The sequence below is a fragment of the Amborella trichopoda genome, chromosome 5 (assembly GCF_054954075.1).
Source record: "Amborella trichopoda isolate Santa Cruz 75 chromosome 5, AtrichopodaSantaCruz75HAP2 v2.0, whole genome shotgun sequence".
NCBI classification, from domain to species: Eukaryota; Viridiplantae; Streptophyta; class Magnoliopsida; order Amborellales; family Amborellaceae; genus Amborella; species Amborella trichopoda.
In genome coordinates, this window is record NC_142340.1 from 10,234,225 (window position 1) to 10,306,313 (window position 72,089).

The following is a 72,089-nucleotide window of genomic DNA, read 5'->3' on the forward strand; positions in this document are numbered from 1 at the left end:
TAGGCCCCCTTAGAAGATTATTTCATAAGAATGTAGAGATTGATTAATTAATGAAGAATATACAAGACTCCGTATAAATATATGACCAATAACAATTAAAGATAAATACCAATGGTTATAGATAGACACCACCTAATCTTATCAAGAAATATGTATCCATACAGATACATATCCATACTAATATGTATCAGTACGATACATATTCTAATATTATCAAGAGATATACTGATATGTATCCGTAACGATGTATATCCATATCCCAACACTCCCACTCAAACTCAAGATGCTCACACAAAGCAGCTGGAGTTTGAACAATATTAAGTTGCCAAAAACGAGTAGTAATATTCGGATTGCTCAGATTACTTGACAAACAGTACATAAAAATGGTAGACCTCAGAAACAGACGGCTCCAAGAACATCCGAGAGCGAGTAACTAAGCGCGTTAGAGAGAGAGAGGCAGGAGCACAAAGAAATGAGTGGCCATTAAACTTTTCTAGAGAGAGAAAGTGAGATTAACAGTTTTCTCTGCCAAAACAAAGCCAAACGTCAATCCTCAAGATCCAAAATTTACTGCAAATCTCCCCCAAAAAGAACCCAGAGAATGCTGGAGAGAGACTAAAAATTTAAGAGACCCACACACCAAAAAACAGAAAACAAAAAACATGAGCGTAAACCAAAACCAGTAAATCAGAAACAGGAGCTGGAAACAAATCGTGACTTTGCTCTGATGCTCTGATACCATGTTAGAAACTGTATTTCTATATATTTGGGCCTTAGGCCTCCATGAAAGATTATTTCATAATACTGTAGAGATTGATTGATTAATCAAGAATATACAAGACTCCGTATAAATATATGACCAATAATAGTTAAAGATAAATACCAATGGTTATGGATAGATACCACCTAATCTTATCAAAAGATATGTTTCCATACAGATGCATATCCATACTGATATATATCAATATAATACATATCCTAATCATATCAAGAGATATACTGATATGTATTCGTAATGATGTACATCCATATCTTAACAATGAACACTTATTTTTAGGGCAAAATGGACAATCTAGATAATTTGTTACAATATACATTATTTTAGGACTTAAAATCGTTTTTTTGTCCCACAACCGTAATGGTCAAGGTCGAGATGTTCATTTTGAAGGTTTTCTAGTACCATATTGCAATTATCGGTGAGTTTTGAGGTGATGCTCTACCTATTTTGATAGGGCTTTTTTTTTTTTTGGGTAAGTCAGTGGGGTAGATGGCCCCCTACTCAGTTTTCATTAAATGATAATAGAAAAAGATTACAACTCATAAACTTACAACCATACAATTGGGCATTTGCTCAACATCATGAAGTAAGGAGAGGGAAATACAATCAGGCGGTTCTAGTGCACCAATTGGAAGCATCAGAAAAAACAGTGGCTTTTTTAGCGAGAGTGTCTGCCACCATATTGGCCTCACGGTAGATATGTGTGATGTGCCACACATGTCTAGTAAGTCTCTATTTGCAGTTGGCAGCAACAATGTGAAGTAGTCATGGGGCTGTGCATCTATCTCAAATGGAATTGATGTGTAGATTTTTTATAGGGTTTTCCCTTTATGTTGTGAACCCACCTACAAAATGTTTATCATCATGATCATCTTCCAAGCTTTATCTCAATTATTTAGGATTGACTATAGGAATCATGTTTCTCTATACTTCTCTACCCTCAATAAGACCATATAACACAAGTTTATGATCAATGATAAAAAATGTGACAAAGTTTTACGTTGTTTGCCTACTTATCCTTACCTAGGTTTAGGACGGGTTAAGAGAAGTTTAAGCTCCCCACCCTCATTAGACCAACTTATAGAATGTTTAGAAATTGAAATATCCATCACTATTTTTATGTGCTATAGGTCAAATATCATAGTTAAAAAACATGTGAAATAAAAATGAACATCGAAAATTATGAAATAAAATGTTTAAAGTTTTTAAAAGATCAAAAGGCTATCATGATGTACGATCTTGATCGGATGATTGAGAGCAGATCTAAGTACTTGCCTTTTATTTTCTCTATATGCATATATAAGCTGAAATTTGGGGTGTACATAGCTTCACACCTATAAAAATACAAAACAAATATTTTGAAAAAAAAAAAACTAAAATGCTCATAAATTTTGAGTTTATTTTGATCATTTATATATATATATATATATATATATATATATATATATATATATATATATATATATATATATATATATATATATATTTTGCAGATGTGACCAACACATCAAATTTTATCTGAACCTTTGTTATAAAAATCAAAATAAAAGTGAAGCTATCATTTCACAAATTGTTGCTTCAATGGATGGACAAAAGTGATTAGTTACCCATTTCTAGGATGTCAAGAATTTCTAGATCCCCATTCATGATTAAGTTGTGAAAGGATTAAGTCATGTTTTAAATCAGATTTTTTTATTTTCAACAGCAGTCAATCGCCATATTGACTTGACAAATCATGTAGGGTAATTTCAAATGCCATTTAGGTATTATCTATTATTTAATAAAAAAGTAAAAACACAAAATTAACATTGTCAATGGTCATCTATTCTTTTCTAATATGCAGCTTTATATTGTGCTTATGAGTAAGAGATGCCACATTACAATATCCTTCCTCCTCTCAGTCAACAAAATCATTTTCTTTATGATAATTTTTGTCTCTAATCTTGAGGGCCTTTTGGAGTTGATGAACGGGCATTTAGCCTGGTTTATTTCATTGATGGGCATTCCGGCAAGGTCCTCCGGTAATTATACCAAGTCTCTTCTCTTCCCCCAAAACAGGGCAAAGCCTTGTGTTTCAGGCCCAAAACAAAAGTGAAGTGAACTCACAAAAATATAACAATGAAATTTTCAAAAAACACCCCCTATTTACATAATGGTGTGGTTTGCATAAGGTTGTCACCTTAAACAATCAAATTAAGACACGCCTCTACATTTTGTCATAAATATAACTAAAAATTCTTACGATGGCTTGAGAATCAATTTTGATTTTGAATTATACAATTTAAACTCTAAAAATGGTTCAAATCAATAAACATATAAAAATATTGAAAATTGATGGTCCAAATAATGTGTTACAAGATACATTATTTTTGGGACTCGAAATATTTTTTTCCTTTCATATTCAAACATCTTGATGTTGAGATGATATGTTAGAGGGTTTTCCAATATCAAAATGGCCTTTTATTATTGTTTTTTGAAGTACACCTTAATTTTACATTTTAAAATTACAATGTTATATAAACTTTTTCTATACATAAAAGCATCCATAAAATATTTAAAATTCTAAAAAGTATAACTCATAATATTCATAATTTTATAAGATAAGCCTTTATATTAAAAAGTTTTACAATAGTAACAAGTTATACATCTTTTCTTTAGCTTCAGAGATATATACGAAACTTCCCCCTAAATCATCCAAAGAACTAAAGTTATTCCTTTTCTGTCCAAAATGAATAGCGGTATAAAGCAAATAGGACATGGCCATGGAAGTGCAAAGCATAATAAACAAATTCAAACTAACTCTTTGAGTTCCTGAAAACCATTCAATTTTTTATGGTTAGATCTAGAGAAAATTTCGTATAGAACCATAATTTTTCGTACTATTTTATGATAGATTCTCTTTCCTTTTTTCTTTCGCCCCTTGTCTACCATAAAATAATATGAGGAATTAGGATTCTATATGAAATTTTCCCTTAGATCTAAGTATGGGTGTGGTTTGTATATAGCCGATGCTCTAAACAAAGCACACTTTCAAATAGTACCAAAATACAATGTTTTAGTATAAAAATCTTTATGATAGTCTGAAAACTTATTTTTATCTCTGATTATAAAATTTAAAGATTAAAAAATAGTGTAAATCGAGCAGATCTATGAGCACTTGAAATATCGAAAACTAATAGTCTAGATAATACATCACATAATGCATTTTTTTCAAGACTTGAAATCTATTTTTATCTTTCAATACATCTGATGTCGAGATGATCGTATTAAAGGTTTTTCAATATAAAACAACCCATTTTATTGAATTTTTGAGGCACGCCTTAGTTTGATTGTTTAGAGCCTTGCCTTTATATAACCATTTTCCCTCTAATTATTTCAATTTTTTTTTTTAAATAATCCTATGGTGATTATTAAGTGGGTGATACATTTTAAATAAAAAAAAATCCTCCTAAATACCTCCTCACTCAAAACTGGGATGCCTGCGATTTAGCTTCAAGAAAATGTGCTAAAATCATATGTGAGAATTATTTCATTCAAACTTCAAAACAAGGGCTTTTATGGAATATTCATAATGATGCTATACATTGGATGCTAAAATTCCCATCATCTTCCTCAATTGTCTTATGGCGTGGATAACTTTTTTGTAATTATTTTTCAACATAGGTGAGGCACATTAAGGACATGCTTGATTTATGAAAAACGTGGTTTTTGGAAGAGTAATGATACTATGAGACCCTCCCGCACCCATGTGAGTAGGATCTCAAAGGATCACCATTAAATTTTTAACACTATGATTCAGAATCGATCCACAGACAACTGATGGTCTGATTCTAATTTCAAGACCCTACTCAGTGCCATGTCCAGCAAGCTAAGAGCATGAACCCTAAAATAGTAGGTTACCATGGTGTGTCTGTAACAAATTTTCAAGGTTCTAACCCTTGAAATGAATCCTCCTTCAAATGGGGTCCCTTACTCATGCGCCATGGCACCAGAGAGATCATGAGGGTACCCGCCTTTTGTTGCAACCTTTTCTATCCCACGTTGGAAAATGAAACACACTAAAAATGAGCATAAAACCATACCAATGTGCTGCTAAACTTTATTAAAACAACTCAGTATTAGACACATTGCGAGATAGACACACACACAGGGCATTCCTAAGGAGAACCTATACAACACTTGCCTTTGTGGGCCTTTTGTGTGAGGCCCAGGCCTTCTGAATCTTTCGTTGTATGGCATCAAACAAGTTAGACGAGGAATGGAGGCGTGATAGTCGAAATCCGATCGCGTCGAGATACCACCCGCTCCTACCCTTAAATCCAACAATGTGGCCCCCATCCATGGGAAATGAGAATGGAGTGCCCTCCTCCACTCCGTAGGGGCCGTAAGTCTTCCTGTTGGTGGCGAATTTCAGAGACCGGATCACTGGGGTGCCGCTGTGCACCATCGGACTATAGTGGCCACTGACTCCTGTGATGAACTCTTCTGGATACTGAAACTTTATCTGCAGTGTAGCAAGGAGTGTGGTTTGAGATGGAATTATTCTTGGTCGAAGCTACTTCTCTATCATTTGCATTACAAGAATGAAACAATGTGTATATAAGCAGGATTTGTATATGGAAAAAGATTTTGTTAGCTTGTGATAGAATAGCATCAGCCTAACGGTTTAGATTCAATCTTGATGAATACAATGATCAACGTGTGTCGACAATGTTTGATTTTTTTTCATAATATGTTTTAATCTGTAATTTTAGGGGCATGTGGGAATGACTTTCATGCACCAAAGAATTCAAAAAGAAAAAAAGACCAATATAACCCTACTTGTTGGTAGCAGGGTAGGAGTATTATGATTTTTTTGCATATTATAACTTAATTTTGCAGTGCACCTAGGTTGAGCAAATGTGCCTCAAAAGCTTAAGGTCCATTAGATTTATAAAAGGTAAAAATTAAATATTGTGCTAACATTATGGCCATCAAATCAAACTAGATGCATTTAATCTGAGCCTTTGAGCTCAAACCATCGAAACCATTCCATCGGTTCATGAGCTTATCGAAGTTACTCACTCCCATTATCTATCCATTATATTTCAATTGTGTGTGTGTACATGCACACAAACAGATACATGCACACAAACAGATAACAAATACATACCTACATTCATACATACATATAAGAGTAAGTTATTTATCAAAAAATACATTTGAGAGTATTCCTGCATGTTACCAACCTAGTAGAATAATGACATCTTTGATGGTCCTATTTTTATTTAGCAAATTTGATCTATCAAATCTGAAGGATCATTCAGATGGCCATAACTATGAGAATTTGCCCAAAAAGTAAGAACTATTCGAAAGCATGCCCTAAAATTTGAACCATGCGGTAATGCCACATCTTTTTTCCAATCCCAACGTACATTTATATTTCTCTTAATTGCCAAAAATGTAAAACGAAAATGGCATCTTGTCTATATGCATGAAAGCGTATAGAAATGGGAGATCAATGAATAGGCTTACATGAGCCGTACGATTGCCTCCATCACCGCCGTGTTTCTCTGCCATCACCAATTTCCCATTCTTATCATACTCCACACGTATTGAGTCTATACAACGATCATACACAAGCGTTATCTGTCTCACACCATTAAAGGAGCCATCATCCCAAGGTGAGCCCCCATGGCCACCCCATGGCCCAACTTTGATGGTCTTCCTAGACGTCCTTTCACGCTCCTCCTCACCCTACAATTCATACAATAAATCAATGTATGGATCAAGAGTTTTCAATTTTTCAAGAATCGACTCGGCCTAAGTACTCGATTGTTGGTCAAGTCGAGTAACTAGGCAGAGTCCTAATTGAGAGGGCTGAGAATCCCTCAATAAATTGGAAAAAAAAAAAAGTTCAAAAAATAAAAAAAAATGCATTAAAAGCAAAACAAATAAAATAAAATTGGGGTCAATAAAATCCAACAGATGTAAAATATAAAAATAGGGACTTATGTCAAAAAAAATACTAACCAATCTTTATCAAAAACATATAGAATATGCAAAAAAAATGATAGATAAGTCCCACATGTTTATATTTTTTTTAAATTTTTTGCTTTCCTTTTCTAATATCCCAGAATTCTACATACAACTGAGGGAAACTTGGCCTCGCCCATACGAGTCACTCGGCTGAATCAAAGAAATCCCTAAGGGAAACTTGGCCTCGCCCATACGAGTCACTCGGCTGAATCAAAGAAATCCCTAAGCTTAAAGTTGATGTAGGTGCAAAGAAACCACTTCTACTGTGTGAAATTCCCATTGAAGCATCCTCACCTTTCCATTCACATTGGAGTGGTTTTTAGTATTCTCATTCACTCAAAATTCTTAAGGAAATTATTCAGAAGTTGTGGGGTTCTCTCTCTCTCATGGACTCACCCAAGTTACTCGCCACACACAAAGCTTGAATCTCAAGCCCAATCCGACTAACTGAAGCTTGATTTATAGACTTGCACTCGCATTATTCGGCATTCAACAAGGAGTGATTTTTCTAGAGTAAGGAATGTTATTCATGAAACCCACTTGCAGGAAGGGTGGTGTGAGTTTGGATACATGTTTTTCTCCGATCCCAAACAAAATAGATTTGTATGAAGTGTCTAGATCACGCCTTCCAAACAAGCTCTTAGCTCATAACTTCCTTAATGCTACTTACGCTAGCCAAACCGCTCTTTTCATATGTTTTAATCATAGTTATCAAGATTGGCTTAGCTAGTATGACTAAGTGGATTATCGGCTGGTCCCTGGGCTGGTCTATTCCAAAGTAAAAACTCGATTTGATCTTTAATTAGTTGAATTATTCAGTATTGACATGATTAACTAGCTAAATAAGTTTTGCCAATTCTTTTAAAATATCTCATATTTTAAAACTATTTCATTTAGAAGAAAAAAGAAAAAGAGGGTTGAGAGTAAGTGTTATGGACAAGCTACCAAAGCGAGAAGGGGTTTAGTCAAAGTTGGTTTAATTGCTCATCAACTTTGTTGGATTGGATTTTAAAATATAAAAAATAAGAATAATAACTTAAATATATAAAATATTTTTAGCAAAAAGGCTATTTGACTTTATTTAACCCATATAACAGGTTAGAATTGGACGGTCCAATTAGTCAAAATTATAGAAATATCTGTTTGATCGTTTTTTTTACCAAATTTGATTTTTGTTTTGAACCAGATCAACCAAAGCACTAGCCAATGGTCCAACTAGTTGGCTCTACTGGTCGGCTCTAATCTTGATAACGGTAAGCTCTAGGAAATTACAAAAAACACGATAACGCATGAAAGTACATTAAATTTAAGAAGTTATGTACTCCACAATATAGATTTCTAGTGAAATGAAGAAATATAAGAAAAAAATCAACATAAAATTTACATGGGAAGTAGTGCACACACAAATTCTAAAATCTAAGGAGAGTTTTCTGCTATAATCCATCCAAAAGTTCTAGGAAAAAGATAATTTACTCACAAATTACAGCTGATGCTAGAGTTCTTGTGAGTGTCTTTCCCTAGTTTTCAAGTGCTTTACAATTCTAAATGCACAATGAATCACTACATATCCATTTCTGCTTCGAATTCATGAATTTGAAGCTCTAAGATCTCTGAGGAGTTGAAATCATATGTAAAAAAAGAGTACAAGACATACTATTTTTAAAGTTCAATTTTTTTTTTTTTCAAATTCATAATAATGGTAGTCGAGAGGAATAAATCTATAAATTTTACAGCCAAAATCCATCTCCAAGATTGAATTTTGGAAGAGCAAACTCACCGCCCTTGTCAGGATCTAAATAATTTTACAATTATGACCATAAGAAAGAGGAGACAAGAAAATCCAAACCATAGGAATCGGACTTGGGCTTGATTGGTTAGAAGCTGAAGTTTAACAACATTACATCTCAAGTTAATACCTAATACTGAACTACAAAAAAAAAAAAAAAAAAAAAAAAAGGAAAAAAAATTCTAGTCCATACCATGGGCTCAGAATGATTGAAGGGCAGAGATGAGGAGGAGAGTCAGAGAAGAGCCAAGACCCTGAAAGACGAGCTAATTGTAGATGTATAAGTTTTTATATGTATGAAGGGGCATCTGGTTCGGCTTTATCCTTACGCCATTGAATAATCGTTTATTTATTTACTTATCTCAAAATTGAACATATGCAAAGGGGAAAGAATCTCAAAGCTGGCAATGGAATACCATCTCCTTAACCATGGTTATGCTTAATGAACATGGACACTTACTTTATAAAGGACATGGTTTATATGAGTCGGCGGACTCACATATAGATGTGCGTCCTCTCCCAATGATCTATATTTTAGATGATTTTTTAATTTAATTTTTGAGAAATATATAATCTCTAATATCAGGATCGTTAATATGAACAGTAATATAATTTTAAAAATTAAGGAAATGGTTTTTGAAGATTAATTTTTTACTGTAATTATGTTCTTGTGGTGGGACCACCACTTTTTTGTGTCCACCTCTAAGGAGGACGCTTTGTGTGTCAAGAGATGCAAATGTAGAAATACGTCCCTTGACACACTATACAGTTTTCATATACTCAATGAACATGTGTGTATATATGTACACGGTATTCACATGTGCACATATACACGTGTTCACAACGTTAACTACTCAATTTTTTTTCTAGATGCATGTGTATGTATGCCGGCCCAAAACTGCCCAAGTTGGCTCGGGACCGTGGGTGGGAGCAGCCTAGCCCCCTCCCTTGCACTTGCCATATTTAATTTTTTTTATTTTTCAAAATACGATCAATAATTTTTAATCTTTCTACTTCATTTCTTGCACCACAAAATCATGAAATTAGTGTCAAAATATCCCGAGTCTCTAAAATTTGGAGTTTATTGAAACTAAAATAAATTTTTTTTGACTTCTCTCTTTGCTTACGAAATTCTATTAAAAATTTGGGAAATAATCTAATGCAACGGTTGTATCATAGTATAATGCAACCACACTTCTAGAAAACCATGTTTGTGGTATTTGTACAACCCAAAATTTTGTACACACGATGTTTTCATCTCAATAATCAATCTCAAAAAATTAAAGTTTCAATTTGAACCTTAGATATGGTGAAAATGAGTCCCCTCCAATAAAGAATCTAGACCATTCATTTGGTGAATTTCAGATCTTAACCTTTACAAACTCAAAATCATTTTTTCTGTTATTTAGCATTGTTCATCTAATGATAATAAAGTCATATAAAAGAATTGGAAAAAAAAAAATCATTCTAACGCCTAGATCTAAGCATCTTAGCAAAATGGACGGTCTATGTTAATTGGGTTAAAAAATGCATTCTACGTTGCGTTTTCAATTTGCTTTTTTGGTTTACAATTGTTCATTAGAATGGAAAGAGCGTATATTTTCAAATTTGGATCAATCAAATGGCCCTAATATGGTTTTTGAATATTGTTGCTTTATTTTACTATACAACCGTTGCATGAAATCATTTCCCATTAAATTTTAGCCCAAAATATTCATGCCATGTTGATCTATAAAAGCATTGACAAATTTGTTTGATGAGAAATGGATAATTTTTTTTTTTTTTTGGGAGCTCATTTTTGTATCTTTTTAGTGTTAATTCTCGTGTACTAGAGCAAATCTTCCACAATTGTTTTTTCATTTTCATCTTGATTTTTTTTTATGTTCAAATATTTTTTCTATGCTCGCATTTCTTTTTATTTAATTTGACCTTCATTTATTATTTTTTTAACTATGGATCATCGATCTGACTCGTTCGAACTCAGATTAGCAAAGAATAATTCGGCTCGCCAGTATGATGTCTTAAGCACTAAGTACATTAATTCTATAAAATCCCCACCGTCCATTTTTAGGAATTTGAATGGATGGTGGCTAGACCATCAGTGGTGGGAAGCATAGGATAATCGTTTTCATATTTAGCGGAGGCTTGTTGAGCAAAAATAAAAGGCGAGAGAAATGTATATAGGATGAAGTTTCTACAAGGCATACGCGTTATGAAAACAAAATAAAGCCTCATTTCAAATCCCAATCGAGAAAGCATTTTCGGCATTGGAAATTTTCATGATGGCTCTGAAATTAATTTTTAACGTCGATAATAACATTTGAAACTAAGAAAATAGTACAGATTTTGTGGTTATGTAAACACTTATTTCTAGGGCCAAATGGATGGTCTAGATATTTTTTTACAATATACATTATTTTTAGAGTTTGAAATTCAATTTTTTCCAGAACTATAATGCTCAAGCCGAAATGATCGATTGAAAGGTTTTTCAATACTTGAATTGCAATTTTCAATGAGCTATATGGCGAGCCTTTACTTATTTTGATAGGGCTGCAACCCTACCAAACTATTTTCTATATGGGAATGATTTCATGCAACGGTTTGTATATTAGTATGCAACCATCTTAAAAAACGATGTTAGAAACATTTGTTTGACACGAATTTTTAAATATGCACTCTTTTCATTCTGAAGAAAAATCACAAAAAAGAAAATTTTGAAAAAATGCTCTAGAAAGTTTTCATTCTAGCCCAATTAATATAAGCCGTCCATTTTATTGAGATGGTTATATATAGGTCTCAGAAGATTTTTTTTTATTCCCAAAGTTTTTATATAGCGTTATCATTATTAGATTAACAATGCTAAAAAAGAAAAAAAGTGATTTTGAATTCGTTAAGGCCTAGATCTTGAACTTCACCAAATGGATGGTTGAGATTCATTGTTGGATGGGTGCTAATTTTCACCATATCTAGGATGTAAATTGAAATTTTCTTTTTTCATAGGATTGATTATGAGGGTGAAGAAAATGTGTGTGCAAAATTTGGGGTCTTACATATTGTTTTCTAAATGTGTGGTTGCATTATATTACTATACAACCGTAGCATTGGATCTTTTTCCTTTTCTATATATTTATGAGGTGCAGATAAACTTGATATGAGAGTGATCTTTCCCATTAGAAATTTATTCATAGAACTTCTCATTTGAACTTTACACCTATATTTATTGAAACCTTTGTTTTACTCAATGGTTCTTGCTCACTTTGCAAGAACTTTTGTACAATATTGGCTCTATCGTTATGGATTTTGTAGTTGTTTATTGGACTATTGTTATAGTCACTTCTTTTTTTAGATACATATAATAAATTATGAAGGAAAAAATTAATATAAGTATGAGGCCCTAAATGATCCAATTAAGGTGCTACTAAAAAATTCACTAGAAGAGATTGTTTCAATGCCTAAAAGTCCTAAAATCGAACATCTCAACATCAAGATGTATGGATATGAGAAAAATTGGATTTCATGTTTTGGAAATAGTGCATCTTGTACTGCATTTTCTAGACCGTCAATTTTCAAGATTTTCAAGTGTTCATAAATTTGCTCGATCTACACTATTTTTGAAGTTTAAAATTTTATAATTGAGATGAAAATGATTTTCAGGCCATCACAGATATTTTTAGTATTGAAACAACATCATTTGATATATTTGAAGGTGCGCCATACTTTGATTGTTTAGAGCCTCAGCCTTATACAAACCACGCAATGTTCGAACATCATTTTTGCCAAATATGAAATCAAGAATTAATTCGGGGAATCGTATTATATATAGGTGAAGTGAATAACGTTTGAACAAAGTTGGATAGGAAATGAAATGGTTAGAGTGGGAGGCCTCCAACTTCATCTGTACAACTTAAAGATGAAGTTGGACATGAAATAAAACGTAATTATCTCTTAGGGAGAAGGGAATAACACATGATGTATGATTCATATCTCGTGCGTGTGTACTGTTGTGAGTCAATTTACGCCTGAAATAAAATAGAAACAAACCACGGACATGACAAAAATCGATAACTTTATTGCTATAAAAAGCAAACACAAAGGAGGACGTTCACTCTTGGATTCGGCAGAACCCGTACCCTCTTAGACCGTCGGTGCTTGGTATTAGGGAGACCTTCTTGTCGAAACTTAGTCGTGCTATCAGTCCAGAATGAGGTGGAAGCTCAAACGACTGAAGAGTAGGAACAATAGGCTCTAACAAGGCTAGTAGCATAGCTTCCGCTCGCCTCTGATCACCTTCAAGCAAAAATGGTAGAAAGGCACCCAGAGTCTTCTGTCTCCACCAATTCTTGTAAATCAACAAGCAACTGGGAGAGTCAGTCTTCGCCAACCTCTCCTTTCGAGATGAAGATTGAAATCGCCAACTAAGGCCAACAGGCTAAAGCATGATATACGAATGACCCCGCAAAGGGTAGAAAGCTTGACGATCAAAATTTCCCCAATCATTAAAAAATCCCCGAGTATAGCATAACTAGCACAGGCACTCAGACCCGCATGAACCATATTGGAATGCCCCTTAGAAGGGAGTCTAGACCTTTAGTTCACCAACGAAACTCCACGAGAATATCCAACACATTTTGATAATCGTCAACAGACAAGGGTATGGATTCATTATCTTTATAATCCAAACCCCTCTCCTTGACAACAGTAATCCGGGCGAAGCACTGCAATATGTTCATAATAGAGAATTGAATACAATACAAATGAATATAATATGAAGATAAAATAGTAAAAAGAGACTGCAAAAAATACCAGCCAACGAGGTAGGCACGATGGTCACCCCACGGCTGTCTCAAAAGGCAGCCACCAAAGGTAAAAGAGAAAGAAATGGTGCTACGGCCCGATGGGAATAAGACCAAGCAAATCATGCAAAAATAAAAAGTCCGAATCCTAAGCTCAGGAGAAGCCTTGGCTTGGGATCGAACCAATATTTCTAAATCAATCCATTTAACTTGAAGAGGGAATCTAATGTTCAGAAACCTATGCCCTGCGGGAGCATGGTTGTCGCTTACAATGGGAGGATGATAAATGTTCTCGGCCAACCGAAGGCCTAAAATGCAAACGAACTCCTCTAAAGTGAGTTTGGCCTCACTAGTAGGAAGGAAAAATGTATTAGCAAATGGATTAAACCCTCTACTAATGCTTCAAGAAGGTTAACGTTAACATGAGAAACAATCATTTTGAAACTCCCCATATGGACAACATTGAGATTAAAGGATAACCACGAACCCTTTGAGGCCGTTCGCCAACCACTACATCATGGGAAACTTGGTTGGGAACCCCCATAGGAAAAGAGCGGCAATCATTAAGAGAAGGAACATCCTCATCTCGAGGTAGAGCAACAATACGACAACGCCCGAACATCCTTAAAAACAAAAAACGGAGAATAAAAGGAATATGAAAACTAGTCGAAAAACAATAAAAGTCCGCTAGAAAATGAACCAGATATCTCAAATTATAAATTTAGGCATTAGAGCATGAAGGGGGTTGACAAGCTTTCCAACACTCGCGACACCTGCTATAAAAAGCTGATAATATAGAATACTGAGGAGTCGAAATCGGGACCTAGGATTGCAGGTTTCAAACTTGTGGCTACCTGGTAAGACGGGGTTGCTAAACTCTCACTGACTAAGATATCAAAATATCTCTTAGTTAGAAAGAGGGCACACCCACGTAACAGAGGAAACTACCTCGAGTCACTGAGACACCCAAAAAATGCCTACTCAGGGCCACATCACCCTCTAAGTGTCCATCATTGCATGCTGTTAAATTACATAGTCGGTTCCCTGATTACATGAGTAAATTGTGAGATCATGTTACTTTCAAAAATCATTTTATTGCCCCACAGTGGAAAAAATCTTCCCCTCTTCCAAAAACCCATATACAGGGGCAATCCAGCTTGGGCATTTCTAAAATTTTATTTGTGCCTGTAATTTCCAAACTTTTATATTCTTTGGTTTAAATCACAACCGGGTGTTAGTACTTATTTTTAAAAATTCTCCTTGAATTAAAAAATCCTCTTAAAAATATTTTCGAAAATAAAAGAGGCGGATTGGCCTTAATAACGGTGATCATGAGCACCTAAACGACATTCTAAGTCCTGAAAGAGAAATGCGAAACAAATAGAAAACCTTATTTTACCATAAAACCCATAAAATCTACGTCATACCTACTTAGAACACTCAGACCTAGGAGCCCCCCGGGGCCATGAGTTTCCCTCTGGCCAACCCAAATGGGATTTTTTCGTCTTCTCATCTAAACCACTTTCACCTCTGTTAAGAAAACTCGTCTTTTTTTGGAACATTGGCATCGCGACCTCATACGACAAAATGGAGGGATGTGGCGACACCCCGCACGATAGGTTAAGCTCACCTCTAGGTCCCGAAGACTGCAAGTTCTGTAGGCAGACTGATGCTAGACCTCTAAGGAATGATGCCAACCTGCGCTGCTTGTGTGCACCCTTTTGTTCATATCAGTTTATGTCACATGTGTCTACTTTCTTTGCCGCCCTATGTTCCAAAGCTCGTGTGTGACACAAGCATCAAAGAGGGGCAACTGTAAACACCCAAAATCCCAATTGATAAAAAAAAATGTGAATCTGTAAACCCCATAGCAAACATCCCATAAACCTACATCAAATATCCAATGAAAAATCACAGGTAGAGCACAAAGTTCAGTAAAGCAGCTGCAAGAAGCCTCTAAGGAAGAGAAAAAAGGGGTCCAAAATGGTAAATTTGTGCCCAATGCAAGTGATTAAAAGAAAGAAAAGCCAACACAATATCCAATTTCTCCCAATGGCGATTCCAACATCGCTAACACAAACGTTAATGTTGCCAAACCACATCAAAATTTGATGGTTAAGAAAGACGGTTTAACCGCCAGACATCGGAATGAGAAAAAAAGAAAATCATTACCTGAAACGTGAAAGAAATCAACTCTGACAAAGATGGCAATTTCGCTGCTTTCTGATTGGCTGAAGTAACCGCTTTTTGCCAGGCATCGGAATGCGAAAACTGACAACTAATGACTATTCATCACTAATATAAAAGACGCTGGCAAGTCTGTTCGATAATCTATCAACTTTCGATTGGTTGAAGCCACCGCCCAAGAACAAGTTCCGAGATAGCCAGTTGGCACCATCGTGACCTAACGAAGGTGAGATCTTCACCATAGGTACCGAAAGCCTCATTTGAAGACCATCAAGTAGATGGAAATGATGTTAACATTTATGTTGTGAATGCAACACTGCACCACCCAAAATCACGTGGGCCATAATGTTAGGATGTCAATGATATGACCCGTAATCATTGACAACTCGCATTAGTGTTAACGAATATGAAAGCTGCATTGGCCATATGAACGACCCAGATTCAAGCCAAAAACTTTGGATGATGATCAGACGTAACACTTGTCTATAAATAGGAACTCGAACCCATATCAAGAGGGCGGTTAATACGATAATTTAGTACCAAAATTCTACCTATCCACATTCTATATATATAACCAATCAGATCAGGACCTCTGGTCCTCTCCATATTCGTCAATACCTAGACCTGATAAACTCGTCATTTTCCGATTGGCAAATCTCTTACACCTCATAAGAAGTCACTCTCGAACTTATCCTGAATTGGTAATGTCACCGGGCGTCCTGTAGCTTGGCCTAAAGTTCTTCTATATTGTTTATTTCTATATTTTGTCCATTTTTATTTTTTTTTTGAAATCTTTTCAAGAAAGAAACCTCTTTTTCATCTTGATTTTCAAAAATCTTTGAACCAGTTTTAGGCTTGGCAATTCAAAGAGCTGACTCTGTCAGCCATCCGAGCGAAAGAGGGTCGTTTGACTTGACTTTTGCCCTAAGGGACCCATTCTCTATCGCTATTATTCTTGACAAGTTTTGGCCTGAAAACTAGGCAGAATTGTTACCTTTGCCAAAATTTTCGAGTATAAACAAATGGTCAAGGTCGAGATGACCAATTTGATGGTTTTCCAATACCACATTGCAATTATCGATGAGTTTTGAGGTGAGGCTCTATATATTTTGATTAGGCTTTTCCTTTATGTGATGAACTTATCTACAAAATGTTTATCATCATCATCATGCAAGCATTATCTCAATTATTTAGAGTCGACTCTATGAATCATGTTACTCTATTCTTCTCTCTCATGGGTCATACCCTTAGTAAAACCATAGAACATAAGTTCATGATTCATGATAAAGATGTGACAAAGTTTTACGTTGACTACCTATCTAACGCAAACCACCTCCTTTACCATGGTTTAGGATGGGTTAGGGGAAAGTTTAAGATCCTTACACTTATAAGACCAACTTATAGAGTGTTTACAACTTGAAATATCCATCACTATTTTTATGTGCTATAGGCCAAATATCATAGTTAATAAAACATGTAAACTAAACATGAACATAAAAAATTATGAAATAAAATATTAAAAGTCTTTAAATGATCATAAAGCTATTAATCATAATGTCCGGTCTTAATCGAACAATTAAGAGCTTATCTAAGTACTTCCCTTTTCTCAACTCTATATACATGTGAATGAGCTTTAATTTAGTGTACATACTTATAACCCTCACACCTATAAAAAATATAAAATATATATTTTGAAAAACCAAAATGACTAAAATTCCCATAAATTTTGAGTTTATTTCGATCATCTTTTATCGTATTGTTTTTTTATATATTTTGCAGATGTGACCAACCCACCAAAGTTTATCTCGACTTGTGTTGTAAAAATAAAAATAAAAGTGAAATTATCATTTCATAAGTTTTTGCTTCTATGGAGGGACAAAAGTGATTAGTTATACATTTCTAGGGTGTCAAGAATTTCTAGATCCCCACTCATGATTAAGGGTCAGTTTGATGGCACCCAAATATTCTAATATTTTAGGATAATATAGAATCTTATGTAATTCTAATCCTATGAGTTTACCTGCCTTGTTTGGTAGGGTCAAATCATAACTTCTAATATTCAAATAACTCCCAAATATCTAAATCTCCAAATATTCAGCTTGTAGCTAAATTTTACGGGATTTGATTTCTACTATTAAAATTATTGTGTCTCTCCCTCTTTCATCTGCTTTTTTTTTTTTTTTTGGGTAAGTCCCTCTTTTATCCGCTCATCTCCCCCTTTTGTCCCCTCCCCCTCTCCCTTTTGTCCTCTCCCCCTCCCCCTTTATCTCTCCTCTCAACAAAGACACCGCCCCTGCCCCCTCCCTTTCTCTTTCTCAATCTCAATTTCTCTCTTATGGTGGATCGCCCTCTCAATCTCAATCTTCTCTCTTATTGTGCATCATTAAAGAAAACATAGTGAATCGCTAGAGAAAGTAACCCAACGTCTTTCTTTATAAATATGAGGGTTTCACTCTTATGCTCATTGCTCTTCGTCTATCTTTGTTGATGCTTGAATTATGAGTTTTAATAGTAGATGGAAGATAAAGTGACCTAGAAGCCAAGCTTTTTCAAGACCAACATTATAGTATTTTATATGATTTCAAGCTTTAACATGACCCATTTTAAAATGAAGGTTGAGGTGAAAAACTCAGTCGGATTTTGGTTGAGGACTAAGATCAGATAACCTAGAGGCGAAAGGCCATTGTTTCTCTTTTAAATATATGCTGGTAGTCAAACATGCACCAAAAAAATAGAATATGGATAATAGATAATAATATTAACATACGGAAAACCTAGCAAAGCCTTTATTCAAATTTTAAAAAATCTGAATTTTAAAATTCACTTTTGTCAAACATATCCTAAGATATGAAAGGATTAACTCATGATTAAAATCAGATTTCTTTATTTTCAACAACGATTAATCACCATATTGACCTGATAAATCATGTAAGGTTAATTTCAAATGTCATTTAGGTATTATTGATTATTTGTACTACATTATTAAGCCAGGGTTAAGGGGTGGACATGTATCACGAAAATAAAAAGGGCCTTAGTTCTATAGAGGTTGTAGGAGAAATTCCAACATTTAAAGGAAGAGAGAGAGAAAGAAAGAGAGAGAGATTTGACTTTGGCAAGTATAAAGAGAAATATTAAAATCAATTCTAGCATAGAAAGAGATTTTCTCGATTGCATGTAGGGCATATAACTTCTAAATTAAAAAAGGCTGAGGTGCTTAATCTCTATCTTTAAAGGAGAGAAAGATGTGAGAGAGACAAAGAGATTGTGAGACAGAGAGTACGGAGAGAGAATTTGCAATATAGTAAAACGATTTGGAGAGATAGAGAGATGAGCATGTGGGGGAATGGGGAGAGAAAATATAGGTTTCCATATTTAAGGGAGAGAGATGGGTATGTGAGAGAATGAGAAAGACAAACTCAAGGAGAAAGATAATTGAATATTTATCTTACTTTAAAATGCAAGTTCTTTCTAATTTTAGATAAAGGTGACATCTTCTTTAATAGCAAAGGAATACCAAGTGTTGGTTGAAGACATGGAGCGTGGAAGAGAGAGAGAGGGGAAAGAAAATAGGATTTGAAAAATAGAAAGAGATAGAGATTAGAATGTACAATAATGAACAAAATCTTACAATAAAATCAAGAGAGAGATGGCTATCATAGCAACAAAATCAATCATTATCTAAACATAGAATATAGTTTTTTGTATGCTAATCAGTGATAGAGAGAGATAAAGAGAGTATATTGGATTGACTTTACATGCTTTCCATCGTAACTCAAAATGATTTATTTTTTAAATTGCTCACATGATGAATTAAAGTTGTCTTTTTAAATTTTGATATAAAATATGGTGATTGTGTATTAATATTATTTTCTATATTACAGGAGGAACTGGGAACATCGAGATGGTTTCTACAATTATTTTGCATCGAGGTTCCCCAACATGTTAATCGACATATATAAATTTTCCTGCGACCATTATCGTGATAAATCCAAATTTAAAAGTATTTTGGCCCAAATCCATTATACATTTGTATTTGAAGGGTCAAAGTAGTAGAAAAAGAAAATGAGAAATGTGTGAATGCTCTGTACATGTTTGCCATTTTTTTTTTTGTTGTTGACAATAACCAGTATATGTTTGCCAATATTACCATGCAAGATTTAAAATTTTCCAACTTTGATTTGAGAAAGCGAGGGCATTCTCACACACGACTTATAATAAGACTTTGTATGTGTGAGAGAGAGTTCAGAATATTAATGTTAAGAGAGAGAGAGACTGTTAATATTGAGTGCGAGAGAGAGAGAGAGTTTGAATCAAAATATTAATGTTAAATGAGAGTTTGAATCAAATAATTTCATCAGTTTTATGTACTTTGATGTTCTTGCAAATTCTTTGCAGAAACAAGTGATAAGCAACTGAAGAGTACTGAGGATTTTTTGTAGCCTATAGAGACTGCTTTTATCCGGAGGATCATAATCAATGTCGAATTCTTCTATATGAGGTCACATCTCTAAATTATTTGTATGTTCTCTAAGATGCTATTGAAATTCTCCAAATTTCTGTTTGTTATGATTTTCTTCCCTAAGATAAATCTATTTTTGTATCTTTTCTTTCCTATTTATAACATGCAGATGTATACTTTATATAGATACGATAGGTGATGATACACATTCCATGATTGTATTAAATGTGAAAAATACGTACATGTTAGTACAATGACTTATTACAAAAGTACTTTGAAGACTATGTATTGGTTTCTGTTCTTCTATTTTCGATATTTCATTGTATCAAGAGTCATATATATATAGAGAGAGATGATGGTAACAATCTGTTTTTTGATTTTTTTTTTTTGAACTTTAACTATGAAAGATGATGGTAACAGTCTTACCACTAATGTGTGAGGGAGAGTTGAGAGGGAGTGAGTAAAAGAGGGAGTGACATGGTCGTAATGGATCATGCTCGCATCTTTTTGTTAAATTGAATGTTCTACATACAACACACGTAATCCAACTAGTTTAATAAAAAGTAAAATCACAAAATTAACATTGTCAACGGCCAGCTATCCTCTTCTAACATGCAGCTTTATATTGTGCTTCTGGTAAGAGATACCATGTTACAATAACTTTTCTCCTCTCAGTCAACAAAATCATTTTGTTTATGATCATCTTGAGGGTCCTTTGGAGTCTTTGAGTTGATAAAAGGTATTGGCACGGTTTATTTCATTAATGGGAATCCACAACTGTCCTTCAACAGTCCAACAATTAGATATGGCAATGGGTCGGGTCGGGTTGGGATCGGGTTGGACCCATACTGGACCTGAAGTCACTTGACCTAGACCCAAAAATATAATGTGGGACTTGGATCCAGACCCAACCCAAAAATTAAAATATCTATGTATTTCAATTTATTTTCATAAATTGAGAAATGTGGGACCTGAACTCGGACCCGAATAGTATTTGGGTCCAATATTTGGACCTGGACTCAGACCCGAATAGAGCTGAAGTCGGGTCTAACGGTCCGGTCCGGGTCTATTGCTATCCCTACTAATAAGCTACCAATTCTCTTACCTTCCCCCAAAAAAATGCAAACTCTCATGTTTCAAGCCCAAAACAACACTGAAGTGAATTCACTAAAATGGATGTAACAATGACATTTTCAAAAAGCACCCCTATAAAAACAGCGATAAAATATATAAAATTTCAAAATATATAACTCATAATATTCATAATTTTATAAGATATGGTTTTATATTAAAAAGTTTTACATAAACAAGTTATAAATTTTTTCTTTAGCTTCAAAGATATATCTGAAACTTCCCCCAAATCATCCAAATAACAAAAGTTCTTCCTTTTTATCCAAAATGAAGAGCGGTCCAAAACTACCTGAATCCTGAGGACCATGATGCGCAACTCAGGTCCAGCAAATTTCAGTCATTCAATAAGTACATATACCATATCTCTGCCCTAAACTTTTGGTTTTCCACTGATTTAGACACAATTTCTATGAGTCGTACACTCATTTGTAGAAAAGGGCCCCCTCTCAAAAATTTATTTTTGAAAGGGATTTTGGACCTAAGTTTTTAAGGAATATATAATCTCTAACATAGAGATCATGAAAGTATCAACAATAAATAAAAAATAAAAATTGAAGATAATAATTTTATTAAAAAAATATTTAGACCATTGATTTTAACTTTTTTTTTAGACGGACCACCCATTTGCATCCAAAACTGGGATGCCGGCACTTTAGCTTCAAAGGAATGTGCAAAAACCATACGTGGGATTTATTTCATTCAAACACTGGTTTTTATGGAATGTTTGTAATGATCTTATACATTGGATGCCAAAGTTTCCCACCATCTTCCTCAATTGTCTTATGATTTAGAGAACTTCTTGGTGATTATTTTTCCTCACACGTGAGGTACATAAAGTGCGTGTTTGATTTCTGGAAGACGTGGTTTTGGAAGGTACTGTAGCACTTCTTTGTTTGATTACGGGAAGTGCGATACTAAAAATGGATACCTCGGTGTCCACTTTCATTCACTTTAACATTCACCAGTGGAACTTGTGGTATTCATTTCGCTAGATGACGTGGTTTCCAAGATCACGTCTTCAAGAAAACAAACATGGCGTAACACTAAATTCAAAAAAAAAAAATTTGCTAGTTCGAAGCAGAACCTTCTCCTTTTTTTGCAAGAATTAGTAGGTGGGCGATCCAATTATGAGAGATCCCAAAATCGCCGCATTCCCCATCTTTAGGAAGTTTTTTAATTTTATATTGTATCGGATTTAAAATGGGAATTACCCTGAATTAGTCGAGGTGATTCAGAATCGATCTCTTAACAATTAACCAAACAACCATACCAATATGCTGCTAAACTTTACTCAAACAACTTAGTATTAGATACATTGCAAGATAGAAACACACACTGAATATATCAATGAAAGTTCTGCATATTATCAAGTACACACATATACACACATGGAGCACTCCTAAGGAGAACCTATGCAACACTCGCCATTTTAGGCCTTTTGAGGCAGCCGCAGATCCTCTGTTTTATGGCATCAAGCAAGTTAGAAGAGGAATAGAGGCGTGAGAGTCGAAATTCGATCGAGTCGAGATACCACCCGTTCCTGCCCTTGAATCCAACAATAAGGCCCCCATCCATGGGACATGAGAATGGAGTGCCCTCCTCCACTCCGTAAGGCCCATAAGTCCTCATGTTGGTGGTGAATTTCAGAGACCGGATCACTGGGGTGCCGCCGTGCACCACCGGACAATAGTGGCCACTCACTTCTGTGATGAACTCTTCTGGATATTGAAACTTTATCTGCAGTGCCGTGAAGAGTTTGGTTTAAGATGGCATTCTTCTTGGTTGAAGCTGCTTCTCAGCATTTGCATTACAAGAATGAAACAATGTGTATGGAAGCAGAATTTGTATATGAAAAAAGATTTTCCTAGCTTGTACTGTATAGCTTTAGCCCAACGGTTCACATTCAATCTTGATGGATACAATGATTAGTGTGTATCGATAATGTTTTTTTTTTTTTTTCATAATTCTTTTTAACTTGAAATTTTAGAGACAAGTGGGAATGACGTAGATGCACCAAAGAATTCAAAAATAAAAAAAGACCAACATAACCCTACTTGTTGGTAGCGGTGTACAAGTGTTATGATTTTTTGAATATTATTACTTAATTTTTTCAGTGCACATAGGTTGAGCACATGTGCTCCAAAGCTTTAGGTCCATTAGATTTATAAAAGGTAAAAATTAAATAATGTGCCAACATTATGCCCATTAAAACGGTCTACATTCATTCAATCCGAGCCTTTGGGTTGAAACCATCAAAACCGGCCCATCGGTTCATGAGTTGATTAAAGTTACTCCTAATATGTAGATTAATATTTCAATAGTGTGTATACACACACATACCTACCTATGTTCGAACATATATATATATATATATAAAAGTATTTTATTTTAAAAAAAAGACAAATTAGAGAATGTTCATGCATGTTACCAACCTAGTACACTAATGACATCTTCAATTGTCTTATTCTTATTTAGCAAATTTGATCTATCAAATTTGAAGGATCACTCATATAGTCATAACTATGAGAATTTGCCCAAAAAAGGAAGAACTATTCGTAACATGTCCCAAAATTTGGACCATGCAGTAACACTACATCTTTTTCCTGAACCCAAAGTAAATTTATCGTCATCGTCATTTTAGTTTTTTTTCAATTAATTGGGGCTGGTTACATGAATCCTGGTTCTCTATTATGTTCTATTAAAGGCCATAACCTCAGTGAGGCTATAAGTCTCTCCATTTTCTCAGATTATCGACCCAAGATATTGAAAGTGAGATCTTTTTTGTACTTTCTAGTCGTCAATCGTAACTACTTCATCGTTTCTACTCCTATTATTACTAAACTTGCACTCCATATACTATGTCTTGTTCAGTTTTACTCTATGCATGAAAACTTAGAGGAATGGTGGAGGAATCAGTGAATATGCTTACATGGGTCGTACGATTGCCTCCATCACCACCATGCTTCCCTGCCATCACCAATTTCCCATTCTTATCATACTCCACACGTATTGAGTCTATGCAACGGTCATACACAAGCGTTATCTTACACACACCATCAAAGGAGCCATCATCCCAAGGTGAGCCCCCTTGGCCACCCCATGGCCCAACTTTGATGATCTTCCTATGAACCTTTCCATGCTCCTCCACAACCTTTCCATGCTCCTCCACACCCTGCATTTCACATAATGAATCAATGTAAATAAATACATGTATTTATCAATAACTCTATCCTTGGAGCCAAAGAAATGTATAGAAAATTGACTCGGCTTAATGTACTCGATTGTTGGTCCAGCCAGGTAACTTGACTGAGTCCTCATGGAGACAGCTGAAAATCCTTCAATAAATTGGAAATATTCAAGACCTTAAGGAGCCTAAATAAGCTTACAAAATTATTAGAAAATGGATTAAAAAAACAGATTTATAATTGGGGACAATTTAAAAAATCCAACAAATGTAGGGTATAAAAATAAGGATTTATGGCAAAAAAAACACTCACCAATCTTTGTTAGAAATATACAAATTATACACACAAAAAAAAATCAGTTCCACATATTTATAGTTATTTTATTTTTTATTTTTAATATCCCCGAGTTGTATATACAACTAAGAGAAACTCGGCCTAACCCATACGAGTCAATTGGCTGAGTAAAGAAAACCCAAAGCTCAAAGTTGATGCAGGTACAAAGAAACTGAAATTCCCATTGAAGCATCGACATCTTTGCTTTCACATTGAAGTGGTTTTTAGTATGGGTGCAGTTGGCATACGGATGCATCCGTTAGAGGTAAGGTGCACCTTCAAATTTTATCATGGTGTATAATTTTGATGTAAAATGTTCATAAGGTTATCTCAAAATTTATTTTTATATCTAATTATAAAATCTATTTTTATATCTAATTATAAAATTTTAAATTTCAAAGATGGTTAAAATCAAGTAGATCTCTAAACATATGAAAATCTTGAAAATGGACGGTGTAGATAATATGTTGTAAAATGCACTATTTTTTAGACTTAAAATCTTTTTATTTTTCAGGGTCATACATCTCGACGTTGAGATGATCAATCAAAGGGTTTTTCAACATTAAAATTACCTTTTCTGTTGGATTTTTGAGGTGCATCCGTAATTCTACATTATAAGGTTGCATCCTTATATAAACTTTTTCCTTTTAGTATTATCATTCACTCAAAATTCTTAGGACACCTTTGTTTTTCTGAAATATTTATTACAGAAAGAAAGCTTTCTAATTTTTTAAAAATTCCACGTTTGATACACGGTTTCATCTAAAAGTTCAGAAAGTAATATTCCAACAAAAGTTCTCATTCATTTGTTAAAACAAGAAAGATTAAGTTTCTAAAAAAGGGAGATATGAACTTAATCTTTTATAACATTTTTGTTGATCACTATTCACTATGCATAATATAAATACATAATATTAGTATTATTATTAGAAAAAAGTTTATATAAAGTTTCAATCTTAAATATAGAATCACATATGCACCTCAAAAATCCATCGGAAAAGGTTGTTTATTGTTGAAAGCCCCTCTAACCGATCATCTCTACAATAACAGGTATGAATATAGAAAAGAAAAGATTTTGAGTCCCAAAAATAGTACATCTTGTAACACATTATCTAGACCGTCCATTATCAAGATTTTCATATGTTTATAGATCTTCTTGATTTTAAGCATTTTTGGAGTTTAAATTTTTATAATTAGATATATAAATAGATTTTGAGATAATCCTAATGAATGTTTACATCAAAATTACACGTTATGATAAAATTTGGAGGTGCGTATTAAATGGATTGTTTGAGGTTGAAACCTTATAGAAACTACACCCTTATTATTATGATATAATATAATATAAAATTACTATAGCATAATATAATATTATAATATTATCTTATCTTATACATTGATATTTATTTTATTAATGTAATTTATATGATATAATATATATTGATTACATATTACATGTAATATATAATATAATTATGTATTTATATTATATAATATATAATATAATATAATAATATAAATATTATTTATAATATAATAAATATACATTATATATATATATAAAATATACATTTATTATATTATATATAAATATACATTTATTATATTATATTATATATGGAATGGGCGATTCGTAATAAAAAAAAAGGGCCCGAAAAATGCATATCTCTCGGCATGTGACCTTGAATGAAGATGAGCCTTCTGCCTACAACTCGAATGAAGGGGATTGATAATAATGAAAATTTGTGTTGTCCTAGACACAATAGCGCTTTGCCCTCCTTGCCATCATATGTGTCTCAGTTATATTATATTACATAGGATATATATTATATTATATTATATTATATTATATATATATATATATATATATATATATATATATTTATTATTTCATATATAATATTTATATTAGCATTTATTATATTATATATAATATATAATATTAACATATATATATATAATATTATATATAATATTATATATAATATATATTTATATTATTATTTATAAATATCTTATATAATATTATATATTATATATGATTTATCTTATATTATATATTATATATAATACAAAAATACGTTAATAAAAAATATATATATATACATTATATTATATATTATATGTATTATATATTTATATTTATATAATAATATATATGCATGGTATTAAACACAGTACCTATAACTTATTTAAACCTTCAAAAATAGGACATTCAACTTTTTAGAAGATTTAAAAACATTCAACTTTCCAAGAGATATCTTTCAAAAAAAAAAAATTGCGCTCTTAAGGAAATTATTCAGCAGTTGTAGGGTTCTCTCTCTCAGTTTTCTAAACCCCATCGATATTATTGCAGGCCTTGTGGTCATAATCTGCATTAGAATTTAGGCTTGTATGGAGCTGATTCAATGCAGAGTTCTGTCCTTTTTTGAGCTTGTACACTATTTGGATGAGTCCATAGGACTCACCCAAGTTACTCGCCTCAGCCACGGCTTGAATCTCAAGCCTAAGCCGACTAAATGAATCTTGATTTATAGACTTGCACTCGCATTATGTGGTTAAGCAAGTAGTGCTTTTTCAGTTTCATGAGTAACATTCCTAGTATACTTTTGTTCTCTAAAAAAAAAGTATACCGGGAATGTTACACATGAAGCCCACTTGTAAGAAGGGTGGTGTGAATTTGAATACATGTTTTTATTCGATCTTGACCAAAGTAATTGTAAGAGGTGTCTCAATCACGCCTTCCAAACAACCTCGTAGCTCATAACATCCTCAATGCTACTTAGGTCAGCCAATTGCTATTTTTCGAATGTTTTACTCATAATTATCAAGATTGGCTCAGCTAGTCCAACTAGATGGATTATCGGCCGGTCCTTGGGCTGGACTAGTCCAAAGTAAAAACTCGGTTTGGTTTCTAATCGATTGAACCATTCATTGACATGATGGACCAACTAAATAAGTTTTCCCTATTCTTTTACTATGTTTCATATTTTAAATCTATTCTCCATTTAGAAGAAAAAAAAAAAAAGGTTGAAAGTAAATGTTAGGACAAGCTACCAACTAGTCAAAGCCGGTTTGATTGCTTGTCATACCGGTTAGGTTGAATTTTAAAAAAAACAAAATAAGAATAATAACTTCTACATATAAAATATCTTTAGCAAAAGTGTTATCTAGCTTTATTTAACCCATATAACTAGTTAAAATTAGACGTAAACCGGCCAAAATTGTAGAAATATTGGTTTGATCAGTTTTTCATCAAGTCTGATTTTTGTTTTGGAGCAGCTCAACCAAAACACCAGGAAATAGTCCAACTAGTCACCTCTACCGATCGGCTCCAATCTTGTTAACTATAGGTCATAAGAAATTACAACAAAAAGTACATTAAATTTAGGAGGTTATCGACTCTATAATATAGATTTCTAGTGAAACAAGGAAAGATTAGAAAAAAAATCAACCGAAGATTTAGATGGGAAGTAGTGCTCACAAAAATTCTAAAAGCTAATGAGAGTTTTCTACAATAATCCATCCACAAATTCTACGAAAAGGATAATTTACTCACAAATTACCGCTGCAAATTATAGCTGATTCTGGAGTTCTCGTGATTGTTTTTCCCTGTTTTCACGTGCTTTACAATTCTAAATACATTGTGAATAACTGCATATCCATTTCTAATTCAAATTCATGAAATCGAACTCTAAAGAGAACATGGATATTACCATATTAGAGGAATTGAAATGACCAGTCCAAAAAAGTACAAGACATATTATTTTTAAAATTTAAAATTTATTTTATTTTTTTAAAATTCATAATAATGGTGGTCGAGAGAATAGACCTACAAAATTTTACATCCAAAAAACCATCTCCATGATTGAATTTTGGAAGAGCAGCCTCACCGCCCTTGCTAGGAATCCAGCTTCGTAATACTCAATAAAAAGTGTGGGTAATTTTTCCATTTCATGGAAGTCAACTATGACTAAAAGAAAGCATAACCAAAAAAAAAATTTAGACCATAAGAATCGGGATTGGGCTTGCATGGTTAGAAGCCAATTTTAACAGTACTACATCTCAATTTGATGCCTAGTACTAAACTACAAAAAATAAAATAAAAAAATCTAGACCATACCATGTGCTTAAAACGAAAAAAAATAACATAGAACATACCATGTGGTCCACGTGATAAAGGCTTGGGCAGCAGGAGAGAGAGAATAGCGAAGAGCCTGTATTTGGGACTAAGATATAGAAGTTTATATATATATGAAGGGGCATCTAGTTCATCTTTCTCCTTACGCCGTTGAATAATTGTTTATTTATTTATTCATTGGTCAAAAAGGAACATATCCAAAGGGAAAAGCATCTCAAAGCTGGCAAAGGAACACAATGTGATAAAGCATCATTATACTTGACGAACATGCCCACCTAAAAGGACAGGGTTTATAGATGTGATCTATTTTTTAAATGATTTTTGAATTTAAATTTTGAGGAATATATAATCTCTACTGTGAGGATTGTTAATATGAAAAAAAAAAAAAAAAAAAGTTTTAAAAATTAAGGAAAGGGTGAGGTCTGTATAGAGTTGAGGCTCTAAACAATCAAATTAGAGCCCACCTTCAAATAATGTGATAGCCTTTAAATATATTTTCATCTTTAATTATAAAATTTAAAAGTTAAAAAATAGTATGGATTGAGCATATCTATGAAAAATTGAAAAACTTAAAAATTGACAGTAAAACGTTACAAGATGCACTATTTCCAAAACTTGAAATCTATTTTTTTCTCATAGTCCATGCATCTTGATGCCAAGATGATCAATTTAAAGATATTCGGGAATCAAAACAACCTCTTCCAATGATATCTTTGAGGTGGGTTCTAATTCGGCTGTTTAGAGTCTCTTCTCTATATAAACTTTTCCCTTAAGAAAATAAGTTTCGAAGAGTAATTTAATGTAGTTTTATTCTTGTGGCCGGGTCAAAGCTTATCTTTAAGGTGGATGCTTTGTATGTCATGGGGATGACGCATGCGCGTGACGTACCACCATTTTTCAATAAAAAACTAGACAAGATGAAATCGAGGCTCTAAAGTTTGGAGTTTATTGAAACTAAAATATTGTTTTTTTTTATCTCTCTCATTGCTTACCAAAATCTATTAAATTTATCCTAAAACGTTCATGTCATGTTGATCTACAAAAGCCTCGTCAACTTCTTTTGATGCGAAATGGATAATTTCTTTTTATTTTGGAGCTCATTTCTTTGTTTCTCTTTAGTGTATGTTGTCGTGTACTAGAGCTAATCTTCTACAGTTGTTTTCTCATTTTCATCTTGAATTTTTTTTTTTTTTAATGTTTAAATGTTTTTTCTATTCTCGCATTTCTTTGTATTTAATTTCTCCTTCATTTATTTATTTTTTAACTATGGATCATCGATTTGACTCGTTCAAACTCGGGGCTAGCAATGAATAATTAACTCCATGTCTTAAGCACTAAGTACAGTAAATACCAAAGTTGTATATAATCCGCACCGTCCATTTTTAGGAATTTGAATGGATGGTGGCTAGACTAGACTACTAGTGGTGCGAAGCGTAGGATTGTCATTTCTGTATATACTAGCGGAGGCACGTGGTCTTGAGTCGGAATGAGAGGCGAGAGAAATATATTTAAGATGTAGTTTTTATATGACATAGGCAGGCTTTATGAAAACAAAATAATGCCTTACTTCAAATACCAATCCGGAAAGTATTCTCCGCATTGAAAATTTCCATGATGGTTCTATAATCAATTTTTAAAATCGATAATAAAATTTGAAACTCAAAAATTGGTACAAACTTTATAGATATGTGAACATTACTTTTAGAACGAAATGATCGGTCTAAGATAATTTGTTGCAATTAGAGTTTAAAACCTTTTTTTTTTTCAGAACCATAATGTTTAAGTCGAAATGATCGATTTCAAGGTTTTTCAACGCACAGTTTTACTTCTTTTGATAGGGCTACATCCCTATCAAACTACTTTCAATATATTTATGAGGTGCAGGCAAACAGGATATGAGAGTGATCCTTCCTATTCGAAATTTATTTATAGAACTTCTCGTTTAACTTTACACCTATGTTTATTTATTGAATGGTGCAGTTGGCATACGGATGCATCCGTAGGTATAGAGGTAACACACACCTTCAAATTTTATCATGGTCTATAATTTTGATGTAAAATGTTTTTAGGATTATCTAAAAATCTATTTTTATATCTAATTATAAAATTTTAAATTTAAAAAATGGTTAAAATCAAGTAGATCTATAAACATATGAAAATCTTGAAAATGGACCGTGCAAAAAATATGTTGTAAAATGCACTATTTCTGAGACTTAAAATCTTTTTATTTTCATAGTCATACATCACGATGTCAAGATGATTAATCAAAGGGTTTTTCAACATTAAAACTACCTTTTCCGATGGATTTTTGAGGGGCATCCGTAGTTCTACATTATAAGGTTGCATCCTTATATAAACTTTTTCCTTTGTTGAAACCTTTGTTTTAGTAAATGGTTATTGCTCACTTTTCAAGAACTTTTGTGCAATGTCCGCTATGTCGTTATGGATTTTGTATTTGTTTATTGGACTATTATTATAGTAACTTTTTTTTTAGATATTTATCATTCTGTCTATCTATTATTATTTATTAAGCGAGAAGAACACCCTCGCTATTTTTGCGCCATATGTCATTTGTTTCTCATAATTGCCCTCTCTTTCCATTCTCTCTCTCCAATTCCATATTCTTCTTTTTTTAAATCTCTCATCCATAATCAGATCTCTCTTTCCTTAAATCTCTCCCCACATATTTATTCTTTTCCATTCTCTCTCTCTTTACCTCTTTCTTCAAATCTCTTCCTCATAATCAATCTCTCTCTTTCCTTAAGTCTCTCCACCCATATTTATGTGACTCCTACTCTATCTCTCTTTTGCTCTTTCTTAAAAACTAAAATTCTCTCTCTCATGCGTCTCTATCTCTACATAATATATATATTTTTAGAAAGAGATGATATATACAAAGTTAGAAAGAGAGAGAGAGAGAGGAGAGGTGTGTTAGAGAGAAAGATAAGAAGTTTCATTTTTGGTTAAAAATTATTGAGATGATATGTAGAAGTTTGAAATTTAAAAAGAGAGATGCATGGTTTAAAGGAAGAAAGAGAGAGATAGAAAGTTAGAAGTTTGAAATTTAGAAAGAGAGGTACATGGTTTAATGGAAGAAAGAGAGAGTTAGATAGTTAAAATTAGCGGACAAGAAATTTAGAGAGAGGCGTGTGGTTTAAGGGGAGAGAGAGATAGAAAGTTAGAAAATTAGAGAACAATTTATATCAATGTCATCTAGGCGCCAAACCTTTGGTCTTTTTGGCCTCTTCTTTGAGCTCTTAATGGATTGAGCTTCTCAATCTAGAGGCATGTGAGGTTTGTTTTCTTTTTAACTCTCTCTCTCTCTCTCTCTCTCTCTTGATATGTTAGAGTTGTTTTAACTCTAACATTCTGCCTTGGTAATGATCTGGTGTCCTCGTTTTTCTTGTTGTTCATGTTTATGTATTTTTTTCAGGATTGAAGAAGTTTTTGCTTGATATATGAGGCATCATGTGCATAAACGAGGTAAAACAGTTAAGAATTGATGGGTTCTCTTTTGTTTCGATTTTATGTCTTTTATTTGGTTCTTATAATTCTTATTCTCTTTGTTCTGAATTGGTTTGTTAGTTGTGCCTTTATGTTTCAATTGCAACTTCAAAAGCCCTTAATAAGAACAAATAAGTACTTGCATGATTTCTCTTCTTCTTTGCTGAATATTTTTGTGGGTTAGACACGTGATATTTCTAATCCATTGATGTACAAGTTAAGGTTTTGATCATGGAAGAAGGCTTTTCTTCTTTTTCTTAAGTTTAGATCACATGCACATACATACATTATGAATTTTGAAAAGTGATCTACTGCCACCGGGAGTTTTTAGAGAGTAAGAGGCCATGGCGAGAAAGCTCGTCTGCTACCTTTTTCTTCATCATAGAAGAAGAGAAAACATGTAGGTGCTTAAGGAGAAGAAGAAAATTCATGATGTCATGTGTTGTCATACGATGTGTGATTTTTGTTATTGCTTAAGAAATTAGAGTTTTACCGTCGCTTTTGATTCTTTTATATAATTCTTTTTATACATTATTTTAATAGGGATTTTGAACATCTAATCTAGGAGATTTACTTTGATGTATTATATTCTTGGACTTGAATAATTTGTGACATTAATCTTTTATTGGGAAAAAGGGGCTCACTATTTTTTTCTTTTTGTTGGATGGTATGAATAATTGGGTAAATGTGGCTAATAATTGATAGAGAAATCAATTTTTATTGTAGAATTTTTAGCAATTTTAGATCCCTATATACTTGGATATTAGGTTTAGAATAAAATTTCAGGATTTAACTTTGAATTATTGTAGTGAAAAATTAGGAGTTTTGGTTTGATTTATCAATTACTTATCAGTGTTTGAATTAAATATTACTTATTCCCATGAATATACTTAAGGAAAAATTTCGTATGAAACCCTAATTCGTCGTATTATTTCATGGTAGACCCTCATTCTGTTTTTCTTTCAAGCGGCAAAAAATAACGTCTAAAGATATCACCATACCCCCTCATCTCTTATCTCCCTATTTTATTAACTTTTGGTCATAAAAATTAGCCTCAACAAATCTTTTATATGATTTTAACCCAAAAACTATTTTAATAAGTGGAAAGGGAAAATGATAGTTAAAAAAGTTTTGAGATGAAATGGTATAAAAAGATTTGTTGGGGCAAATTTTTATGGTCAAAAGTCAATAAAAAAGGGAGATAAGAAATGATGGGTACTGTGAAATCCTTAGGGATTTCCTTATGCCGCTTGAAAAAAAAATAGAAAGAGGGTCTACCATAAAATATTATGAGGAATTATGGTTTTGTACGCACTTTTCCCTATAATTAATCATTCTTTTTCAATTAAAAACAACTTAATAATTCATACATTTTTTAAAATGTTATTTTAAAATAAAAATTTATTCAATTATAACTAAATCAAATCACAGGCAATGCATGTGCATAACACTAGTTTTATATATTAAGTGAGAGCAACACCATCGCTATTTTTGCTCCATGTATCATTTTTTTATTCCATAATTGCCCTATCTCACTATCTATTCTCTCTCCCTCTTACTAACACCATATTTCTCTCTCCCTCTCTTCTTTCCTTAAATCCCTTCCCCAAAATATAGAAAGTATTAGATGACCTATTTCACTCTCTTTCTCTCTCTTTATCTTTCACTCTTTCTTTCTCTCATGTCCCTCTCTCCATACTATCTCTCTATCTCTCTAACGTCCTCTATCTCTCTACCATCTCTTTCCTTAATAATATCTCACAACATTTGGAAGTCTTTCCCTCTCCAACAAACTCTCTTCCTCTTTCTCCTAATTTTCTCTCCTTCTCTCTCCTCCATCTTTTTCCATTTCCCCATTGATAAATATAGAAGGTGAAGATTATAACTTCTCTCCAAATGCAACCTTCTTATCCATTTACACTCTTTTGTGGGCGGCATCTTGTGTTAGGTTTTGGCTTAAAACTAGGCTTTTTGAGACATAGAGGTAGAGAGAACGGAGGTCTCAGTCCATATATCAGTGTTGTTTAAGCTAGCATAGTTGCAAACTAGTAAAGCTTCTCGATTGAAGCTGAAGCCCCAATCGATTGAAGCCCAAGCTTAACCCAATGCGGATCAGAGATTCTACTGGTAACCACAAACTAGGGAGGGTACTTGGCTGTGTCGATTATTAGAAGAAGAAGAGCGAGGGTTTCTCAGTAGAGAGAGAGAGAGATAGAGAGAGAGAGAGAGAGAGAGAGAGAGATAGAGAAAGAGAGAGGGAGAGAGAGAGAGAGAGAGAGAGAGAGAGAGAGAGAGATGGTCAAGGAAAGAGGACTAGCTATGGCCACTACTCACAAATCCCTAATTTTCACCATCCTCCTAAACTCCCTTATCTGCCTCGTCTCCACTCCGACAAGTACGATTCTCTCGCTCCTCTCTATTTGAATAGGCCTTATTTAGTGTTTGGGCCTTCGACTGTAGATATTTTGTCTCATGGTACCTGTTTTTGGTAAAGTTTTTTTTTAGCGAAAGATTTAGATATTTGTCCTTTGTTTGAGAAACTGGGAGGATTTGGCGCTCTTACACTTTTTCCCTTGGTTGTGAGGCTCTAAAGTTTCGCCAAGCTTCTGTTTATGATGACACTTTATGATGTTCACATTAGCTTTTTGAGTTGATCTTTATATTATAAATTTCAAGAACGAAGGAAGCCTTTGCACTTTCTTGAACAAATATTGCAGGCAACGAAGCCACCAGAACCAAAAGAAAAACAAAAGCTAAGAGCTTTTGAGAGGCCATAGCAACTGGTGGTTTTTTCTTTTTAGAGAGAGAGTATGAAGGGTTTTGGATAGAGAGATGTTGTGATTTTTCTGGTGAAGAAGATGAGATATTTTAAGACAGTGAGAGAAACTCTTTTGGGATTGAACTATTACACTTGAGGCTTTGAAGCTCGTTCTCGCCCATTCAAACAATTTGTTCTCTGCCTCTTTCTTCTTTCTCTCTCATAAGGTAACTCTTGTGCTTATGGCTAAGAAGGATTTACATCAAGGACCCAAGTTCTGTATCTAGAGAGAGGCTCTCACCCACTTTGGTTTTTCAAGAGGTTATCACCCACATTGGATTTTGTAGAGAAAGGTTCAAGGGACATGTATGGGTGGATGATGAAGATGGCTTCCATGGATGATCCTCGACTCTAGATGGATCTTCATTCCCCAAGCCTTTGTATTGCTCCCTCTTTTCTTTTTGAATCTCTTAAAGCTAATGCTCTGCTTGTTATGGGTTCCTTTCCCCGCCCTCTACTGGTATCTGGGGTCTTAGCGATTGGGCTAAGAGAGCCTGGAATCTACCTTACTCTCCTGTGGTCCGTTCTTTTGGGAGTAACATGATTGTTTTCTCTCTTTCCTCCACTATTGACGTTCGTAAAGTCCTCCTTATTCGCAACATGTGGTGTATCCGGAATAAACTCTTATCGGTGGATTCTTGAAAACTGTGGGATCACACTAATATCACTTCATGCTCCCCTTGCTGGGTTCGCTTCGGAGGTATCCCTCTCCATGCTTGGAATATGAGAGTCTTTCAAATGTCTAGCCAATTTGGTGGAGGTTTTTGTTGATGTTGATAAGGAATGTATGGTGGGTCCTAATCACTCTTTTATTAGAGTAAATACTCTTAGATATGCCAAGGTCCTGACTCCCTTATCGATCAACTTTTTTGTTGGTTCGGACCTTTTTATCATTGATATCACTTTTGAAGGTTTGAAGACTGCCAACCCTCCATCTCTGGCTCCTCTTGAAGCTTCTACTGGTAAGGAAGCCCACTCTTGGGTTGAGGTTCTTAGAAAGCCTAAAGCTAGACCCCTTGTTCAACCTCCTGGAGCCATTCTTGGATATATTAAGGCTTGACCTCCTTTGGCGAACCAGGGTCCTCATCGGTTGAACCCTAGATTGGCTAGGCCACATGGCAATAGATCTGAGGTTGAATCGCTTGGATCTTCTTCTTCTTCCTCCTCCTCCAAAAAAGTTAAAACTTGGAAGTCTACTGGCCGTCATTTTGAGAAGGATTTTTTGGGCTCTCATTCCTTGAAACCGTCAGGTATTTTGGATAATAAAAGAAAGAATCTTTTACTCTCTGATTCTATTTTTGACCCCTCTTTACCTGCCTTTTTGAGTGTCGCTCTTAAGCCTCCTCGTTATGGGCTTGCCTCTTCGTCCAAAGCCCATTTTTCGGGCTCTTTTCCCCTGTTTGCATCTCAGTTCCTCCCTCTGTTCCATCACCGCCTCTCCCTACCCATCCCACACCTCCCCTCAATTATGCCTCCACCGCCCATCTTGCCCCTCCTCTATCGCCACTCCCTACCCATCCCGTACCGTTTTTCATTACTGACTCCACCGTCCATCTTGCCCCTTCTCTCATGTCTGTTTCCACCACCTCTGTCCCTTCATCCTCTTCTCACCCATTTCCTTCCCAGTGATGTCAACGTCTCCCACTAGACTCCTAACCCCTTTCAAGCTCTTTCAATCCTGAGACCTGCTTCTCTTCATTTGCTCCCTTTTTTCTCTTGGTCATCATCTTTTTGCTCTTCACTTTCTCTCTACCATGTTTAATCGGAGGATTTATCTTTTCTATTTTTCAGCGAGGCATTCTAGGGCCTCAAATTTGACACTGTCATCTGCTATCATTTGGCTTGTTGTGGTTGTTGATATCGTTGATTTGATTGATGTAGATGAGGTTGTCTACATCAATCCTTCTTATGATCTGGCTTCTGGAGCTATAATTATAGCGAACAACCTTGAATTTGTTGCAGTCCCTCTAGCTATGGTTGAACTGTACGTACCACCACCTTTGGTGGAAACTATTGGTGAGCCTTTGGTTGATGAAGCTATCCCAATGGAGATGGTTGCGGATCACTTTGCAGAAGCTTCATATTCATCGTCCCATATCTCTTCAGGCTCGGCCCCTGAAATTTGGCGAGCTGCAAGGACTGATTCTAAGCTTATTCAGGTAACTGAGCATCATTCAAAGACTCTACCAAGCAACCCAAGCCATGTAATGTTCAACCGTATGTTTAAGGACTTGGGTGCTACTTTCGTTGCTCCTCCAGAGGAGATGCTTGCAGCCATGGATGCAGCGGTTAAGGTGGTCCAAGAAACGTCTAAAAAATTGATAGATGAGACTCAGACTAACCTAGCCAAGTTCCCTGTGTGCCATTATTCTGGTCCAGCAGATGATTTGAAGGTCTTCTCACCTGCCTCTAAGGTGATACTGAAACCCAATTTAAAAGTGGACTCTAAAGTTATGCGCTCATCGCCTAGACTTGCTGCTCGTGGCTCTCGGAGCTCTTCAGCTCCTCCTTCAGGTGGAGTGGTTTTCAAGACAGGTCGTGTGACTTCGAAGAACCACTCCTCTTCTAGTTGCAGCGGCAACACTTGTTCGTCAAAATCTTTTCATCCCTATGAAGATTGTGGCTTCGAGGGACCTGGTGAACCTTCATCTCGATCATGAAGATTATCAGTTGGAACGTGCGTGGTTTCTATGTTGATCAACGCAAGAAGAAGGTCGATTTCTTGATTTCAAAATTTAAACATTTTGCTTTTATTTTGCAAGAAACTAAGTGTGCTTCACCCTCTTTTTTGGATGTCAAGACTCTGTGGGGTAATGGTTCTGTGTGCTTTGAGGGTGTGGATGCCATTGGATTTTCTGGGGGTTTGTGGGTCCTTTGGGACCTAACAGCTTTGTTTTGCTTGGATGTTTTTAAATCTGATAGGTTCTTGGCAATAACTTTTGAATGTCCTGTCAGGAGCTTCCGTTGGGTGTTTATTAATGTGTATGGGCCTAATATGGCTACCATTAAAGGTGTCTTTTTAGATGATTTAAAATCTTTTATTTTCTCTTCGGGACTTCTTGTTTGCATTGGAGGGGATTTTAACATTATTCACCACCCAGATGAAATTTCCACTTATTCCCGGTTTAATTCCCATATGCATCTATTTAATGACTTCATTGTGGAGAATAATTTATTAAATCTTCTTACTACTGGAGCTCACTTTACTTGGTCCATTAACAGTTCTTCCAATTTGCTTATGTCTAAGATTGACCGCTTTCTTATCTCTGAGGCTTGGGAAAGAGTATTCCTTTTGGTTAAAGTTAATGCTCTTACCAAACTTTCCTCTGATCACCTCCCTATATGTCTTCATATCGAGGAGGTATTATCTGGACCTAAACCTTTTCGTTTTGATATTCACTGGCTAGATGGGCCTGAAGTTGTGGATATCATCAATCATACTTGGGGTAGTTGTTATGTTTTGGGCAGTTTTGGTTTTCGTCTTCATAAGAAGCTAATCTGCCTGAAGTACAAACTCATCTCTTGGAAAAAAGTAAACCAATCTCAACTTAAAGGCAAGATTGATACCACTTTGATGGACTTAGAGATGATTGAAAATTTTATTAAGAAAAACCAAGTTTTATCTGATGAGATGATTGTTAATAAAAATTTTCTGCTTGATAAGCTACATGATCTCTTTAGGATGGAGGAGATTTATTGGAAACAAAGATCAAGAGTTAAATGGCTTAAGGAGGGTGACAGAAATATCAAATTTTTTCATGCTATCGTGAATGCGCGTAGAAGACAAATGATATTTTTACTATTTCTCTACAGGGTGTATCAGAAGGCACGACATGTCAGCTCGTGATGATGTCATTGTTAAAAATTTTGAGTCTGCTTTTTCTAATGCATTTATCCTTGGGGTTATCTTAGATGGTGTTCCTTTTAAATCTATGCCACCTTTCTTGGTTTCTTATCTAGAAAGAGATATTACTTTGGAAGAAGTTAGACTGGCTGTATTTACTCTTCCTGGGGATAAAACCCCTGACCCTGACGGTTTTTCTCTTATCTTCTTTCAGTATTTTTGGGATCTACTACATGGTGATGTTTATTTAATGGTTGAGAAATTTGTGTCCACTGGGAGTTTTCTCAATAGCATTAATTCTACTTATATTTCTTTAATTCCAAAAAAAGATGTCATTGTTGATATTGGAGATATTAGGCCGATTAGTCTCTTGTCCAGTCTTTATAAAATTATTGCAGAAAGTTTAGCAAAGAAACTTAAGTTGGTTCTCCCTTTTATGATCTTTGATGAACAATCAGCCTTCATTAGAGATGGCATGATCACGGACATCATTCTTATTGCCTAGGAATGCATTCACTCTATAATCTTTTTGAGCAGTCGAGAGCGGTTATTAAATTGTATATGGAGAAAGATTTTGCCAGCATTGAATGGCAAGTGCTCAGTGAGATTATGAGAAGAATGAGTGTCGATGTTAGATGGATTACTTGGATTATGGGGTGCATTTCTTTGGCCCATTTCTCGGTTCTTATTAACGGACTTCCTAAGGGGTTCTTCCATGCTTCTAGGGGCGTTAGACAAGGAGACCCTCTATCTCCTTTTCTTTTTACCTTAGTAGCAGGAGGTTTTAGCATGATGTTAAAGAATGTTGTAAATACAGGTCTTCTTGCAGGTTTCCAAGTTTCTTCATCTGGGCCTATTGTTTCACGTTTGCAATATGTAGATGACACCCTGATTTTATGTGATGCTAGTGAAGAGGAAATGCAGAATTTGAGCTCATTCTTCATATGTTGCCAGCTAGCTTTGGGCCTCAAAGTAAATTTTCATAAGACTTCAATTGTAGGCATCTCTTGCTCTAACAGCCTTTTGGATTCTCTTGTTTCAATTTTGGATTACAGAGTTGAGAAGTTTCCCCTCATATATTTAGGGGTTTTTATCTCTGATCGTAAGCTCACTCGTGCAACCTAAGATCCTCTTATTCATAGGTATCAAGCTAAATTTGACATATAGAAGACTAAGACTTTATCTCTTGGTGGGAGTATCACTTTGGTTAAATCCACTTATACACATCTTCCTATTTATTTGATGTCAGTCCTACAAATACTTAGTGAAGTAATCAAGCTTATTGTAAAATATATGCCACTCATTTGAGGTAATATGGAGGATAACTACTGAAAGTTTCATTTCGTGAATTGGGACCAGGTTTGTATGCCACCAAAGCTAGGGGGTTTGGGTATCAGAAAGCTTAAACTTGTAAACTAGGTGCTTCTTTGCAAATGGTGGTGGAGAATCTTTCAAGACACTTCTCATCTCTGGAAGGATGTACTAATTGCTAAATATGGTTTCGATCATCTCACCCACTCGATTAAAAACGGTAGAGGAGGCAAATTCATCTCACAAATTTGGAAGGATATTTATAGTTGCAGAATATTGTTTTCAACAACATCCAATGACTTATTGGCAATGGAGATAACACTATCTTTTGGTTCAACAAATGGCTTGGTAATGCATCTCTCTTTTCTACTTATCCTGACCTCTTTGCCAGAGTTGCTCAACCTGATGCAAAACTTTCAGAGTTGATTTTTCTTTCCCCCTTTAATTGTATGGTCTGGAACATTGGATGCTACTACAACAGGCTACTGGATATGGTTATTTCGCAGCTTTATAATCTCCTCCAACAGCTTGAACAAGTTTACATCTCTTCTAATTTCGAAGACTTGGTCATATGGGAATTAGAAATTGGCGGATTTTTTTCTGTCAAATCAGTGTATAGGCTCCTTTTTATAGATCGATTCCATATGGTTGATACATCTTTAGGTTCTATTTGGAAAAGGTCAGTTCCAGTTAAAATCCAAGCCTTCCTATGGGTCGCATGTCAAAGGAAATGTTTAACAGTAGACAATTTGCAAAAGAGGGGTAAAATTCTTCCAAATATTTACTTGATGTACAAAAATGATGACGAATCATGTTCTCACATTTTCCTTCACTCTCCTTTTGCCTCTAGCTTATGGCTCTGGGCCTTCTCCTTATTGGGTTTTTTCATCATGATACATTTGAATCTCATCAACATTATTAACCACCTTTCTGCCATTGGATTATCAATAAAAAGAGTTTTGATTTGGAAAATTTTCAGAAGTGCAATCTTATGGCATATTTGGTTAGAACGTAATAGGAAAACCTTTGATGGGGTACTTCAGGCTATTGAAAGGGTAAAAGATCTTATTTTACAATATCTTTGGAATTGGTTTTCCTCCACACCTAAAGGACGGGGTGCTCTTCAGACTGATATTTATATAAATATGAAATTTTTGGCTTATTCCTCTTCTCACTCTAGCCGTCCTCTTAAAACTTGGATTGCACCTTTAGAAGCTTGTCTCAAATTTAATTTTGATAGCAGCTCATTTGAAAATCCAAGGCCTGCAGGTGTTGGTGGGCTTCTTCGCAATAATTTGGGATTGGTTCTTGTTTCTTATTCGAGTCCTTATGGGTCTACAATAGCCAATCATGTTGAACATGCTACTCTCCTTCAAAGCCTTCATATTATCATCGACAGGGGTTTCATTGGTGATATTGTAATCGAAGGGGATTTCTTAAATATTATCAAGTGGTGTAGAAAAGAGCAAAGGATCTCATGGGCCCTATTTATTCTTTGGTTAAAAATTCAAGACATTTGTGCCTGGCCTAATTTGAGAATAAGCTTCGGCTATACCATGCGTGAAGCCAATGATGTTGCTGATGGGCTAGCTAAACATGGTGTTTCTCTTTTATTTTTATAAGTTTCTAACGATTTGATCCAATCTTTGTAATCTCATGCTCTTGAAGCATTGTTTTAATATAAGCTCATAATATTTGTCAAAAAAAGGTGAAGGTTATAATTTATATTTATCGTTCTGTATCTTTTTAACTCGCTCTCATGTCCCTCTGTCCACATTCTCTCTCAATCATGTACCATTATTTTACGGGCAATATAAAAAACATTAGATGACTTATCATGTTGATAGATTTTTTGAGAATTCTTTCTTGATCTATTCATTTCTCATAAAGAGATAACGAGATAGAAAGTTGTAGAGAGGAGAGGGCCTATCATTTTGAGAGTTTTGAATATTTTTTTTATCTATAAGAAAGAGAGATGGTGAGTTATAAAGTTAAAGAGAGAGAGGAGAGGTATGTTAGAGAGGGAGATAGAAAGTTTCCTTCTTAGTTACTCTCTCTCCAATCTCTCACTCTTTCTCTCTCACACATCCCTCTCTCAACACTATCTCTCTCATCTCCTCTCTCTCTTTATCATCTCTTTCCTTAAATCTCTCACAAAATTTGGAAGTCTTTCCATCTCTAACAAACTCTCTCTATATCTCTCTCCCTCTTTCCTAAAATCTATCTCCTTCCTAAAATCTCTCACCCACTCTCTCCCTCTTATTTATATCATCTCCTCTCTATATATGTGACTTTGGAGCATTAGAATAGGTTAGTTCTCTTTGGTTATCTTTTGTTATTTTATTTTGTTCTTAATGTTGGTTATTCTAAGATCAAATATATTAGTGCATGTTTATTCTGTATTTTTCTATATAGGTACGGATATGGTGGTGTTATGTGTCGTTAGAGTTGAATATATTTATATCTTATGTGAAAATATTTGGTTTCTATTGAGATGGATTTGACTTTTGGTATTAGATAATATGTGAGCTTGGTTCTTTTTATCTGCTTATCAGACGATCTGATCAAATATATCAGGCATGTACTGCTTCATATTAACTTGAACTAAGATTTTTTTTTTGATTTAGCTTTTGGTATTCGATAATATATAGGCTGGGTTCCTTTTATCTGCTTACAAGACGATCTGATCAAATATATCTGACACGTATTGCTTTATCTTAACTTGAATTGGTATTTTTGTTTGGTTTAGGTCTATTTACTTTATATTGAATATTTTCGATATAGCTTGGTTCCTAAAGCCTTCAAGAGGAACAAGTAAGTACCAGTATGCTTTCTCTTCTTCTGTACTGAGTATTTTTAGTTTAATAAAAAGTAAAATAAAAATAATTAACATTGTCAGTGGCTAGCAATTCTCTTCTAATATGCAGCTTTATATTGTGTTTCTGGTCAGAGAGGCCACATTACAATATCCTTCCTCCTCTCAGTCAACAAAATCATTTTGTTTATGATCATCTTGAGAGCCCTTTGGAGTCTTTGAGTTGATGAACAGGCATTGGCATGGTCTATATCATTGATGGGTATTCCTCAATGGTCCTCCAGCAATCCAACAATTAGGAGTGGCAATGGGTTGGGTCAGGTCGAGTCGGGGTCCGGCTAGACCTAGACTAGACTTGAAGTCACCAAACCCAAACCAAAATCTGGAAATATAATGTGGGCCCTAGATCCGGACCCAACCCAAAATTAAAATATCTATGCATTTAAATATATTTTAATATATTTTCATAAATTGAAAAATGTGGGACCTGAACCCGGACCCAAATAGTGTTCGGGTCCAATTCCCATACCCGAATAAGCCAACTTCTTCCCCCAAAACTGGGCAAACTCTTATGTTTCAGGCCCAAAACAACATTGAAGCGAACTCATTAAAATGGAATGGATGTGACAATGAAATTTTCAAAAAGCACCCCCTGTATGCATAAAAGCAGCCATAAAATATATAAAATTTAAAAATATATAACTCATAATATTCATAATTTTATAAGATATGCCTTTATATTAAAACGTTTTACATAAGTAGTATGTTATAAATCTTTTCTTTAGCTTCAAAGATATATCTAAAAACTTTCCCCAAATCATCCAAAAGACTAAAGTTCTTCCTTTTCTGTAAAAAATGAAGAGCGGTCCAAAACTGCCTGAATCCTCAGGACCAACTCAGGACTAGCAAATTTCAGTTCTTTAATCAGTACATGTACCATAACTCTGCCCTAAACTTTTCGTGGATCCCCTTCCACTGAGTTTAATTTTCAAAAGGACACATTTTCTATGAGTCCTAGACTCATTTGTATAAAAGAGTACCCTCTCAAATATTCATTTTTGAAATTGATTTTGGACCTAATTTTTAAAGAAATATACAATCTCTAACATAGAGATCATGAATATATAAACAATAAATATAAAATAAAAAATTAAAGTTACTAATTATAGACCATTGATTTTAACTTTTAAACAAGGGTTTTTATGGTATGTTTGTAATGAAACTATACATTGGATGCGAAAATTTCCCACCATCTTCCTCAATGGTCATAGGAAGTAGAGAATTTCTTGGTGATTATTTTTCCTAGCAGGTAAGGGACATTAAGGGCGTGTTTGATTTTTGGAAGTCGTGGCTTTGGAAAAAACGTCTTTTGGAACTGTAGCACTTCTTTGTTTGATTACAATAAGTGCTACACTAATAAAAGTGGATACCTCAATGTCCACTTGCATTCACTTTAACATTCTGTAATGGAACTTGTGGTATTCATTTCGTTGGAAGGCGTGGTTTTCAAATTCGTGTCTTCCATAAAACAAAAATGGCACAGGAGTAAATGTTGCGCACTTTGTTACCACCAGGATCAAAAAGATAAAAAAATTGCTTAGTTTGAACCAGAATTTTCCCCTTTTTGCAAGAACTTGTGGGTGGGCGATCCAGTTATGAGAAATCTCAAAATCGCTGCATTCCCCCATCTTTAGGAAGTTTTTTTATCTTATATTACATCCGGTACGAAATGGGAATCACCCTGAATCAGTCGAGGTGATTCAGAATCGATTCCCTGACTACTGAACAAACAACCATATCAATATGCTGCTAAACTTTACTAAAACAACTCAGTATCAGATACATTGCAAGATGGAGACACACACTGAATATATCAATAACAGTTCTGCATATTGTCAAATGAAAAAGACACACATAGAGCATTCCTAAGAAGAACCTATGCAACACTTGCCTTTTTGAGCCTTTTGTGTGAGGCCCAGATCTTCTTAATTTTTTGTTGTATGGCATCAAACAAGTTAGAAGAGGAAGATAGGCGTGAGAGTCGAAATTCGATCGCATCGAGATACCACCCGTTCCTGCCCTTGAATCCAACTATGAGGCCCCCATCCATGAGAAATGAGAATGGAGTGCCCTCTTCCACTCCGTAGGGGCCGTAAGTCCTCTTGCTGGTAATGAATTTCAGAGACCGGATTACTGGGGTGCCACCGTGCACCACCGGACAATAGTGGCCACTCACTTCTGTGATGAACTCTTCTGGATATTGAAGCTTTATCTGCAGTGTGGTAAAGAGTTTGATTTGAGATGCAATTCTTCTTGGTTGAAGCTACTTCTCGGCATTTGCATTACAAGAATGAAACAATGTGTATAGAAGCAGAATTTGTATATGGAAAAAGATTTTGCTAGCCTGTAATGTATAGCTTTAGCCTAATGATTCAGATTCAATCTTCATGGTTGGTAGCGGTGTATAGTTACTATGCTTATTTTGTATAGTGCACCTAGGTTGAGCACATGTGCCCCAAAGCTTCAGGTCCATTTGATTTATAAAACTTAAAAAATAAGTAGTATGCCAACATTATGGCAATCAAATCGGTCTAGATTCATTCAATTTGGGTCTTTCGGCTGAAACCATCAAAACCATTCCATCGGTTCATGAGTTGATCAAAGTTACTCCCAATATTTATACTAATATTTCAATGATGTGTGTATACATACACACACATACATACATACATACCTACATTGAGACATACACATAAACGAGTATTTTATTTATCAAAAAATACAAATTTGAATGTTCATGCATGTTACCGACCTAGTTCAATAATGACATAGTTCAATAATGACATCTTCAATGGTCCTATTTTTATTTAGCAAATTTGATCTATCAAATCTGAAGGATCATGCAGATGCCCATAATTATGAGAATTTGAGCAGAAAAGTAAGAACTATTCATAACATGGGCCAAAATTTGGATCATGCGGTAACACCACATCTTTTTCCCGATCCCAATGTAAATTTATGTTTCTATTAATTACCAAAAATATAAAGGAAAATGACATCTTGTTCAGTTTTACTATATGCATGAAAACTTAGAGAAATGGAGGGGGATCAATGAATAGGCTTACATGGGCCGTATGATTTCCTCCATCACCACCATGCTTCTCTGCCATCACCAATTTCCCATTCTTATCATACTCCACACGTATTGAGTCTATGCAACGGTCATACACAAGCGTTATCTGACTCACACCATCAAAGGAACCATCATCCCAAGGTGAGCCCCCTTGGCCTCCCCATGGCCCAATTTTGATGATCTTCCTATGAACCTTTCCATGCTCCTCCACACCCTACATTTTACGCAATAAATCAATGTAAATAAATAAATGTATGTATCAATAATTCCATCCTTGGAGCCAAACAATTTACAGAAAATTGACTCGGCCTAGGTACTCCACTGTTCGGGTAACTTGACTGAGTCCTCATGGAAAGGGCTGAAAATCCTTCAATAAATTGAAAAAAAACCGAAGTTCAAAAAAGGAAAATATTTTAAACCCAAAATAAAATAAAATAAAAACCTTAAGGAGCCCAAATAAATTTAAAAAAGTACTGGAAAAATAGATTAAAAAAAATAGATTTATAATTGGGGACAATTTAAAAAACCCAACAAAGGTAAAATATAAAAGTGGTTTAAAAAATGGATCGGTGCCCTGGATCGGGCCCTCAACAACCCATCCGGATCAGTGAATCGGCGATCCGGATTGGGATTCGGCTAAATCGGTTGATCTAAGCCTTAAAAAAAATCTCAAAAATTATTAAAATTGATTATTAATGTTTTTTTTAATTTCTAAAAGAAATTAGTTGCCTTAGTCCAACTAAGCTTTTATACCAAAAAAGGAAAAAGTTTATATAAGGTTACAACCTTAAAATGTAAAACTACGGATGCACCTCAAAAAACTAACTATGGATGCACCTCAAAAAACTATCGAAAAATGTTGTTTTAATATTGAAAAACCCTCTAATTGATCGTCTCAAGATCGAGATGTATGACTATGAAAAAGAAAGGATTTTGAGTCCCAAAAGTGATGCATCTTATAACACATTATATAGACTATCCATTTTCAAGATTTCCATATGTTTATAGATCTACTTGATTTTAATTATTTTTTTAGTTTAAAATTTTATAATTAGAAATGAAAATAGATTTTGAGATAATCTTAATAATATTTTTACATCAAAAGTATATGCTGCAATGAAATTTGGAGATGCACCTTAAATGGATTGTTTAAGGTTGCAACTTGCAACCTTATGGAAACCACACCCTTATAGATGAGGTCCAAATAAGTCTTCCATCACACTTGAAAACCAAGCACGAATAGTCCCACATCCAACTAGTAAAGACTGAAATAGCCATATAATAGTCTATCTCTTAACCTTTTATTTAAAGTTGCTTGCTAATACGTGGAAGAAGTTTTAAATAAAATAATGTAAATGGTGGTGGTGGTGTAAGGAATTTATATAAAAAAAATATATATATATTAAAATAATGTAAAAAACCTAGTTCTTGTGGATCCAAATCGCTTTGGACGATATACTATCTGGATCGGGTGATTTCAATCTGGATCGGCTATTTTTCAAACATTTTATAAAACTATAGATTTATGCCAAAAAAAACGCTCATCAATCTTTGTCAAAAATATACAAATTATACAGACAAAAGATAGATCAGTCAACATATTTAAATTTTTTTGGAATTCTTTTATTTTTTTAATTTCCCTGAATTGTACATATAACTTAGAAAAACTCGGCCTCACTCGTACGAGTCAATCGGCTGAGGCAAAGAAAACCCAAAGCGGTGCAAAGAAACCACTTTTACTGTGTGAATTCCCATTGAAGCATCGTCATCTTTCCATTCACATTGAAGTGGTTTCAGTATTCTCATTCACTCAAAATTCTTAGGGAAATTAGTCAGAAGTTGTAGGGTTCTCTTTCTCTCTCTCTCATTCCTAAACCACATCGATAATTTTTAGACAAAATTTGAATAATTGACAATGTCGTGGTATTACGGGTGGCAATGGACCTGGACCCAACCCAGGACCCGTCGGGTATACCCGACACAAGTCTGGGTATGGGTCCAACATTTGGACCCGGTGAGTCGAGTCTGGATCCTGTTAGATCCGATCTGCACCTATAAACTATTGGAGGTAAAATACTTCAAGCCCTATTTGTTTAGGTATATCAAGGATTTTATACAATAACAACTCGTAGTTTTCTTTAGATATTAAACGACAAATCAAATAACATGAAATCTAATGGTGGGTGATTGTCACCTTGTTGTCAATAATATGGGTATATGATGAAAAAAAAGGACAAAAAAAAAAAAACAAAACGAAGCTCATAGTGAGGGTGGCAACGCATGCAATCAGTCCCGGGACCAGACGAGATTGACTCGAGACCTGATGGGTATGGGTATGGGTCCAACAGTCCAACTCTCATCAGGTTCAAGTCCAAAACTTGGACCTGAATACTATTTGGGTTTGAGTTCGGGTCTAGCTGGACCCAATTTGACATGGACCCAAACCCGTCGTCACCCCTACGTAGTATGCCCCTTTGACAATTTTATTGCAGGGCTTGTGGTCATAATCTGCATGAGGGATTAGGCATGTTGGAATTGATTTAATGGAGGTTCAGTCTTGTTTTTGAGCTTGTACACTATTTGGATGAGTCCATAAGACTCACCCGAGTTACTCGCCTCAACCAAGGCCTGAATCTCAAGCCCAAGCCGACTAAATGAAGCTTGATTTATAAACTCTCGCATTATTCGACATTCAACAAGTAGTGCTTTATCGGTTTCATGTATAACATTCCTAGTATACGTTGTCTTTGTTCTCAAAAAAATTATATTGGGAATGTTATACATGAAACCCACTTGCAGGAAGAGTGGTGTGACTTTGGATACAAGTTTTTATCCCATCATGTACGAGGTGCCTCAATCACACCTTCCAAACAAGCTCTTAGCTTAAAACATCCTTAATGCTACATAGGCTAGCCCAATGGTTTAAAAACCGGATCGGTGACCCGGATAGGGCTTTTCAAAAACCGATTCGGATCGGCGAATCGGCGATCCGGATCGGAATCGGGTGAATCGGTCAGAATAAAGCTTCAAAAAAATCCGAAAAAATTATTAAAATTCATTATAAATATTGGTTTTTAGGAATTCAATAAAAAATGAGGGTACTCCATTAAGAATTTTCACGTTTTTTAATGAATATGCGAATATTAATATGTTCTTTCCCTGCATGAACCGCCATTCAGCATTTAATTTACAGTATTTCGTGCTCATCCCTACACTGTTGCTGTTGGGACTCGATATGTGAATAATATGGCTGGGATAGGGTGGCCTCAAAATCATCATCTCTCTCGTTTTCTCTTTGAATAATATGGATTAAAAAAAAAAAAAAAACAAATTTTCAAAAAAATCGATCATGGATTAAAAAAGAAATCACAAATTTTCAAAAAATTCTATCATCGATTACAAAAAAAAAATTCGATCATGGATTAAACAAAAAAAATCACAAATTTTCAAAAAATTCAATCATGGATTACATAAAATTCGATCATGGATTACATAAAATTCGATCATGGATTACATAAAATTCGATCATGGATTACAAAAAAAAACAAACAAAAAAAACAAAAAATTCAATCGTGGATTACAAAAAATTCAATCATGGATTACAAAAAACTCTATCATGGGTTACAAAAAAAGCAAAAAACAAAAAATTCAATCATGGATTAAAAAAAAACAAACAAACATTTCGATCATGGATTACAAAAAAAAAACAAACATTTCGATCATATATTACAAAACATTCGATCATGGATTACAAAAAATTCTATCATGGGTTACAAAAAAAAAAAAAAAAACAAAAAAATCGATCATGGATTACAAGAAAAGAAAACAAACATTTCGATCATGGATTACAAAAAATTCTATTATGGGTTACAAAAAACCAAAAAATTCGATCATGGATTACAAAAAAATCTATCATGGATTACCGAAAAAAAAAAAAAAAAAAAAAAAAAAATTCCGTACGGAATCGCGATTCACTGTTCGGACTCGCCGATTCCGTACAGTGAATCGGTGATTCACTATACAGAATCGTCCGGTTCTCTCTAGAACCGGACGATTTCCGATTTTTGGGCGATCCGGTTCCTTTTTCACTATTTCCGAGTCGAACCGGGCGGCGTTTTTTAAAACGCTGGGCTAGCCAATTGCTCTTTTCCGAATGTTTTAGTAATAGCTATGAAGATTGGCCTAGCTAGTTCGACTAGGTAGACTGTTGGCCCGTCCTTGTGCTGGTCTAGTCCAAAGTAAAAGCTCAATTTAATTTCTAATTGATTGAACCATTTAATATTGACAAGCTAAATAAGTTTTGTCAATTCTTTTAAGGGTGCAATTTGTATAGAGCCGAGGCTCTAAACAATCAAAGTAAAGTGCACCTTCAAATACTGTCGAGAAATGTGATTTCAATACTTAAAATCTTTGTGATTACCTTAAAATATATTTTCATCTTTAGTTATAAAATCTAAAGGTTAAAATATAGTGTAGATTGAGCAAATCTATGAAAACTTGAAAATCTTGAAAATTGATGGTCCAAAAATGCATTACAAGATGCGCTATTTCCAAAATTTGAAATCTAATTTTTTCTCATGTCCATGCATCTTGATGTTGAGATGATCAATTCGAGGATATTTGAGCATCAAAACTGCCACTTCTAGTGAATTTTTTTATGTGGGCACTAATCTGATTTTTTAGAGCCTCTACTCTATATAAATTTTTTCCCCTTGTAATATGTTTCATGTTTTACAACTATTAAAAAAAAAGAAAGGGTTGAGAGTAAGTGTTATGGACAAGCTACCAAAACTAGAAGGGGTCTAGTCAAAGCCAGTTTGATTGTTTGTCAAACTGGTTGGATTGAATTTAGCAAAATTGTTATCTAACTTTATTTAACTGGTTAAAATTGAACGGTGCAATTAGCCAAATTGATAGAAATATCGGTTTGACCAGTTTTTTACCAACCTAATTTTTGCTTTGGAGTAGATCAACCAAACAACCAAGCAATAGTCTAACTAGTCAGCTCTACTGGTCGGCTCCAATATTGATAACTATAGGCCACAAGAAATGACAAACAAAGTGAAAAAGTAGGAAAGTACATTAGGGTTGTTTGATAACAAGAAGTTAGGGGAGGAAAAAAGAACTTCTCCATTATTGTACAAGTTCCATGTTTGATGCACGAAACTTATACAATAAAGAAGTCCCACCTAGAACTTCCTTATTCCCTTGTGCTTAAGAAAACATGTTCCATCTAATATGATAGAACTTAAAATAGGAAATCGGTTCCTCAAACCCTATTCTGCCTCCCCACTTATATTATATTTATATTTATATTATTAATTTACATAATTTATTTTATTTATACAATAGATATTTATAATAATATGTAATAAAAATATATATTAATAGAAATACAATATATATTATATTGTATTATATATATATATATATATATATATATATATATATATATACATATATATATATATATATATTATTATATTATTATATATATTATTATATAGATTATTATATATATTATTATCTTTATATTTAAATTATTAATATATTTTTATTAAATAGTATATATATCTATGTAATATAATTATATAAATTATTAATATATTTAAATATATTAATATAAATAATCATTAATAGATATTTATATTAATATATTTAATATAAATATATATTAATGATTATTAATATATATATTTATTATATATAGTATGTATATTTATGTATATAATATATTTTATTATATATTGTATATTGTATATTGTATATTATACATTATATAATAAAATAAATATAAAATATACTATACTATGTATTATATTATGTTATATTATATATTATATACTATATATTATGTAATATAATATATTTTATTATATATTAAAATAAATATAAAACACGATGTTATATATTATAGTATAATATATTTATATTTAAATTATTACCATATATTTGTTTTATACTGTTACTAGTGGAGTGCACGTGCTCCACACGTGATTTGAGTTCAATCTATATTAAGGAATCCTCTAATCATGTATTTTCTCTAGCTGACAACATCCTGACCATATCATTTATCTGAGTCCTTTATGTCTAACCATGTCCTTTGTCTCTTTATCTTCTCGTTCTGCCGCTATGTTTTTGAACTACAATATTATTGTCTTTTCATTTTTTTTCTTTGAACATATCATTTCTATCTCTAACCATGCTCTATGTTATCCTTCAAAGCAAATTAATCGAATTTTGTAGACTGAATGTGTTATGAAAAATCCATTTCTATTCTTAAAAATATATGTAGTCCTAGATCTTTTAAAGTAGTTTGTAACTATCCTATATCTATGAATTAGTCACCAAACAATGAATAGCTTATTTACTTGCAGGCAAATTTTATTAAAATGTGGGGTTTTATATTAATCTTAAGTAAACTACCTCCCTAAACCATCATCTTCATGATTTATGTGTTTTTATTAATCTTAAGTAAACTACTGCTTAGGACAATGAAATGTGTCATTTTTGTCATGGCACTATGTTGTGCTATATACTCAATTTAGAGAAATTTATTTTTTTAAAAAAATGTAAAATTTATTTGAGGTGGTTATATTATTTCACTAAGGAGTTTATAGGGGCTTGTAATGGCCTATAAGTTACAAAAATGGGAGCTTTTCTTTTTTTTGGCCTTGCTATACTATATTGCATGTTTGTCTTTAATTAGTCTTAGTGCATTACAATATGTTATTTTTTTGTTGATAGTGTATCGTGCCATCTGCTAAACTTGTGTCAATTTATTCTAAAAAGTTAACATAAATATAAAACTTTCCATTACGAAGTTTAAGGGGCATGTATGTTACACACAGACGAAGAGGCTTTAAAGCTTTGAATGCAAAAAAAATAAAATAAAAATAAAAATAAATACTTTTTTTTTGTCGTCTTATTAGACTATATAATAGGTTTATCTGTAATTAATTTTATATTTTTATAATCAAGTAGAATTATTAATCAAGTTCTTAAGAGTTTGTTCTAATAATACATTATAATTTTTAACTTGTAAAAAACAAATCAAATATTTATAAGTTATGATTTATAAATATTAAAACTTACATATAAATAAAAATTTAAATATATTTATATGTTACTTTAACTTAAATAAATCAAAATAGAGTTTGTTAGTTTTAAGAAATTTGATTTTATAGAAAACAATTTATTAAAATAAATTAAGATCTGAAAAATTTAGCAAAAAATTATAAACCCCATAAATATAAACGCGAACTACAATTTCACCTATTGATGCTCATTAATAGAGTAATGATCCTATAGGACCTTCTCCCACCCATATGTATATAACCCCAAAAGATCACCATTAAAGTTGGCACGAATCTCTATAAAAGTTATCACATGGGTGTGTGGTTTGACTTTTCTATAAATCTATGTTAAATTTAATGGTGATTATTTGAGGTCCACGCATAGGTGGAAAGAGCCTATAGGATCATTTCTCATAATAATATATATCATTTTTTGAAAAATAATTTTCGCTATTTCGTAAGAAGTAATGTACTTTTAGCATTTAATCAACATGCTGTTGACACGACTTTGGGAATGCAAATATTGTCTAATATAGTCCGTTAGGAACAGATTGTGTTCTTGATCCACATAAATAGACTTACTTAATAGCTGTTTACTATTATAAAATTTAGGTATATATGACTATATCAATATTCAAAATTAAATATTTGAATTTTAGGTTTAAAAGAATAGAAATGGAATTTTAAAGTGATTATGTTTATGGATGCTATTTCTTGAACTTAACGCAACATATTTTCCCATTTTAATATGCTACCCAAACCAACATAAAGCAAGAAAAGGTTGGCACACACGTGAGCAAGTCCTAAACGTGATAAACATTTATTGATCTCCAAGTTGGCACCAACTCCTTAATACTTTACATATAGAAGATATATAATATATATATATATTTATTTAATATAATATAATATATTACATAATATAACATATAATATATTTTGTTGTATAATAAATTTTATGTATGTAATAGATATTTATAATACAATTTTTTTTAACAAAGATAATACAATATATTATATAATAATATTTAAATAATATTTAAATAAATATGACTTTATATTTCAACATGTTGTCATTGGTACGTAAAACTTCCTTAACATTCTATCAAGTTATCAAATATATATACTCAGAATTTTTTTAAATAATTTCTTTCTTCCCAACAAAAAAAGAACTCTCAATTTTAAGGGGATATTTACATCCAGTTATCAAGCCCTAAATTTATGAAGTTATCTACTCCATAATATAGATATCTAGTGAAACGAAGAAAGATTAGAAAAAAAATCAACAACAGATTTAGATGCGAAGTAGTGCTCACACAAATTCTAAAAGCTAAGGACAGTTTTCTACAATAATCCATCCACAAATTCTAGAAAAAAAAATAATTTACCCACAAATGCCAGCTGCAAATTATAGCTGATGCTAGACCTCTCTTGAGTGTCTTTCCCTGTTTTCAAGTGCTTCACAATTCTAAATACATTATGAATCACTGCATATCCATTTCTACTTCAAATTCATGCATGCAAACCTCTAAAGAGATCATGGATATTACCATATCTGAGGAATTGAAATGATCAGTCCAAAAAGAATACAGGATATACTATTTTAAAAGTTTAAATTTTATTTTATTTTTTTCAAATTCATAATAGTAGTGGTCGAGATGATAGACCTATAAACTTTTACATCAAAAAACCATCTCCGTGAATGAATTTTGGAAGAGCAGCCTCACCGCCCTTGCTAGGAATCCAACTTCATCAGACAATAAAAAGTGTGTAATTTTTCCATTTCATGGAAAGTAAACTATGACTATAAGAAAGCATAAACAAGAAAATCCATACCATAGGAATTGGGCTTGGGCTTGATTGGTTAAAAGCTAATGTTTAGATCTCAAGTTGATACCTAGTATCAAACTACAAAAAATAAAAAATAATTCTAGACCATACCATATGCTTAAAATGAAAAAAATAATGTAGACCATACCATGCGCTCAAAGTGATTAAATGCCTGAGGGGATGAGAGACAGAAGAACCAAGAACCACTAAAGGGAGTTAATTGTAGATCTAGAAGTTTTTATATATATATACATATGAAGGGTCCCTTTATCCTTAAGCCATTGAATAATTGTTCATTTACTAATTTTTGGTCAAAAAACACCATATCCAATAGGAAAAGCATCTCAAAGCAATGGAACACAATCTCATTCATAGAAACCGTGTTCTTACAGTTAATTAATCAACATGTCCACTTGCATTATAACGGATATGGTTTACATCAGGCGTGCGGTTTGTATATAGCCGAGGCTCTAAACAATCAAATAGAGCATACCTTCAAATATTATCGAGAAATGTGATTTCAATACTAAAAATCTTTGTGATAGTCTTAAAATATATTTTCATCTTTAATTATAAAATTTAAAGCTTCAAAAATAATGTAGATTGAGCGATCTATGAAAATCTTGAAAATTGACAGTCAAAAAATGCGTTACAAGATGCATTATTTTCAAAACTTAAAATCCATATTTTTTCTCACCATCCATCTTGATGTCGAGATAATTAATTTGATGATATTTAGGAATCAAAACAACCTCTTCTAGTAAACATTTTGAGGTAGGATCTAATTTGATTGTTTAGGGCCTCGGCTCGATATAAAACTTTTCCCTTGCTTCAGTTGACCGACTCGTATTTAGATGTGATCTATTTTTTAGATGATTTTTTTAATTTAAATTTTGAGGAACATATAATCTCTAGTATGAGGAACGCTAATATGAAAAAAACGATTATTTTAAAAATTTAAATTGAAGAATAATTTTTTACTGCAGTTTTGTTCTTGCTTGAAGGTCGATGCCTTGGGCCTCACGGGGATGCCGCACTATGCGCTTAAGGTTTTACTTATGGACCCGGTTTCCATGCAGCCAAGCCCCCATATACAGAAATGCGGGCCTATTAATAAATCTATTTTTTATATAGATTTTTGGATTTAACTTTTTAGGACATGTAATCTCTAACATGAAAATCATGAATATGAAAAATAAGTAAATTTTAAAAAACTAGAAATAATAATTCTAATAGAAAAACATTTAGACTGTTAGTTTCCATTGTTTTTAGATGGAACAACTACTTGCGTACATCTTTAAGATGGATGTTTTACACTTTTTTGACCGCATATGCAGTCATACGGTCCAGCCCACATGAAACAATTTTCTTTTACTTTATTTTGATAGGGTTGTTGCACTGTCAAACTATTTTCTATTAAATAATGAAAGTACACCAGACAAAGTATAGAGAAAGAAAGATAAAAAATGTCAGTTGTTGAGTGCTTGAAACTCAATTTTGATGGTTCTTCTTAGGGGAACCAACGTAGGACTAGGATTTGGGGTGTTTGTTGTGATGCTGTGATCTTTTGTTAAGTTGCCCCTTGTGGTGTGGCTGCTACTATTTATGCTGAATTGGCAGCACTTCTTCAAGGTTTAATTATTTAGATGGACAAAAGTCTGGGGAATTCTTTGATTATAGAAGGGGATTCCGCCAATGTTATCAATTGGTGTAGTAGGTTTTTCAGACCTCTACGGTGCCTAAGGTCTAGGTAGTTGCAAATTTTGGAGCTATTAGAAGATGGCATTGTGAATTTTCACTATGTTTATAGAGAGGCGAATGCTATTGCTAACGATTTAGCCAAAAAAAGAAGTTGCTTTAGATTCTCTAGTCAGTTTGCAATCTTGGTTGTAAGCATGTTATGCATTTTGTAATGAACCCGGTTTCTATGCTGTCATGCCCGTAGAAATGCAGGCTTCTTAATAAATCTATTTTTGAGATGGATTTTAAGACTCAATTTTTAAGGACATGTAATCTCTAACATGGAGATCATGAATATGAAAAAGTAAATAAATTTTAACAACTACAATAATAATTCAAGTAAGAAAATATTTGGACTATTATTTTTCATTTTTTTTAAATGGAACACCTAATTGCATCCATCTTTAAGATGGATGCTTTACACTTTCTGGACCGTATATGCAGAAATGCGGTCCAGCCCATATGAAACAATTTTCGTTTTGTAATAGTCCGTTTGATATAATAATATAAAATATTATTGTCAAAAAAAAAAAAAAAATTAAAAACATCATGTGGGTTGTGGAATCCCTTTTGTTTGTATTTCCGATTTTGATTAGAGATTCAAACTGTCTCCGGGTGACGGCCGTGTCACGATAATTCGCTCGCAAGGAGGCTCGGGCTGGCCATGGGTTGGTTGGCTGCAGCATGGGCTACAAAATGTGGGCTGAACAGGGCTGGACCGGGCCTGGGCTTGATCCGCAACAGGGCTGACCCCATTAGGTATGTCTTTTGGCTTATTCTTTTCCCTTATTTACTTTTATTGTATTTGGCCCGGTTGGGCTCCCGGAGCAAAGGCTGCAAAATGAACTAGGACCTCTTTGGCCGATTTGGGCCAGGCTGGTCGTAAAGTGGCTAGGGCCACGGCTTGCCCGGCCAAGGCCCAGCCAGTCCCCAACCCGAAATAGGGCCATGAACATGGGCATTTCGTGTGTTTGTTCAGTTCAAACCCATCTCTTTCTCTCTCTAAGACTTCCAAAAATGTTTTATATGAATGTGATATTTGTGTAATGGTAAATACCGCGTTCAAGACGTTTGGGCATAGTCCCACCATTTTCTTTTATGGAAAATGGTTTCATAGGGCTGCAGCCCTATCAAAATAAGTAAGCCCCCCCTCATAACTCATAAAAATTTACATTTTAAGTGTTGAAAAACATCTAAATCGATCATCTCAGCTTGAACATTATAGTTGTATAAAAACATTAGGATTTCAAATCCTAAAAATAGTGTATATTGCAACAAATCATTTAGAGCATCAATTTCGTCCTAAAAAAATAACTGTTTATAGATCCATAAGATCTGTACCATTTTTTTAGTTTCAAATTTTACAGTCTGTGATCGATATTAATTTTAGAGCCATCATGAAGATTTTTCATATTAAAAATGCTTTCTGAATGACAATTTGAGGTGAGGCTTTATTTTGTTTTCATAAAGCCTACACTCTATAAAAACTTCTGTTCTTTGCCCCCACTTTGAATTCCTCGTCATTGAAAGTGAAATCCTTCACATTTTTTCAAATTTTTGCTTTCGACACACGGATTCCATAGAAACTTCATCCTTCTTTCATTCTTTGATTCTTTGTGACCACTTCCAATTCCTCGTCATTAAGCAAGTCCCTCTCTCTCTCCGAAGACAAGCACAAAGAAATTTTTTTACTTTTCCAAAAGTTCCGCGTTTGACTCATTGTTTCTAAGTAAAACAATCTCCTAACAAAGATCTTGTTCCTTTGTTAAAAGGAAAAATTTTATATAAAGTCGAGGCTCTAAACAATCAAATTAGAGCCCACCTCAAAAAATTTACTAAAAGAGTTTGTTTTGGTAGTCAAATATCCTCAAATTGATCATCTCGACATCAAGAAGCATGGACATGAGAAAAAATGGATTTCAAATTTTGAAAATAGTACATCTTGTAAAGCATTTTTGGATCGTCAATTTTCAAGATTTTCAAGTTTTCAAATATCTGCTCCAACTACACTATTTTTAAAGCTTTAAATTTTATAATTAGAGATGAAACTATATTTTAAGGCTATCACAAAGATTTCCATTATTGAAACTACATTTCTCGACATTATTTGAAGGTGGACTCTACTTTGATTGTTTAGAGTAGGAACTTAATCTTTCAAAACATTTTTGTTGATCTCTATCCATTATACATTACATAAATACATAATATTAGCATTATTAATATGATTTAATATATTATAATATTGCTATAATATAATATTATATATTTATATTTATTGTGCTCATTGTGGGTGATGTCCCACCCCTTGTCGATGATGTCATACCCTTTCTCATAATCATCATCATCATCATCATAATTTTAACATTTTCTCAATTAATTGGGATCAATTACATGAATTTTGGTTCTTCATTCTGCTCTATTAAAGGTCATATCCTCGATGAGGCCATAAGTCCCCATATCTTTTAAGATTACTTCCAACTACGTCCGTTTGGACCTATCCCTTCCCCTTTTCAGTCATTTTACATGAACTAACTCGCACCTCCTAACATGTGTTGTATTTGGCCGATGCTACACATGACCAGCTCACCTAAAAATAGTATAGTTTGAGTAGATATTTGAAAGATTAAGTTCCTACTCTAAACAATCAAAGTAGAGTCCACCTTCAAATAGTATCGAGAAATGTAGTTTCAATATTGGAAATCTTTGTGATAGCCTTAAAATATAGTTTCATCTCTAATTATAAAATTTAAAGCTTTAAAAATAGTGTAGTTGGAGCAAATATTTGAAAACTCGAAAATCTTGAAAATTGACGGTCCAAAATTACTTTACAAGATGCATTATTTTCAAAATTTGAAATCCATTTTTTCTCATGTCCATGTTTCTTGATGTCGAGATGATCAATTTGAGAATATTTGACCATCAAAACAAACTCTTTTAGTAAATTTTTTGAGGTGGGCTCTAATTTGATTGTTTAGAGCCTCGACTATATATAAACTTTTTCCCTTTAACAAACGAACAAGATCTTTGTTTGAAGATTGTTTTACGAACTTTTAGATAGAAACCATGAGTCAAACGTGGAACTTTTGGAAAACTAAAAAAATCTCTTTGTGCTTGCCTTGGGAGAGAGAGAGGGACCTGCTTAAGGACGAGGAATTGGAAGTGGTCACAAAGAATCAAAGAATGAAAGAAGGATGAAGTTTCTATGGAAACCGTGTGTCGAGAGCAAAAATTTGGCAAAATGCGAAGGATTTCGTGCCTACATTCAATGACGCGGAATTCAAAGTGGGGGACAAAGAATAAAACACGGATGAAGTTTTTATAGGGTCTAGGCTTTATGAAAACAAAATAAAGCCTCACCTCAAATTGTCATTTAGAAAGCACTTTTAATATGGAAAATCTTTATGATGGCTCTAAAATTAATTTCTAATACCGACTATAAAATTTGAAATTAAAAAAATGGTACAGATCTTATGGATCTATAAACAGTTATTTTTTTAGGACGAAATGGATGCTCTAGAAGATTTGTCATAATATATACTATTTTTAGAATTTGAAATCCTAATGTTTTTATACAACTATAATGTTCAAGCTGAGATGATCGATTTAAATGTTTTTTAACACTTAAATTGTAAATTTGTATGGATTATGAGGTGGAGCTTACTTATTTTGATAGGGTTGCAGCTGAAACCATTTTCCATAAAAGAAAATGGTGGGACTATGCCCAAACGTCTTGAACGCGGTATTGACCATGACACAAATATCACATTATGGAAAATGGTGGGACTATGCCCAATAGTCTTGAACGCGGTATTGACCATGAGACAAATATCACATTCAAGGTCATGAGTCATGAGTCTGGGCCTCATATAAAACATTTTTGGAAGTCTTAGAGAGAGAAAGCGATGGGTTTGAACTGAACAAACACACGAAATGCCAGTGTTCATAGGCCGTATTTCGAGTTGCCAACTGGCTGGGCCTGGGCCGGGCAAGCTGTGGCCCTAAGGTGAGCCCACGAGCACACATGAAAAAATGAGCTCAACGGTCAAGATTGAATCTGGGTCGATCTGATGATCATTGATGTTTGGTTGTGTTTGAATTTTAAGTTTTTTTCTACAACTTCAAATCACTTAAAATTTGGAGCGTTTGTATATAAAAAATAAGTGAATATTCGAAAAATATCAAAAAAATATTTTACATGAAATAAATTGATCAAAATATCCCGAAAAAGTTTCGGGGGTATTTTGGTTAATTTTATTTTCACAAATTATTTTTTTATATGTTTTTATTAGGTGCGGCTTGATAGAAGAACACGGGCCTAAAATTTTAAATGATTTGGATTTTTAAAAAAAAAATTAAAATTCAAATATTACCCAGATATCTGTATTTGTCAGATCAGTCCAGATTCAATATGAGCTGTTGGACTTATACTATTCCATGAGCTAGTGGGCTCACCCAAGCTTTTTCCTATATATATATATATATATATATATATATTAGATAATCTAAACTTCACGACCTTTTAAATTAGAAAGGTTCAAGATAGAGAGAGTTACGATGGATAGATTTTTTAATTTTGTACTCTATTTTTTAAAAAAAGTTACTTTTGCGGAGCAATTTTGTAAATATGACTACAAGATAAAAGGTAATTTTGTTATCTCCATAAGGGGTAAAGTTTAAATTTTAACTAAAAGATAAGGGCACTCTATAAATAAAGTTTCAAGACACTAACTTCCAAAATGCCATTATATTTTTGTGAAAATTTCAAATTTACTTTTGCTTAATAATAAAGTTACCTATTTAAATATTTTTTTAATAAAAAAGTAATCATTGTTTTGATAAATACACCCATCACAACCGCTTCTAACTTGAACCTTTGTATTTTGAGGGGTTGTGATGGGTGTATTTTTCAAAACTCTAGAGTTAACGACCCCTCAAAATACAAAAGTTCAAATTAGAAGGGGTTGTGATGGGTGTATTTATTAAAATAATGATTACTTTTTCATTAAAAACATATTTAAATAGGTAATTTTATCATTGAGCAATGACAAATTTGAAATTTTTACAAAAATACAATGGCATTTGAGAAGTTAGTTTGCTGGAACTTTATTTGTAGAGTGCCCTTGTCTTCTAATTAAAATTTCAACTTTACCCCTTATGGATATGACAATAATACCCTTTATCTTGTAGTAATATTTACAAAATTACCCCACAAAAGTAACTTTTGTTAAACAAGAGACTACAAAATTATTTTAATTCACGCTTCACAACTCTCTCTATCTTGAACTTTTATAATTTGAAGGGTTGTGAAGTTTAGATTTTATATATATATAGAAGACACGGTTTCTATGTAACCACCCCGCAAATTGTAGAACTACGGGTTTGACAATAAATATTTTTTTTAAATATAATTTAATCCAAATTTTTAGAGAATATATAATCTTTAACATGAAGATCATGAAAATGCAGAAAAAAACACATTTGAAACTAGAAATAATTATTATATTAAATAAACATTTGGATTGTTAGTTACACTTGTTTTTAGATGGACCACCAATTTGCATACGTGAACCGCATATTGTAGAAATGTTATCCAACCCGCATGAAACAATATATATGGTTATGTTATGGTGATCACACTATCATTGTACTAAACAAATTTGAATACTTACATTTAGTAGGGGTATTTTTGGTCAATGTGAAGGGTATAACGTTATCTGTATGGGGTGTGACATTACCCACATGGAGCATTAAATACCACTAATGTACTCTTTGTAGGTGATGTCACACCATATATGAATGAATTCATACCCCTCCTAATCATCAAAAATTATGTTTAGGTGCTCACACTATAGAGTAATTTACTGTTGTACTCAACAAATTTTGGACATTTCTACTTTGTTTTGTACATAGAGATCACTATTAACATTTAATACTCTATATGGATGATGTCACATCCCATGTGGATGACATCACACCCCCTCTTAATAACAAAAAATACCCTTATTAAAAATAATGAAAAATATCTCTATGTCCCCTATTTCTATATTTTATATCTTGATAAACCCAAAGTTTCAAAAAATATCTTCTAACCCTGTGGCCACTTTGAACCTATTTATTAACCTAAATAAATGTGAGATAGACATACTCTTTCTAAACCCAATCTTTTCGCTCTTCATTTATATACCCCAAACTTCTCTCTTTCTCTCTCTTCTTGTGTCTCTCTCCTTCCGTATTTTTTCAAACACCTCTCTCTCCTTCCGATAACCTCTCACCTCTATAAAATCCTTCTCTCTCTAGAAGTTTGAGAGAATGACTTTTAGAAAAGGCATGTATTTTTATATTTGTTTGGCATAAAAAAATAGGTTTAAAATAACTTAAGGAGTTAGAAGAAAGAAAATCTACAATTTTTATGCCCCAAGTTATCTTTTAAAACTTTGGATCTATTGTGAAATGAAACTTAAAAATAGGGGATATAAAGATTTTTTTCTTAAACATAATGATTCATGTACAAAACAAAAGTGTAGACGTTTGCAAAATTTGTCAGGTACAATGATATATATATATATATATATATATATGAGGCAAACAAAAAAGTCTATTTAACTATATCTTTGAAGATGGTTATTAGGTTGTGGAGATTACATTTCCAAATTTTGTGTTCAAAAGTATCAATTAGATTTATTCTAAGGGAGTAATGGACAGTATGCACAGTAAATCTTTTCAGCGGCATGTGCGGCAAATGAACAACGAGATAGCGATTTGATGAGAGGGACCGCCATTTGGGTTTCTCGTGGGCTCCATACTTACCTGCCCTTTAGAAATCTGAAGAGTTGCAGACAAAGAAAATCTAGAGAGAGGGACGTTTTGTCAGTACATCCAATGAGGTGAGAGAATGCTAGTTTTTTTATTTTTATTAATTTTTGGGGTGATTGATTGGAGAGAGGGCCCTATTTTTTCTTAAAAATTGAGTCTAGGACGTAGCGTTGCAAACTGTCAAATATTAACTAATTAAGTCTAAGTGTTTTTTCTTTTCTAGGTGTGTATACACATCAGTTAGAGAGCGACCCCACACGATTTGTGACGTTAGATTACATTACCATGGAAACATCACTCGGTTAATTCAAATTGGAAAAAGTTTATATCAATGGTTTAAAAAACGGATAGGTGACCCGGATTGGGCTTCCAAAAAATCGATTCGGATCGGCGAATCGGCGATCCGGATCAAGAATCGGGTGAATCGGTCAGAATAAAGCTTAAAAAAAATTCGAAAAAATTATTAAAATTCATTATAAATATTGTTTTTTAGGAATTCAATAAAAAATGAGGGTACTGCATTAAGAACTTTCATGTTTTTGAATGAATATGCGAATATTGATATGTTCTTTCCCTGCATGAACCGCCATTCAGCATTTAATTTACAGTATTTCGTGCTCATCCCTACACTGTTGCTGTTGGGACTCGATATGTGAATAATATGGCTGGGATAGGGTGGCCTCAGAATCATCATCTCTCTCATTTTCTCTTTGAATAATATGGATTAAAAAAAAAAAAACAAATTTTCAAAAAAATCGATCATGGATTAAAAAAAAAATCACAAATTTTCAAAAAATTCTATCATGGATTACAAAAAAAAATTTGATCATGGATTAAAAAAAAAAAATCACAAATTTTCAAAAAATTCAATCATGGATTACATAAAATTCGATCATGGATTACATAAAATTCGATCATGGATTACATAAAATTCGATCATGGATTACAAAAAAAAAACAAACAAAAAAAAACAAAAAATTCAATCGTGGATTACAAAAAAAGAAAAAAACAGTTCGATCATGGATTACAAAAAATTCAATCATGGATTACTACAAAAAACTCTATCATGGGTTACAAAAAAAGCAAAAAACAAAAAATTCAATCATGGATTACAAAAAAAAAAACAAACATTTCGATCATGGATTACAAAAAAAAAACAAACATTTCGATCATGTATTACAAAACATTCGATCATGGATTACAAAAAATTCTATCATGGGTTACAAAAAAGAAAAAAAAAACAAAAAAAGCGATCATGGATTACAAGAAAAGAAAACAAACATTTCGATCATGGATTACAAAAAATTCTATTATGGGTTACAAAAAACCAAAAAATTCAATCATGGATTACAAAAAAAAAAAAACAATTCGATCATGGATTACAAAAAAATCGATCAAGTATTACAAAAAAATCTATCATGGATTACACAAAAAAAAAAAAAAAAAAAAAAAAAAATCCGTACGGACTCGCCGATTCACTGTTCGGACACGCCGATTCCGTACAGTGAATCGGCGTGTCACTGTGCGGAATCGTCCGGTTCTCTCTAGAACCGGACGATTTCCGATTTTTCAACCTATCCGGTCCCTTTTCGCGAATTCCGAGTCGAACCGGGCGAGTCTGGTTCGACTCGGCGTTTTTTAAAACGCTGGTTAATATAGAACTGAGGCTCTAAACAAATTAGAGCCCACCTCAAAAGTTTAATTAGAAGAGATTGTTTTGATGCTCAAATATCCTCAATTTGATCATCTCGATATCAAGATGCATGGATATGAGAAAAAAATGGATTTCAAGTTTTAAAAATAGTGTATCTTGTAATGCATTTTTTTACTATCAATTTCAAGATTTTCAAGTTTTCGTTGATCTGCTTGATCTACATTATTTTTGAAGCTTCAAATTTTATAATTAAAGGTGAAAATATATTTAAGGATATCACAACAATTTTCAACATTGAAACCACATTTATCAACTCTATTTGAAGGTGAGTTTTACTTTGATTGTTTAGAGCCTCGACTCTATACAAACTGCACCCATTCAAATTAGGATGAAGTTTCTATAGGGTCTAGGCTTTATGAAACAGAATAAAGCCTCGCCTCAAATCCTCACCTGGAAAGTACTTTCGGTATCGAAAATCTTCATAATGATTCTAAAATCAATTTTCAACATAAAATTTAAAACTCATAAAATGGTACAGATCTTATAGATTTGTGAATACTTATCTTTAAGACAAAATAGATGGTCTAGATGATTTGTTGTAATATACATTATTTTTAAATTTTGAAATCGTATTTTTTTTGACAACCATAATGCTCAAGTTGAGATGAGGCTCTAAACAATCAAAATAAAGCGCACCTTCAAATAGTGCCAAGAAATGTGGTTTTAATGCTAAAAATCTATGTGATAGCCTTAAAATATATTTTTCATATCTAATTATAAAATTTAAAATAGTGTAGATCAAGCTGATATATGAAAATGCGAAAATCTTGAAAATTGACTGTCATAAAATGCATTACAAGATGCACTACTTCCAACATTTGAAATCCATATTTTATCATGTCCATTCATCTTGAGGTCAAGATGATCAACTTGAAGATATTTTGGCATCAAAACAACCTCTTTCTAATAAAATTTTTGAGGTGCACCGTAATTTAATTGTTTAGAGCCTCACTTATATAAACTTTTTCCCTTTGGAAAATGAACTATATCTCATTTTCTCCCATACGAAACGCATAGAAAAAAAGAAACCTAATGCGAGTCTGTGCTTTTTAAGAAATGAAATTTTTGCCAAGCTCGAAACCAAGAATTAATTTGGGAATCGTATTATATATAAATGAAGTGAACAACGTTTAAACAAAGTTGGATGTGAAATGAAATGGTTAGAGTAGGAGACCCATAAAAAATAATTCTCTCTAAGGGAAGGGAATGGCAAATTTTGTACGGTTGATATCGCGTGCATGTATGCGCTATTGTGACTCAATTATGCCAAGAATAAAGTAGAAACAAACTAGAGGCACACGATGAAAATCGATAACTTTATTGCTATAAAAAACAAATACAAAGGGGGACGTTCATTCCCGAATCCCACTTAATTTGGACCATCTTAGACCACCCGCATTTGGTATCAAAAAAACCCTCGTGCAAATACTTTGTCATACTATCAATCCAAAATAAGATGGAATCTCAAACTACTGAAGAAACCGACCACAATGCGTACCGCACCGCTAAGAGATGTAGTACGGAGAGAATTAACTAGATCAATAAAATGAAAATCCACTGAAAATGGGAATATGGGATTTTTTTGGGATATTTCAACTTGTCAGGGTCACAAATTATCCAAACTAAACAAGAAAAATGCACCCTATTATAATCTTAAAAAACCTTGGACCCACGTTTGATTTTTCTACATATTAGTCTTTATGTAGTCATATAAATTAGTGTCAATTAACCAAGGTTATTATTTTGTCTTTTTTAAGAAAACTGAAATAAAAAGTAAATACTTAAAAAATAAAGTAATGATGGTGCAAAGACTAAAGGCCAATTATGGAAAGGGTGAGGTTTGTATGAGGTTGCCTCGTTGTACTGTAGAAATAAGGCGCACCTGTAAAATTTACTTAGGGATGTCGGTTCGGTATAAAAAACCTTATGATGGTTTGAAAATCTCTTTCTATCTTCAGTTATAAAGTTTAAAATTTCAAAAATTGTACAGATCGAGCAAACCAAAAAACATTGAAACTCTTGAACATATTACAGGATGCACTATTTTTTGAACTTGGATTTTTTTTTTTTTCTTCATGTCCATTCATCTCGATGTCAAGATGATTACTTGGAGGGTTTTCTAAAGTTAGATCACTCTCCTCTATAGGATTTCTGAGGAGCACCTTACTTCAACACTATAAGGTTGCAACATTATATAAACCTTTTCCTTATGGAAATGGATACAAAAATACTATTTATTTTTAGTATTCACATCGCTACTGACCATCAGATATAAAAGCGAGTGGATGTGAATGTTGTCATTGACCGGGCATAAAGTCCATAATAAAATTCCTTGACCTGTATGGCACACTTCAGGTTATTAGATTTTACATCTGATGGATAAAGATGATTGTGACCAACTTGTAACAACAATGAATAGTCTTATAGTATACAATCCTTGATTTGGAGCGAAGTTCTAAAACCCTGTATACCTGGAGATGCTTTTTTGGGAGATGCCTTTCTAAGAAGATCGCCGATCTTCCACACTCATATCCAAACGGTGTTTAAAAGAGCGGATCGGTGAATCGAATTGTCCTCTCCCAGATCTGTGTTGGATCAGTGGATTGGATCCGAGAATCAGTCGAATCTGCAATTTTTGTCCCAAATGTTTTTCAAAAAATCACTATAAATCTTTTAATTTCTGAAAGAAATTAGGAGCGGTGCATTAGGTACATTCATTATTTTGTAAAAATAGATGAATACTTAGATGTTGCTTTCCTGGCTGGATATGTATATAATTAGTAATTATAATATAGTATTATAATATTACATCAAAATAATTTAAAAATATTAAAAAATACTTATCTATTATAAAATTAAATATAATAATTTTCCATATAAAGTGAAATTAGTATCATATTGGCTGGATCAACGGTTTTGGCCTAAAATAATTTAAAAAATCAATATAGTTTCTTAAAAATCTAGTTTCTTAAATATTTTAAGAAATAGTGGTAATTTACATTATGGTTTTTCATTATTATATAAAAAATATGAAAGCACTGAGAACTTGTTTCATTATTTTATATAACGACTAAATACAATTTAAATTTATATTTAATTTTTATTGTTGCATAAAATAAGCCATTATAATGATAAAAAATTAGCAATAATTATTTTTTAATATTTGTAAAAATTATAAACATATTGATTTAAAATTATAATCTATACTAAATATAAAAATAATATAATTTATATAACAATAATAATATATTAAATAATATAGTAATTTAATATAATAAATTATGTGATGTTTTAATGTATTTATAACAATGAAAAATTTCAATATAGCAATAAAGATTTTAATGTAATTATAGTAAATAATTTCACAATTTTTATATAATTATATTCATTTGATATAATAATATTAATATAATTTTAAAATTTTCATATTCATAGTAGAAGGTCAACTATATGATATTTGAAATAATTTTGATTGGTTTTAAATTTATAATCATATTTATTAATAATATTATGATTATATAATTATAAACTTAGTGCAAAGTGCAAACTGCGTGTTATTTTGAAAACCTCTAGTAAGCGCCATATAACAAATGAGCTTATTTTTAAATATCGTACCAGGGAAGGAGCAAGGCCTTATAAAACTACCTTAGCAATAGCTACGCGTGCTAGGCAAACTGCTGCTCCTGTGTTTGGTTGCCACGTGGCGCATGGTATGCAGCTGTCGTGGAAGTACCTGCATTCCCATGAAGTCAAGAGGCGACGACCCATGATATCAGCACGCGATTTAATGCAGAACCCGTTTTCTCATATGATTAACGACGGTCTAGATAATATTCGATCCGGATTGTCCGATTCTAGATCGACTCACTGATATTTGAAACACTGGATCCAAAGAATGTGGAAGAAATGCATCTCCAACCAACAAAACATAACTAGCGAAATGAAATGAAAATCCACTGGAAATGGGAACAGGGGATGTATTCTAGGATGCCTTGAGCATCATGGAGCTATATGGGTTCAATGACGCAATCTACATTGTTGAATTCCTTGAGGGACACAGTACCCGTCGCTGAAGCAAGTGCCTTCAGTGACGTAGTACGCGCTGCTAAAAGAATCTCACCTTTGGCGCCCCTGAATTCTCATTTGCAGCTATACCCCAACTCTTGGTTGCTTATAACAGCCCTAAAAATCGAATTTTAAGGTTGTTTTCACTAAATCTATGCAATCCCAAGCTCAATGGTTGCCACGTTGGGTGCTAGATTGTTTATCTATATTTTTGAATGAATCTACATGAAATCCCTTATGATTCTTGTATGAAACTAAGTCATTTATATTCGATAAAGAAAGGAGAAACTGCAGTTTCATCAGGGTCATAATCACATTTAGCCATGATTTGAATCAAACAACGAGGATTATGCAGTACTGATCACCTAAAATCTATTGAAAACAATCTTATAACACACCCTTAGCGACTTGATTTGATATTTCACAGCTGTGACTTTCTTATTTATAAGCTAAACGGTCTAGAATCCTTTAATATTGACTTCTCTCCATATAAGACTCAGTTCAATGGATTTCCAACTTATATTCCAGCCTTCCTATGCCTTTAAACCATGCAAAGTGATCATATACTTCTCATTCCACTTGTTTATCGGTTGGAAAATCCAAAGTACCTAGGCATAAATAATTAACCAATGAGGATTTTGGGTTAGCCCTTGATAAGGTCGGAGCTTATGCCTATATGAGTAAGCCTAGGGACTGTGTGATCCTTGTGTGTGATGATAGGCCTACTGAGACAGGGGCCAAAACATCATCCATGTTCAATCACACGGCATGCTATTGATAGATCGTTCGGGAAAGCCAGATATCCACCTTTGGGTGAAGCATATGCATGTGCGAGAGATACCCCTATACGTCATAGAGCTGTGGTTGCATCAGGTCGTAGTGACCTTGCCTCATATAGGGGCAGACTTGTAATCCACAGTCTGAGATTGTGACCTCTTGATTCATCGACATGACTTTGGTGACCCGCTAATGAGCCCCTACTTACTCTGTGGGTCATGAAAAACACTGGGTCGGTTCGATAAAGCTAGTGTTGTCTGTAGTTCACAGTTGAAGGTGGAGTACCCCATAATTACAGATTGAATTCGTAAAACCATATGGATCATTTTCCCATCATATTAATTTAATTGTGTTCATTTTATTATTGAAATGATTTTAGTTTTATTATTTGAATTTTTATGAATCTTTCAATATTTTATTTATGATTTTTGGACTTATAAAAATACAATTATTGTTTTTACAATGTTATAAAAATTCAAATATATATTAAATTGTTTTATTCAATTTTAAAATATTCCATAGGAGCCCAAAGTGCACATGGGCCCACCATGTGACATGTGGGTGGAGGCCCACATGTGCCACATAGGAGTCGCATGCCCCACCCATTTGGATTCCTTTTGATAGCTTTGTGAGCAAGTTATTTAAATATGGAAAATGTATCTCATGACATATGGTCAATTTGTAATATAGTAAATATTGACCATATCTTATCTATTTAAGATAGTAAATATTAACTTGATATTTCTTGATATATTCTTATGGAATATATGATATGGATAATGCAATTTTATAGAATGTATGATATCTTTAATGGATTTAATTTATTTAAATATATTGATGGGAAAATAGTTTAAAGAAAGAAGGATGATGGTTCATGCACCTTCTATAATGTTGATGGCCCATCTATGGAATAGATGGCTCTGATCTCTCATCCCACAAGTCACCTTGATCAATTGCCCATATTCAATCTCAAGAAATAGTCAAACTATGAGAAACTCTAAAGAAACTCTAGACCTAAGTTTCACTATAAATTGGAATGCTGTCCCCCTATCTCTACACACCTCTCTCTCTCCTCCCTAGGGGCCACGCCCCTCTCTCTACTCGTTGATTTTCTCTCTCTACTCTCTCTCCTAAAAAGCCCCTAGGGAGCACACCCCAACATAGAAACTCTCTCTACCTCATGATCTAATCTAAGGGTCGGGAAAATTAGGGCTAGAACTTAATTATTTTAGAGTTAGGGTTTTGTAGAGATTTAAGGGTGGTTACCTAGTTTGGCCGAAATTAGCTTTCCCGCTTCAAGATTGAAGCTAGACCACTGATCTCGTACCATTGGATGTGGTGACTCGGTGTGGGGTGTAAAAAGCCTGGTTGAGGTAACTCCGATATCTTTTCTTTTATTTGTTTGTTCTTTTATTTTATATTCTCAAGTACAGTTTTAGGTTGTATGAATGGCATCCAATAGTTGAAATTTATATTATTGATGCGTTATTTATTTTTGGAATTTCTATTGTTTGTAATAAGACCATTTGTGAGTGATCTTGTTGCCAAAATTATAAGGGGTGATTATTTTTTATAAAAATAAATAAATAAATAAATTGTATTTCCCCAACAAAAGATCATATAGGTATTTCTTTCATTGGTATCAGAGTTAGTTTTACTTGGATGTCATTAGAAGTCTTTTCTTATTTTTGCTTGAGAATAGAAATATATCACTGCTCGTACCTTCATCTCTGAGATCCTGAAAATCGAAAGGTTTGATGGGACCAACTTTGCTTCATGAAAAAAAAAAATCAAATTTGTGTTTTATGAAGAAAACTTGCATGAGGTGCTCTTTGAGG

At 33.4% G+C, this 72,089-nt stretch overlaps 3 protein-coding genes across 3 annotated transcripts; all 3 read right to left on the reverse strand.

The window, feature by feature from the left end:
• Nucleotides 1–4,851: 4,851 nt before the first annotated feature.
• LOC18443667 (jacalin-related lectin 19) lies at nt 4,852–8,842 on the reverse strand. The gene is made up of 3 exons (XM_006853849.3): nt 8,776–8,842; nt 6,293–6,514; nt 4,852–5,282 (listed from the first exon to the last, which is right to left on the reverse strand). The coding sequence occupies exons 1-3, from the start codon at nt 8,776–8,778 to the stop codon at nt 4,947–4,949; spliced, it is 561 nt and encodes a 186-aa protein (XP_006853911.2). The 5' UTR covers nt 8,779–8,842; the 3' UTR covers nt 4,852–4,946.
• Nucleotides 8,843–22,438: 13,596 nt separating this feature from the next.
• LOC18443666 (jacalin-related lectin 19) lies at nt 22,439–36,220 on the reverse strand. Its single transcript, XM_088867894.1, has 5 exons — nt 36,017–36,220; nt 28,832–28,899; nt 24,430–24,487; nt 24,082–24,324; nt 22,439–22,889 (listed from the first exon to the last, which is right to left on the reverse strand). Exons 1-5 carry the CDS (start codon nt 36,218–36,220, stop codon nt 22,563–22,565), a joined length of 900 nt encoding a protein of 299 aa, XP_088724020.1. The 3' UTR covers nt 22,439–22,562.
• An 8,687-nt stretch (nt 36,221–44,907) lies between these two features.
• Nucleotides 44,908–55,358, reverse strand: LOC18443665 (jacalin-related lectin 19). Its single transcript, XM_011628556.3, has 3 exons — nt 55,291–55,358; nt 46,229–46,450; nt 44,908–45,375 (listed from the first exon to the last, which is right to left on the reverse strand). Exons 1-3 carry the CDS (start codon nt 55,291–55,293, stop codon nt 45,040–45,042), a joined length of 561 nt encoding a protein of 186 aa, XP_011626858.1. The 5' UTR covers nt 55,294–55,358; the 3' UTR covers nt 44,908–45,039.
• Between the last annotated feature and the right edge of the window lie 16,731 nt (nt 55,359–72,089).

Coding starts and splice junctions, on each gene's coding strand:
- LOC18443667 (XM_006853849.3), bottom strand. Junction 5,283..6,292: donor GAGGCAATCGTACGGCTCAT/GTAAGCCTATTC, acceptor GCTACACTGCAG/ATAAAGTTTCAGTATCCAGA.
- LOC18443666 (XM_088867894.1), bottom strand. CDS start 36,220: ATGAGGACCCTGGTTCGCCAAAGGAGGTCAAGCCTTAATATATCCAAG. Junction 24,488..28,831: donor TTTATCACGTGGACCACATG/GTATGTTCTATG, acceptor AATTTATTGAAG/GATTTTCAGCTGTCTCCATG. Junction 22,890..24,081: donor GAGGCAATCGTACGACCCAT/GTAAGCATATTC, acceptor ACGGCACTGCAG/ATAAAGTTTCAATATCCAGA.
- LOC18443665 (XM_011628556.3), bottom strand. Junction 45,376..46,228: donor GAGGAAATCATACGGCCCAT/GTAAGCCTATTC, acceptor ACCACACTGCAG/ATAAAGCTTCAATATCCAGA.